Below are 72,089 nucleotides of genomic sequence, written 5' to 3'. Positions count from 1 at the left end.
CTCACCTATAGAGAGGGAAGGCTCGGTCCTAATGAGCCACCCCTCTCCTCTCCCAGTGCCCCCGGTGCTGCGCTGGCTCCTCCGTTCGTATCCCCTGCCGAGGGGACTTCGGAAGTCTTCGGGAGCCGAGTCCTCCCGAAGACAGGCGGCGCAGACGTGAGTGCGTCATAGAGGGCACGCGCGTGCGCAGTATAGAGCGACCCGTCTTCGGGAGCACTGGGGCTCCCGAAGCATTTCCGAAGCCTCCCTTCGGCCAGGAGACAGCGGTATTTGACCAAAACGGTCGAATACCGCTACGGGGGTCCCAGGACAGCAGCGGGCACCGGGAGAGGAGAGGGAATGCTCTATAGGACCCAGAGCCTCCCTCTCCTTAGGTGAGTATCTGACGTTTAAAAAAAAAAAAACCTGTTCCCATTAGCCATAATTTCCTTAAACAGCATGCACCACAAGTGTGTCTGCTACAGGAGACCCATCTTCTGGGGAATAAGATTCTTACACTTAAAAAACCTTGGGTAGCCCATGCTTATCACTCAACTTACTTGACTTACTCTAGGGGGGGGTCTCAATTCTAATACATACAAATGTAGCCTTTAAATTACATGCTCTTAAAATAGACTCGGGTTGCAGGTATATCATTTTACAAGCAACTATAAATACTGTACATTTGATACTTGTCAATGTTTACTTGCCCCCTCCAGCAGACCCTAGTATTCTAGACAATATTATGACTTTGGTAACCCAAATGCCATCACCTAAAATTGTAATCTGTGGTGACTTTAATTTAATTCATGATCCTAATTTAGAGAGACTTAAACGCTCAAACAAAGACACTCTGGATTTTGGCAGGTGGATTAATACATGTAACCTTACTGACATTTGGAGGTGGAAGCACCCAGGGGAAAAGGCCTTCTCCTGCCATTCAGCTACCCCTGCTAGTCTTTCTAGGATAGATCTTAAGGCCCATACACACGTCGGATTTGCGCGAACGACGGGCCGTTTGAACGTTCCGTCGTTCGCACGTTTCCGCATGAAATCCGGCGTGTGTACAGACTATCGTTCGGGAGATAAGACTGGTTACCAGCGATCCGCCCGGCGGATCGTTGGTAACCAGTCTTATCTCCCGAACGATAGTCTGTACACACGCCGGATTTCATGCGAAAACGTGCGAACGACGGAACGTTCAAACGACCCGTCGTTCGCGCAAATCCGACGTGTGTATGGGCCTTAGTCTTGCTTTTGTTAATACCCTTCCAACAATAAAATCATCTACTTTTCTTGCCCGTGGAATATCTGATCACGCCCCTCTAGAGGTAATACGATACACTGGGTTGAAACAGGGTGACCGCCTATGACGTTTATCTAACCACTGGATTGCTGACCCTACAATTCATGACATTATCAAGTGAAAAATAGGGACTTATTGGGAAGACAACTTCTTCATCTCAAATTGTATGGGATGCTAGCAAAGCAGTTCTTAGAGGACAGTATATGGAGGCTATTGGGGTCGCTAGTGCACAAGCTAAGGCCTTAGTGCAATGGAAAGAGCAGAATGTTCTACAGTTAGAAGCAGAATTTGCGCAAACTGACAATGACACCGTATATAGAAACTGGCAACTAGCCCTACAGGAGCTGGAATTATACAGGAGCAATACAGTTCAAAACTCTTTTTCGGATCGAAAACAGAGGGTTTTTGAACAAGGGGATAGAAACGGAAGCATGCTGGCCTGGCTTTCCAGAGACCACACAGGCTCCTCGGCTACTCCAACAATACATTTAAAAGATGGCTCAACGACATCTGACCCTCTTTTGATCAATGAAGCCTTTCTTAACTTTTATAAAGAATTATACACTAGCAGGCTGGTGCTTACAGATGCTGATATAGACAATTACCTAGCGGGGGTTAATCTACCTACACTATCGGATACGGATTCTCAATTCCTAGAAGCTCCCTTAACTGTAGATGAAGTTACTGATGCAATAAACCTCCATGCAAACCAGAAAATCCCCTGGGGTAGATGGATTATTAGTAGAACTGTACAAAAAATACACTAAATCGTTGGCACCCAAACTTAAGAGCACTCTTCAAACTTCCCTTGCTGGGGGGGCTCTCCCTCCTTCTATGTCAGAAGCACTTATCATAGTCATACCTAAGCCAGATAAGGACCCCCTATTATGCTCTTCTTACCGCCCAATATCCCTGATAAATGTAGACGTGAAAATACTGGCTAAGGTTTTAGCCACTCGCTTAAACAAAATCATTACAAAACTGTTCCATCAGGACCAATCAGGCTTTATGCCTGGAAAAGGGACAGATATAAATGTTAGGAGACTATTTGCAAATATTCAAGCGGAGCATTCCAATCAAGGGCAAAGGGTCATCGCTTCCTTTGACGCGGAGAAAGCCTTTGACTCCGTTGAGTGGAGATATTTGTGGGCAGTATTAGGTAAATTCGGTTTTGGGGAAAACTTCTTAAAATGGATCCAGCTTCTTTACGCGTCCCGACAGCTAAAATCAAAACAGGGAATAATATTTCACGGTCCTTTAAAGAGACACTGAAGCGAAAAAAAAAATTATATTATGATTTGTATGTGTAGTACAGCTAAGAAATAAAACATTAAGATCAGATACATCAGTCTAATTGTTTCCAGTACAGGAAGAGTTAAGAAACTCCAGTTGTTATCTCTATGCAAACAAGCCATTAACTCTTCGACTAAGTCTTAAGCAGGCCATACACTGGCTCGATTCGCGGCCGTTTCAACAGCAGATTCGATCCTGGGATCGAATCTGCTGCCAATTGTTCGCGGTAAACGCAGCCGCCGATCCGATTTCCTCCCGAAATCGGATCGGTCCGTCGATCGCGCCGTGCGGGAAATTACCCTTGATCGCCCGTGGGTAAAGTGCGCGTCGCTAACGGCGGCCGATCCGATCAAGTATACATTACCTGAGGCTGGCTCCCGGGCATCTTCTCCGCGCTGCACGGCTCTGTTCCGGCTCCATCCATCCCGGCGCTTCCTGTGTCACTGCAGTGACCAGGAAGTTCAAATAGAGGGCGCTCTATTTGAACTTCCTGGTCACGGAGTAACACAGGAAGCGCCGGGATGGAGCCGGAACAGAGCCGTGCAATGCGGAGAAGACGCCCGGGAGCCAGCTTCAGGTAATGTATACGGGGGGGGGGGACAGGCGGCAGGAGCAGCTCAGCAGATGGTGAATCGGTTTCAGGCTAAAATCGATTCACAATCTGTTTGCAGTAAAGGCAGCCATACGATCCCTCTCTGATCAGATTCTAACAGATAGGGATCTGTCAGCTGGTCGATCTAATGGCACATCGACCAGTGTATGGCCACCATTAGTCGTGGAGAGGGCTGTTATCTGACATTTATTATCTCAACTGTAAGTGAACTGTTTACTTTTTCTCTGCTAGAGGAGAGGTCATTAGTTCACAGACTGCTCTGAAAGACTCATTTTGAATGCTGAGTGTTGTGTAATCTGCACATAATATAGAATGATGCAATGTTAGAAAAAACACTATATACCTGAAAATAAAAGTATGAGAATATTTTCTTTGCTGCTAATCTTCTAGTAATCATTCATAGTACACAACCAATTCACTATATCATATTTTTTTTTCGCTTCAGTGTCTCTTTAAGCTGGGAAGAGGCACGAGGCAGGGGTGTCCTTTGTCGCCGGCGCTTTTTGCCCTGGCAATGGAACCTATCGCCGCTTGTGTTAGACAAACCACTGAAGTACGGGGACTTTTTTAAACTGGGTAATCTGGAAGAAAAGATCGCTCTATATTCAGACGATGTCCTTCTATTCCTTAGTGACCCGCCTCCTCTCTGCCTGCTGCACTTAAACTCTTTAATGCATTCAGAGAAATCTCTGGACAGGGGCGTAGGAATAGGCCCTGCAGCCCCTGCGCCCGCGGGGGGGCCCGGCCCCCCCCCTGGGGCCCGCTCGCGGCCGTTTTGTGGGTGCTGGAGGGGTGGCAGCATGAGGGGAAAGCCTTGCCCACAGTCGGCGGGGAGAGGGGTAGTTCCCCCCTCTCCCTCACCTCGGGGCTCTCCCCTCTGCGCTCCCCTCCAGCTCGTAAGTGTCTGTGGGGCTGTGGTGGGCAGCGAGCGGCGGGCAAATACATACCTGCTTCCGTGCGTTCCATCGGAGACTTCTCCCTCTAGCGGCTGACGTCACTTCCGGAAGTGACGTCAGCCGCTAGAGGGAGAAGTCTCCGATGGAACGCATGGAAGCAGGTATGTATCTGCCCGCCGCTCGCTGCCCACCACAGCCCCACAGACACTTACGAGCTGGAGGGGAGCGCAGAGGGGAGAGCCCCGAGGTGAGGGAGAGGGGGGAACTACCCCTCTCCCCGCCGACTGTGGGCAAGGCTTTCCCCTCATGCTGCCACCCCTCCAGCACCCACAAAACGGCCGCGAGCGGGCCCCGGGGGGGGGGGGGGGGCCCGCTCAGAAAATCTGCAGGGGGGCCCGGTGGGGCCTAGGTACGCACCTGTCTCTGGAATTAAAATTAACTGGTTAAAGTCGGTCCTCGGTCCTATTACACCTTGATCCCCCAACACCAAACAACCCTGCTTCTCCCCACTTACAGTACTGAACTCAGTCTCCCAGTTTAAGTATCTTGGAGTACAAATCACAAAGGAGATTAATACCTACTGTCACGGACGATTGCGGGGACGCAGGCGCGTCCTGGAACCGCCCGTGAAGAAAAGAACGATCGCACTCGATTCCTGCATCGATTGCGCTTCAAAACGGTACAATCTGGGTTGAGTGTGTAGGGACAGCTGAAGTCCTTTTCTTAGCAAAGAGAGCACCATTCCAAATGCTGGTTGGCCCTTTTGATATGCTAATGAGCCTGGGCCCAGAGAGTCCCTGGCTTCAAGCTGTGCTGATGGCCCATCCATCAGGTATAAGGTGACAAACACCATGACAGAACCAATTTAGAGTGAGGAAACTCAGACACTCCGACTCCTTTTCCCAGCAGGGAGCCGACATGTGGCTTGCTGCTGCCAACTTCAAAGAACCTTTGCCTGGGAATGACCTGGTATAAATCCCAGGGGTCTCTCATATTCCATAAACTGCTATATGTATCATATTTTCTGTGTTGCCAGGCTGGCAGACCCTCCAAACTAACAGAGCAGGTAGAGCCCTGCCTGGCGTTGGTTCTGAGAACATTTCAGAACCTTCTGAGGTAAAGACTGCCCGTTAGGCAGTTCAACAGTGCCCTAATGGTACCACAGGGGTCCCACCCCTCATGTTTGGTATCAGACTGCTGGGTACATCGAGGCAGACCTGAAAATATTAGTAAATCTGCCCTGACCTGTACGGTTCTGTGAGATAGAGCCCATATATGGTTAAGGCATGATTTCTGGTCTCCAGGACAAGGGCAGGACTCATCTCATGTTCTAAGGGGGTGTGTGGGCCCGCCCTCACTTCCTCCTACTGAATCAGGGGCATAAGAATGGCAGAGGAGCCAAACTCAGTGTCCTCCACCCTGAAAGATCTTGAACTCATCAGGTGCCAGCTTGAGGATATGCTGGCATCCACCTGGTCTGAACTCTGAACTCTGGACTTTGAAACCAAGAACTTTATGATCCTTCCCACAATAAGGACATCTTTCCAGGAACTAAGTATTTTTCTCCCTTCTTTTATTTTTCATACTGGCTATTACTGTTTTCATAATTGTTGATTTTCATAATTGTCTGTATATATTAATTATTTATATTGCGTGAATAAACGACTTTCCCCAAGTCATTCACTGTTTCGCTACCCTGCTTATCAGCACACACAGAACTGATCCCGGGTCTCTGAAGATACGCTACTGTTTGTTTGTTGTTGGCTAGACAGAATATCGTGTGTTTAACCGTTTTATTCGCAGGATTAGTCAGTCGGTTAGTGGGCCCCACGGTCCCATAGTAACCGCGGTGGTGGCAGTTTACTCTGAACCAGTGGGTGACGTTGTAATCACCCGTATCTCACAGGCGCCCTCCTGGTTTGTCCGCGGCCAATTCTTAACGGTTCCTGCGCATTGACGGCGACCAGAGTTCGCACGATCTGTGCGCTGGCATCGTTTAGAAGGCTAAGTGCGGTCAGCCACAAGGGCTCCTTGTGACAGTGTTAGGCAGCGGTTGGGACCTGTGTTGTGCTGAAAGTATCTGCGATAGCGCTAGCGCTATCGAGAAACGAACTAATTCGTTGGTGTAGCTGGAAGGCAATATATTTTTTATATATACAGAGAGACTGTGTAGCCAGTACCCCTCCCCAAAAGTTTTATTTTATTTGGCATGGAAATGTCCGGGAACTACAAGCTCATGGCCGTATCCGACCTGGAAAATCTTTGTCAGCTGCGGGGCATTGACACCCTCCGCAGGAACAAACAGGACATGGTAAATGACTTGTTTCAATGGGATACCCAGCAACCGCGGGAGCTGGATGTGTCTGCTGAGGTAGACGCTGCCCCATCTGACTCAAGGCAAGGGGAACCAGAGGCTGAAGATCCTAGGCGTACAGAGGTTGAGCATCCTGCGGGCCCTGTTGCAACAGTTACGCCAGAGACTGTCAGTATGGACCCCAATCCCAGAGTTTCTGAAAGTACTCGCCTGGAACCGGCCAGTACTGGACTGTCCGTTTGTACTGATCCGCTAATGCAGCAGGCATTACAAAAGCTGATGGACACTGACCTGGACAAGTACCTGCAGTACATGCGTGAGGAGCGCCAATCTGCGGAACGCAATGCTGCTGCTGCTGCAGAACGCCACGCAGAGAGGGAGGCCGCTGCTGCAGAACGCCACGCAGAGAGGGATGCCGCTGAGCGGGAGCGCCAACGACAGCATGAGCTCAACATGGCAAAGGTTCAACAGGCCAGCCGGAGTTCACCGCCCAGCCTCCCTGCTGAAGGAGCTGCAGCACCCGTAAGTGCAAAATTTAAGTTTGCTAATATTGAAAAAGACAGACATTGACTTGTTTTTGCGGTCTTTTGAAAAAGCATGCCGTCAGTATCGTCTGTCCCAAGACCAGTGGGCCAGACATCTGACACCTTTGCTGCGCTACAAAGCGCTTGATGCCTTCGCAGAATTGCCTGCGGAGAAGGATAATGATTATGCTGCTATAAAAGACGCTATCATTACTAAGTACCAGCTGACGCCAGAAGCCTATCGGAAAAAGTTTAGGGCCTGGCAGAAAAAGTCTTCTGATTCGTACCGAGATGTGGCCAGCAGCTTGCTCACCACACTCCGCCAGTGGACACTAGGCCTCACCAAAGGGTCTTATGGCGTCCTGGAGGACTTGATAGTCCTCGAACAATTTCTGAACATTTGCCCTGCTGATGTACGACAGTTTGTGTTAGAACGCAGGCCGGCTTCAGCCACTGTCGCTGCAGACCTTGCTGAGACTTTTGCAACTACCCGGGTGGCTGATACCCGCAGAACTGTCCCATCCAGCTGGAGAGGAGGTCAGCCCAATACCTCGGCAGACCCTCCTGCCCCTGTGAGCCGTCCGCCACAGAGGCCACCCAGCGCAGCTGCTGCACCCAGGCCTGCAGCACCTGGAGAGGTCACCTGTCACTACTGCCGCCAGCCCGGACACATGAAATTCGACTGTCCGGAGCGGAGACAGACACCACCAGCACCTGGATCATCTGCATCACCTGCACCTCACCCACAGCAGAGGCAACCCGCCAGCGAACCACAGCCTGGATCATCAGATTTTGTCCTGTTTGCACGCGGACAGGAAATCCGCGACCGAACCGACCAGCAGCAACTTGTTAGAGTGAACGGCAAAGTTGTCACCGGATTTCGAGACACCGGAGCTGACATCACGTTAGTTCACTCACATCTTGTGCCAAAGGAGAGCATCAGCTCCAGCCGATCCCTTGCCCTTACTGGAGTAGAGGGCACCCTTTTCCACATAGCCCACGCAAGAGTGAAGCTGGATTGGGGAGTGGGAGGGGTCCACGAAAGGGTTGTTGGGGTTATGAAGGATCTCCCAGTCCCTGTGTTGCTGGGGACTGATTTGGGCAAGCTTGTGTCCTACTATGAACCTGCCACGACCGCCTTGTCGCTCACGGAAGGAGATGGACTCTCCACCCACCACCAGGTACTTTATACACTTGGGGGAGCACCAGGGGGAGGTGGGTTGAATGTGCCCAGTTCAAGGGTACCAGGTTCAATAGTGCCTGCTTCAAAGGCACCTGAGTTTGATGTACAGGCTGTCTGTTGTGATGATGCTGTAACTGTACCTGAGTTTCTTGTACAACCTGTCTGTAATGAAAAAATGTCTATACCTGTCAATGTCATTACTGCATGCAATGATGATTTGAGTAATGCCCGTCTGTGCCATTCTGACAGTGTACCTGTGCTAGCAGTACCGCGCAGCTGCACTGCTCAGAACCCGAGCTCAGAACAGGTGGAGGGGGTTCCGGCCTCCTCCCCCTCCTCTGACCGCAGGGATGAGACCTTTCAGCCGCTGGCCTCGTGTGACATGAGCCAGTTGGCTGAAACTGACAGCGCCATATTCTCAGCCGCACTACAAAGTGACCCAAGCCTGGAGGTGCTCAGGCAGCAAGCCGCTGAGCCCCTCGCAGACGGGGCCGCTTTCAAGGTGTACTGGGAAGGTGGGAGACTGTACAGTGAGTCTGTACAGCCCCCTACAGGTAGATCCCACGCGGATACCAAGTGGCTTGTGGTCCCGAGTGCGTTCAGGGGACATGTGCTGAAATCCGCACATGGTAATCCTCTGACAGGGCACTCGGGTGTCCGCAAGACACTCGCCGGTATTCGGAAACAGTTTTATTGGCCCCGGATGAACAGGGATGTAGCCAACTACTGCAGGGCATGTGCCGTCTGTCAGGAGCTGGGAAGGTCCAGGGATTCCCGCGGGGTTCCCTTAGGTCCACAGCCACTCAGCAGGGGAACCCTGCGTGGGCTGGCTGTTGACCTAACCAACCCACTGCCCGTTGTCAGCAGTCTCGGCAGACACCACGTCCGACTGCAGTGGCGCAAACGCCCTGTCCAGAACGGTCCATGTTGGGTCAACCCTGCGGGTAGCAGACCGCGACCGGTCCAGGGGAACCGAGCCACAGGCTCCAATAGGTTTTCCCGCCGTACCGGCAACTCGAGGCCCGTCAGCCAGGTTAGCGGCGCCGCCACACATCTTGCGGATGAGTGGCTAAGCCACGGACAAGGGGGAGGGCTGTCACGGACGATTGCGGGGACGCAGGCGCGTCCTGGAACCGCCCGTGAAGAAAAGAACGATCGCACTCGATTCCTGCATCGATTGCGCTTCAAAACGGTACAATCTGGGTTGAGTGTGTAGGGACAGCTGAAGTCCTTTTCTTAGCAAAGAGAGCACCATTCCAAATGCTGGTTGGCCCTTTTGATATGCTAATGAGCCTGGGCCCAGAGAGTCCCTGGCTTCAAGCTGTGCTGATGGCCCATCCATCAGGTATAAGGTGACAAACACCATGACAGAACCAATTTAGAGTGAGGAAACTCAGACACTCCGACTCCTTTTCCCAGCAGGGAGCCGACATGTGGCTTGCTGCTGCCAACTTCAAAGAACCTTTGCCTGGGAATGACCTGGTATAAATCCCAGGGGTCTCTCATATTCCATAAACTGCTATAGGTATCATATTTTCTGTGTTGCCAGGCTGGCAGACCCTCCAAACTAACAGAGCAGGTAGGGCCCTGCCTGGCGTTGGTTCTGAGAACATTTCAGAACCTTCTGAGGTAAAGACTGCCCGTTAGGCAGTTCAACAGTGCCCTAATGGTACCACAGGGGTCCCACCCCTCATGTTTGGTATCAGACTGCTGGGTACATCGAGGCAGACCTGAAAATATTAGTAAATCTGCCCTGACCTGTACGGTTCTGTGAGATAGAGCCCATATATGGTTAAGGCATGATTTCTGGTCTCCAGGACAAGGGCAGGACTCATCTCATGTTCTAAGGGGGTGTGTGGGCCCGCCCTCACTTCCTCCTACTGAATCAGGGGCATAAGAATGGCAGAGGAGCCAAACTCAGTGTCCTCCACCCTGAAAGATCTTGAACTCATCAGGTGCCAGCTTGAGGATATGCTGGCATCCACCTGGTCTGAACTCTGAACTCTGGACTTTGAAACCAAGAACTTTATGATCCTTCCCACAATAAGGACATCTTTCCAGGAACTAAGTATTTTTCTCCCTTCTTTTATTTTTCATACTGGCTATTACTGTTTTCATAATTGTTGATTTTCATAATTGTCTGTATATATTAATTATTTATATTGCGTGAAGAAACGACTTTCCCCAAGTCATTCACTGTTTCGCTACCCTGCTTATCAGCACACACAGAACTGATCCCGGGTCTCTGAAGATACGCTACTGTTTGTTTGTTGTTGGCTAGACAGAATATCGTGTGTTTAACCGTTTTATTCGCAGGATTAGTCAGTCAGTTAGTGGGCCCCACGGTCCCATAGTAACCGCGGTGGTGGCAGTTTACTCTGAACCAGTGGGTGACGTTGTAATCACCCGTATCTCACAGGCGCCCTCCTGGTTTGTCCGCGGCCAATTCTTAACGGTTCCTGCGCATTGACGGCGACCAGAGTTCGCACGATCTGTGCGCTGGCATCGTTTAGAAGGCTAAGTGCGGTCAGCCACAAGGGCTCCTTGTGACACCTACCAAAGTTTAAATGTTGACCCTATAGTGCAGTCTTTGGAAGCCAAATGCAGGATATGGGATAAACTACCGCTAAACTTAATAGGCCGAATAAATCTGATAAAAATGATCTATCTGCCAAAATTTACTTATATCTTTCGCCATTCTCCAGTCTGGCTCCCACAGAGGTTTTTTAGTAAATTAGATTCCATTCTTTTTTAAAGATTTATTTGGGCAGGTAAGCAACTGCGCATTGCCATAGACATACTACAGTTACCAAAAAATAGAGGCGGGTTAGCTATGCCTCACTTTCAAAAATATTTCTGGGCTTCCCTGCTAGTGACAGCTCTCTGGTGGTTCTCCCAAGACGAGCATAACTTTGCTATTACAACGGAGGCTGCGATACTTGGCTCATATGAAATTTACCCTACAGAGGTCCCAAATGCTCCCCGGGGGCAACACAGGCTATGGAAACGGTGTGGAGGGCATGGGAGGTGGCTAGGGCCCCGCTGGCAAGGGAACATGTGCTCTCTCCCCATACTCCGCTTTGGGGTAATGTACGACTCCAACATTTTCTAACAATTCCTGACCCGATAGCCTGGGCTGGCTTTGGGATTAAAACACTAGCCCATATTCAGCAGGGGCAATCCATTGTCCCGTTTGACTCCCTGAAACAACAATTCAACCTTCCAAATTCACATTTTTTCCGCTACCTCCAGCTACGTCACGCATACACTTCACAATTTGGTAAATTTCCCCGTCGCTTAGTATGGACGACCTAGAGCAGCTACTACTAACTAGACTTGCCAAAAACACTCTCAGCAATATACTTGACACTCCTGACTCTAAATAATGATAGACTAGATAAATGTCTTCAAAAATGGAAACTAGTGGTGACAGATCTGGAGAGGGATGACTGGGATGAATTTCTGGAACATTACCCCCCTTCGGTTATCTCGGCCAGAGACCAACTAATACAGACCAAATTCCTGCACAACTAGAGTTGAGCTGAAATTTTCGTAATTTCGCATTACTAAAATTACGCATGCGAAATTTGCGATTACGATGCGAAATTACGGTAGCGTAATTGCCATTAAAATCGTAATTGAAAATACCGTAAGCGTAATTTTCAACGCGTAATTTCGCATTTCGTTCATGCCGTAATTTCGCATTAAACGCTACCGTAATTTCGCGTTAAACCGTAACGCTCCGTATAATATAAAAAAGCCGCTGACTTTAAGGGTTAATAGCAAAGCCCCCTTAAATGCTAAGAGCCTCAAATTTGGAGAATATATTAAAGAGAATCTGTACTCTAATATTCTTACAATAAAAAGCATACCATTCTATTCATTATTTTCTCCTGTGCCCCTCTGTGCTGTTTCTGCCACTCTCTGCTGCAATCCTAGCTTGTAATTAACAGTTTTAGGCAGTGTTTACAAACAAACTAACCAGCTTCTAATAGGCTCAGCTAAGCATAGTGTATGAGTCATTCAGAGTATGCAGGGGGCCTGCAGAGGGTGTGTATCGCTTCTACCAATCACAAGCAGCCCTGCACATTCCACACAATCAAGCTTTAGCCCGACAAACAGGACAGAGGAAAGATACATTGATTTATTACAGAGACCGTGCAGTTAGGAAAGACTGCAGTAAGCCAGAGCAGATTAGAACAGGCATAGGAACTTATAGGATAGAAGAACTAAGGCTGAAAAATTTGTTACAGAGTCTATTTAAGGAGATCAGGAGGAATAAGAGGAAATATTTTTTTTTCAAAAAGACCTTATAGTTTTTGAGAAAATCGATGTTAAAGTTTCAAAGGAAAAATGTAAACATTTAAAAACCCGCCGACTTTAACGGTTAATAGCAAAGCCTGCTTAAAGTTTACGAACACCAAATTCCCAAGGTATATTAAGGGGATCAGTGGGAATAAGAGGAAAATTTTTTTTTTCAAAAAGACCTTATAGTTTTTGAGAAAATCGATTTTTAAGTTTCAAGGGCGAAAATGTCTTTTAAATGCAGAAAATGTCAGTTTTTTTTGCACAGGTAACAATAGTGTATTATTTTCATAGATTCCCCCAAGTGGGAAGAGTTTTACTTACTTCGTTCGTGAGTGTGGGAAATATAAAAAAAAAAAAAACGACATGGGGTCCCCCCTCCCAGACCTCTTTAACCCCTTGTCCCCCATTCAGGCTGGGATAGCCAGAATGCGGAGCACCGGCCGCGTGGGGCTCCGCACCCTGACTATACCAGCCCGCATGGTCCATGGATTGGGGGGTCTCGGAAGGGGAGGGGCAGCCAAGCTTTCCCCTCCCCCTCCGAGCCCTTGTCCAATCCAAGGACAAGGGGCTCTTCTCCACCTCCGATGGGCATTGGAGGTGGAGGCCGCGATTTCCTGGGGGGGAGGTTCATGGTGGAATCTGGGAGTCCCCTTTAAAAAGGGGTCCCCCAGATGCCCACCCCCCCTCCCAGGAGAAATGAGTATAGAGGTACTTGTACCCCTTACCCATTTCCTTTAAGAGTTAAAAGTAAATAAACACACAAACACTTAGAAAAAGTATTTTAATTGAACAAAAAACATAACCACGAAAAAAGTCCTTTAATATTCTTAATTAACCATTAATACTTACCTGTCCCTTTAAATAAATGATCCCTCGCAATATCCTCGGAAATGTTCTATCAGTTACAATGTAACAACGTTATTACAATGTAACAACTTTGTTACATTAATATAAAATAAAACCTGGCGCTCCTCCCTATGCTCCTCACTTTCCTCTCCTATCTTCACCTGGTTCGCTTACTGCATAAAAGTGTGTGTAACACTAACAGAATAAAAATATGGCATAAAGCAGAGCGATCAACAGTTCTCATAAACTCCAGCACTTGTTTAAATGTCCTTTTCGGAATAAGCCTAATGCTGTCCGAATAAAATGTCCATCCACATTTCATGAATGTATATTCATCACTGTGAAACCTCCTGCAACAAAATTGGTCAAATCCTTACACCGCTTTAACCATATACGCTCACTAGATCGGTCAGCCAATCCTCTCAGATTAGCAATCAACGCTTTAGGCCTTGCCAGCAAAGTTCCTCCGGTCACTCCACCAGCTTCTCCAGACAACCAGCCTTATGCTCAAAGTAAAACAAGAAAATGCAAATAGTGTGATATTGTCTTAAATGGGTCTTAATATTGCCACCAGTGCTCCCCTTTTCCACAACAGTGCTACCCAACGTGCCTTCACCAACATAGACACACAGGGCGCTCACCAGATGCACCGGCCGACCCACAACAGACCAGCAATACAGCGTGTTGGTATAACTTTAACTCCAATACTTGGAATACAGAGCATCCTAGGACTCAAACAAAGTCGACCATAGCGTAATTCCGTTTGATTTTAATGAGTATTAAAAAGTAGTGCACTTACAATCTTCCAGTAAAAAATGCGCATGTAAAATCACAACACGGGATCCTCCAGCGTCTCCTCAGCTCCTTAGGCTCCGCCAGAGCCTAAGGAGCTCAGGAGACGCTGGAGGATCTTGTGTTGTGATTTTACATGCGCATTTTTTACTGGAAGATTGTAAGTGCACTACTTTTTAATACTCATTAAAATCAAACGGAATTACGCTATGGTCGACTTTGTTTGAGTCCTAGGATGCTCTGTATTCCAAGTATTGGAGTTAAAGTTATACCAACACGGTGTATTGCTGGTCTGTTGTGGGTCGGCCGGTGCATCTGGTGAGCGCCCTGTGTGTCTATGTTGGTGGAGGCACGTTGGGTAGCACTGTTGTGGAAAAGGGGTGCACTGGTGGCAATATTAAGACCCATTTAAGACGGTATCACACTATTTGCATTTTCTTGTTTTACTTTGAGCATAAGGCTGGTTGTCTGGAGAAGCTGGTGGAGTGACCGGAGGAACTTTGCTGGCAAGGCCAAAAGCGTTGATTGCTAATCTGAGAGGATTGGCTGACCGATCTGGTGAGCGTATATGGTTAAAGCGGTGTAAGGATTTGACCAATTTTGTTGCAGGAGGTTTCACAGTGATGAATATACATTCATGAAATGTGGATGGACATTTTATTCGGACAGCATTAGGCTTATTCCGAAAAGGACATTTAAACAAGTGCTGGAGTTTATGAGAACTGTTGATCGCTCTGCTTTATGCCATATTTTTAACTTTGTTACATTGTAACTACGCCGCACCCGACGTCACTCACCGCCGCGTCTGTGCTGCAGGACCCGACAGAGCTCTGAGCTATAGCTCAGAGCTCTCTAAGCATCTTTGTATTTGGGCTCCAAGGAGCCCCATTGGTCCTTAGCAGACCAATGGGGTTCCTTCTGATTTAAAGGAACCCCATTGGTCTGCTAAGGACCAATGGGGCTCCTTGGAGCCCAAATACAAAGATGCTTAGAGAGCTCTGAGCTATAGCTCAGAGCTCTGTCGGGTCCTGCAGCACAGACGCGGCGGCGGCGAGTGACGTCGGGTGCGGCGTAGTTACAATGTAACAAAGTTGTTACATTGTAATAACTTTGTTACATTGTAACTGATAGAACATTTCCGAGGATATTGCGAGGGATCATTTATTTAAAGGGACAGGTAAGTATTAATGGTTAATTAAGAATATTAAAGGACTTTTTTCGTGGTTATGTTTTTTGTTCAATTAAAATACTTTTTCTAAGTGTCTGTGTGTTTATTTACTTTAACTCTTAAAGGAAATGGGTAAGGGGTACAAGTACCTCTATACTCATTTCTCCTGGGAGGGGGGGTGGGCATCTGGGGGACCCCTTTTTAAAGGGGACTCCCAGATTCCACCATGAACCTCCCCCCAGGAAATCGCGGCCTCCACCTCCACCGCCCATCGGAGGTGGAGAAGAGTCCCTTGTCCTTGGATTGGACAAGGGCTCGGAGGGGGAGGGGAAAGCTTGGCTGCCCCTCCCCTTCCGAGACCCCCCAATCCATGGACCATGCGGGCTGGTATAGTCAGGGTGCGGAGCCCCACGCGGCCGGTGCTCCGCATTCTGGCTATCCCAGCCTGCATGGGGGACAAGGGGTTAAAGAGGTCTGGGAGGGGGGACCCCACGTCGTTTTTTTTATATATTTCCCACACTCAGAACAAAGTAAGTAAAACTCTTCCCACTTGGGGGAATCTATGAAAATAATACACTATTGTTACCTGTGCAAAAAAAAACGGACATTTTCCGCATTTAAAAGACATTTTCGCCCTTGAAACTTAAAAATCGATTTTCTCAAAAACTATAAGGTCTTTTTGAAAAAAAAAATTTTCCTCTTATTCCCACTGATCCCCTTAATATACCCTGGGAATTTGGTGTTCCTAAACTTTAAGCAGGCTTTGCTATTAACCGTTAAAGTCGGCGGGTTTTTAAATGTTTACATTTTTCCTTTGAAACTTTAACATCGATTTTCTCAAAAACTATAAGGTCTTTTTGAAAAAAAAAATTTTCCTCTTATTCCTCCTGATCTCCTTAATATATTCTCCAAATTTGAGGCTCTTACCATTTAAGGGGGCTTTGCTATTAACCCTTAAAGTCGGCGGCTTTTTTATATTATACGGAGCGTTATGGTTTAACGCGAAATTACGGTAGCGTTTAATGCGAAATTACGGCATGATACGACTGTAATGCGAAAATTACGCGAAAATTACGCTTACGCGAAATTTCGCGAAATCCTTCATTACGATTATGTACTTACGGCCATAATCGTAATTACACTAATTACGCGAAATTTCACGAAATCGTAATTAGGTCATTACGCTCATCTCTATGCACAACGTATGCATAAAATGGACCACTCCATCTCAGACAGATGCTGGAGATGTCATACGGAGTTGGGATCATTTGTTCATATATTTTGGTCATGCCCTATGATTGTTTTCTTTTGGAAGGATATACTTTCAATAATAAACAAACTGATGAAAACTAACCTTCCCCTGGACTCGGGTCTCATGCTGCTGGGAAAACTGGAGGCAGACACACTTACTAAGCATAAGCAGATACTGATAAGAACTCTTTGTTTCCAAGCTAGAAAAGAAATCCTTAAATTTTGGAAGAAATCCACTGTTCCAACACTGGGTTTATGGGCAAAATCAATCAATTGTTCTCTTCCGTTACACAAAACTACATACATGAACAGACGGTATCCCAAAAAATACTATAAGGTTTGGGCAGCGTGGGAAAACAAAATAATGGATCCTACAGACCCTGGTTTCATTCCGATTCTGGAGTAATATTTTTTTCTGAGTGGAATTGCTTGGGATAGGGAGGTGGTGGCTAAACCTTTTTCTCCTCTTCCTCTTCTTTTCTTTTCCTCTTCTTTCATCAGTGAAAGAGATATATTTGGGTACAGTCCTTTCCACAGCAAAGGATCAAAAGCTCAGTCCTTCTAGAGGGCAGTCCACCTTGCCCGCATAGACCTTTATAACTTTACAGGAAGGGCTTAAAATTGCAAAAAAGAGGAACTGGAATGCAATCTTATAGTGCAAAAAACTTCTTTAGAAAAACTTTATTAACACATAACAAAAAAAAGTATAAAAACGGATTCTTCAATTCCACAGTATCAGTCTTCATACAATAAACGGTATATCAAAACACCTATAACTGACAATAATCTGGCTTGGCTTTGATGATAAACTTTGACCTTTAATAGGCGTGTATTTTAGAGGCCGCCTCTAAAATTCACGCCTATTAAAGGTCAAAGTTTATCATCAAAGCCAAGCCAGATTATTATCAGTTATAGGTGTTTTGATATACCGTTTATTGTATGAAGACTGATACTGTGGAATTAAAGAATCCGTATTTATACTTTTTTTGTTATGTGTTAATAAAGTTTTTCTAAAGAAGTTTTTTTGCACTATAAGATTGCATTCCAGTTCCTCTTTTTTGCAATTTTAAGCCCTTCCTGCAAAGTTATAAACCTCTTCTTTCATCTACAGCGTGGTAACTTCAGTTGTGACCAAAATAACCACAAACTGTAATATACTTGCAGATGTTGATACTAAATTCAAGCTGATCATTGATGTTTCATATGCCATGATTGATGTACTTATTAGATGTAGTGTATCATTGCAAATTTTTTTCTCAAACAGAATACTTACTGTGCTGTATTTCTTAAAAAAAAATATCAATAAAATCTTCACTGTTAATATCATGCAGAGCAGTCCCCCTGGTTAGAACAGTTTAGGAAGAAGAAAGGTGATGCTTTGATAAATCTGGTCCACTGTCCCCCTCCCCGGTGCACTATGCAGTACCTGTCCGCGGCTGTCGCTGGCTTCGGACTGACTCCATGCGCTGTCCACGTCCATGTAAGCGCCCCGCATGGTTGCTGGCATAGACGTGGGCACGTGTGTGCGTAATGTTACACACATGCCCACGTTACTCCAGCAACCATGTGGGGCACTTGAATGGACAGAGGAGCCCTTAGCCAGCAGTGGACAAGCGGCAGACGTGGACAGGTAATGTATAGTGCACTGGGCACCGTGAGGGCACATTAACCATTAGGAGACAGCGCTGGGCCGTCGAGGTGGCAGATGCAGCATCAGAAGGTCGATACCAGATCGATTTCAGCATGAAATTGATCAGGAATCGGCCCAGGCTCGTACTGAGCTGCCAAAGTGCCGATTTTTCCATCAGGCCGCCCCGGCACCCCACCTCCTGGGTTCCCCAGTGCTGAACAGGAGGGGGGCACAGCGCAGGAAGGGGGAAAGTGGGCAAAGAGCAGCGGGGAGGGGGAGAAGCCTCCCCCCTTCCCTCACCTAGGGCCCCCCCTTTCGATCTCCCCCCCTCCAGAATTGCAGCCAACGGAACGGCTTACCGGGAGCGATAGCTCTGCGTGCCGCTGGTCTGGTCTTCTGCACTGACACTGTCCAATCATGCAGTACTTCCTGTGAGAGCGTGATTGGACAGTGCAGTGCAGGAGACCAGACCAGCAGCAGCACGCAGAGCTCTTTGATTCTCCCGGTAAGCGATTCCTGCTCCCTGCCACTGCTGGCTGCAATTTTGGAGGGGGGGGGGGCGCGGAAGGGGGGGCCCTAGGTGAGGGGGGGCTTTCCCCCCTCCCCGCCGCTCTGTGCCCACTGCCCCCCCTTCCAGCATGGGGGCCTCAATAACTGGTGACCTGCCTACCTAAACTGGGGACACCTAGACCTGGGTATATCTATAATGCGGACACCTATATACCTGCCTACCTAAACTGGGAAATCTGCCGGCTGCTGCCAATCTGATTGCATTTTGTGGGGATATCTGCTGCCAATCTGATTGCATTTTGTGGGGAAATCTGCCGCCAATCTGATTGCATTTTGTGGGGAAATCTGCTGCCAATCTGACTACATTTTGTGGGGATATCTGCTGCCAATCTGATTGCATTTTGTGAGGATATCTGCTGCCAATCTGATTGCATTTTGCGGGGGTATCTGCTGCCAATCTGATTGCATTTTGCGGGGTATCTGCTGCCAATCTGATTGCATTCTGTGGGGATATCTGCTGCCAATCTGACTGCATTTTGTCGGAAAATCTGCTGCCATTTGACTACTTGATGAATTATCATGACGCATGTAACTACTTGATTATTTTATCTAAAATGTATCTGGTCGGACCTAATCTCTGTGAATAACACCGCTACTTATTTTTTTTATTTTAAGTCTGATCATGACTACGCCCATGTTCCACTGCGTGGTGACACCCATTTATTTTTGCTGCGGCGCGCTGTGGTGTATGGGCAGCCGACAGATCTCTCTCTGATCAGATTCGATCAGAGAGAAATCTGTCTCTTGGTCGATCAGCCCATACATCGGCTATTGTAGCACCTTAACTGGATACAGGCACAAATGACAATATATCTCTCATCAATACAATATGTTAATGATAACGTGGAATACAAACTTTGGAAATGCAAAGAATTGTATGTATAAACCAATGGCGAAGCTAAGGAGCTGTGGGCCCGATGCAAGTTTTACAATGGGGCCCCCTAAGCACTCTATACATAACAATTGATACAGCACACCAAAATCTGCCAATGGCAACTACAGTGTCAGAGGTGCAAGAAGGGGATGGGGAGCAGTTTGTTAAAGATTACCACTATTCAAAGTATCTAAAGAAGTGATTATTATGAGCACAGGACCAATAGAGAGCAGTGTTGCCAACCGCCCGTAAATGTACAGGCATTCCGTAAATTTTGATACAAATTTAGCTGCCCGTGAATTCCGTAAGGAATTTAGCAGCGTCCGTAAGGGCGGCCATTTGGCCGCCCTGTGAGCAGGAGGGGAGTAGCGCAGAGAAGAAGGAGAGCTGTGGGGACAGCGGGGAAGGGGGGCCATTCCCCCCCCCCTTCCCTCACCTTGGGGCTCTCCCTCTCTTGCTCTCCCCTCCAGAACTAAATCTTGTGCAACGGCTGGCAGCGGGCGGAACTTACCTCCGTCTCGCTCCAAGCGCCGGCAGTTTTGGTGTCGCTGCTCTGGTCTGGACCAGACCAGACTAGACTAGACTAATGGCAAATCCATCCCGCGCCTGCAATGAGACGGAGGTAAGTTCCGCCCGCTGCCAGCCACCCGCACAAGACTTAGTTCTGGAGGGGAGAGCGAGGGAGGGAGAGCCCCAAAGTGAGGGAAGGATGGGGGAGATGGCCCCCCTTCCCCGCTGTCCCCACAGCTCTCCCTCTTCTCTGCGCTGCTCCCCTCCTGCTGGGGGCACACCTGGCTACCTATTCTGGGGACATATACCCCTGCCTACATATACTGGGGACATATAGTGGCTACATATATTGGGCACATATACCCCTGACTACATATACTGGGCACATATACCTGGGGACATCTCTACCCCTGGCTACTTGTTCTGGGGACATCTATACCGCTGGCCACCTATTCTGGGGACACCTATAGACCTGGGGCTACCTATTTCTGGGGAACCACTGCTGTCAGATTAAGTGTATTTTGGGGAACTACTGCCAGATTATGTGTATGTTGGGGGAATCGCTTCTGCCAGATTACATCTATTTTTAGGGAACCACTGCCATATTATCTGTATTTTTACGTGGATTTTTGGTGAAATGCTGTAAGATTACATGTATTTTGGGGGAAGGGGGAGAAACACTATTGCAGAGCTCAAACTTCCCCGGCAGACCTTTTACAGCACTACTAAAATCATGTATATTTGGCCCCACCCATGACCACGCCCACAGTCTGTTGCGTGACCATGCCCACATTCTGTTGTGTGACCACGCCCATTTTTCGTCACGCCGCAGGGGCTTTTGTCAGTAAAAAACAATCTTTTGTCAGTACATTTTTAGGTATTTGTCAGTAAAAAATGACGTGAAAGGTTGGCAACACTGATAGACAGCTAAAACTGTAGTTGAGGGAGGGCCCTTCGGGGCCCCTCTGGCCAAAAGGCCTCTATGCGGTCACAACCTCTGCAACCCCTATTGCTACACCCCTGGTATAAACCCAACATTCTTCCCTTGTCAGGAGTATATTGTCCTTATTTCTTCCCATGCTGAGCCTCTGTATGTGTTAAATAATACCCATCCCTTTCAATTCATAGTTCTGGTGTCGGTGATTGCTTAAATCTTCCTCCAGGATTTTTCCTAAGTACCTTTTACAAGTTTTAATCTTGTTTCTTGCCAATTAGAAGACAGTTAAAAATGCTGCAGTTACTGCATCTACAGCAGCCCGGTTTTCCCAATGGTGTGCAGGCCCTGCCCACTAATGACGCCAAGTGAGGCGTCTTTCTCAGGCAGAAGTCTGGGGGTGGCGCCAGGCAGGGCCAGGAAGTGTGCCTGGCCTGCTGTATCCCAGCTTACAGCTGCCTGCCTGGCCATGGGAGGGCCGCCGGGGGGAGAAGCAGCCAGGAAGTTGGGGCAGCCTGCACAGCGGTGGAATCCCCCCTATCCATGCTCCCACTCCAGCTATTAGCGCAGCTTAAATGTTAATGTGGCGACAGAGAAGGGGAGTAACCAACTCACCTTTTCCTTGCGTTCCATGGTGTTGGAGCACAGCGTGCATCACGTCCCACGCGTCTCCTCTCTCTTCAATGTCGCCCACTGGGGGGCATTGAAGAGAGACGAGACTTGTAGGACGCGACGCACTCTGCACTCTGGCCTGCTGCGGCCACCACATTAACTTTTAAGCTGCGCTAATAGTTGGAGGGGATGTGTCCGCTGCTCCCCCTTTCTGGCTGCTACCCCCTCCAGGCTACCAGTACTGGGGGCAATTATCCTATACTATAAAACCCCTGTGTCACTGCGTCCAGTGTTTGTCCCTGCATCCCTGTTATTTGCTACTGCGCATGTGCGCAGTAACGGACACGGACAGCTGGACGGGACCAGAGAGCGAGGTGGGTGAGCGGGCGGTTGTGTGCGTGCGGGTGCGGGCGTGTGCACTGACTGGCGGTGGTGGCGGCAGAAAAACAGACCTAGAGCCCGTTTTTAAACGGGCTCAGGTCCACTAGTACTACATATACTCGGACAACTATGCTAGCTACCTATACTGGGGCAATTATACTACATATACTCAGTCAACTATTCTAGCTACCTATACTGGGGCAACTATACTACCTATACTCAGTCAACTATTCTAGCTACCTATACTGGGGCAACTATACTACCTATACTCGCACAAATATACTAGCTACCTATATTGAGGCAACTATACTACATATACTAGGGCAACTAGACCAGCTACCTACATTGGGTCAACTATACTAGCTACCCTATACAGGGAACACCTATACCTGGCTACCTACCTATACTGAGGGTGAACATTTTCGGGTGTTGTGCGATCATTCCTAATTGGGGGGAGGAGGTGCATCCTCACAAGTTTGCCGCAGGCAGCAAAAACTCTAGAAACGGCCCTGATGGTGTGAATGTTTTTTTTACAGAATTTACAGCAGGGCTTATCTGGATGACATCACTCCTGAGACATTTGTTCTTTTTTCAGATCTGTAAGGGTACACTCTTTATTCTTGGCAATGTTAAACTTGCACTGGGGTCCATAACTCCTTTACTACGCCACTCTCTGTAAACCAGCATTCCCTGTAATAGGCTAAAAATAAATAAAATAATCAAACAAAATAATTTTTGTAAAAATTTGTTTTTATTAGCGAAGATTAATGTAGATGACGCCATTTCCGTTTTTTTCACACATTATTATTTTCATAAGGAAAAAATGATTTTTTATATGTTTTTAAAGTGACCCAACAAACTGTTCTTCTAGAGATTATGTGAGAGAAAATGCTCTCTCTCTTCTCCCAGAGAGGCCCAGAGAGCACCTCAATATCCAAGTATACAATAAACTATACAGTTGTGCAAATAAATGCCGATGTAGTTCACTAAAAAAGCAATATAACAATTACAATAAAAGGATTGTTACAGTCAGAGGTGGTCTCTGAAGAAGGCGGCGTTTACCGGCGACACACGTGTTAGGCCCTGCGGGGTGGCTGCGGGTCGTGGTTTCTTATTACAAGGACAGGTAATAGGCGGTTTTATCCTACCTATATTCATCTCACGTTCTCTTGGTACTTTTGACTGACTATATACAGAGGTTGCTTTTCTGTCATTGCAGATGCTGCGCGTCCTTCCTTATAGTTTCCATTTATTTGCACCAGCACCTTGATGTAATGTTTGTGATATTTGGCACTTTAATATGTTGAGAATACTTTTTTGGGGCCAATTGCAGCTCATCTTTTAGTATTGTTTAGCAATGACTGTAACAATCCTTATATTGTAATTGTTTATTATATTGCTTTTTTAGTGAACTACATTGGCATTTTTTTGCACTTTAGTGGTTGAGATATAATTATTGGTAATTAATTAGTAATTAATTACGCTATTTTTTTGATTACCCAATCAGCCACCCCACCCCTTATTTTAAGGGTCATTTTTAATTGTCTTTTTCCTATCTTTTCCCCGTGTGATTGTTGTTTATGTTATTACTTGTTGAGAACCATAATAAAGCTATATTTTTACTACATACAGTTGGTGCATTGTGAGATCTTTTCTCCCTCTTGTTGATTCAGTTCTCCTCCTCTTCTCCATCACCACTCTTATCAATAAAGCTGCCATTTGAATGTAGAACGTCATAACAAATTTTTTATCACCCATCTCAAAACCCATCACCCAAACACAATAGGGTAAAATGGATAACTGGATGCCAGTTTTCAATATAATGTCTAATGTACAAAGTGCAGTAATCATTCATACTTCCCTAGCTTACACGCCACAACAATAAAAGATCATTGTTAATTGCCAGCAACTGCAAAGCTCTGTGCCATAGCAAACAAACCCATCTGCATATAAAGGGAAATTGCATTCTGGAAAGGGATAGGCAGCAAGGTGTGAGCGTCTGGATTGTCTCATGGCAATCTGTATTTCACAGTACTGCTGCCAAGGTTGTGAGAAACTGCAAATTAATTTACATTCAGTTTTGGAGATATTTACCCTGCTGAAACTGACATAGCAAGGTATGTTTTACTTACATTAAACTACAAAAAGACTGGTGCAACCAGGACAATTTTCAAACAAATGCAGAAGTACTATATTTTCTGACTAAGAGTAGGTTCACACTTGTTTTAAAAAAGTATCCGTGGCTCCGGTTTTTAGACCAGATCACAACCGGAACCACAGATACCAATGTTAAAAATAGCAGCCGCCTTCACTTAAAAACAAAAAATAATCTCATTCGTCTGCGTTCAAGGGGATCTGTTTGGAAAATCTGAACGGAAGGTCTGGGTTTGCAACATTTTCACGGACCCCGGATACACAGAAGGGTAGTGAAAATCAATGGCAAAACGGATCCCACTCTACACAGGCATCTTTAAACACAGAAACGGATCAGTTTTCTGTGTCCCGGGAGAGGGGAGCCACCATGCCCGAGGAAGTAGCAAGCAGGAAGGGGGGCAGCGGCCCCCTCCCTCACCTGGGTCCCCTCTTCCCCGCTCCCCTCCAGCTAGTTTCATTGATAAAATCATTAGCGTATTAAAATGTAAGCCAAGCGGCGAGTGGGGAATTTACTTCCTTGTGTTCCACCGCTCGCCGTCACTTCCTGCAATGCCGCCCAATGAAGAACAAAGGGCGGCAATGCAGGAAGTGACGGCGAGCGGTGGAACGAAAGGAAGTAAGTTTCCCATCCAATGAAACTAGCTGGAGGGGGAGTGGGGAACCCAGGTGAGGGAGGGGAGGCGACCCCCCTCCCCGCCTCTACCCCCTTCCTTCCTGCTACCCACTCCAGCATGGCGGCCGCCTACAACCAGGGCTGGGGACGTTTCCAAAGACTGGAAACGTAGCTGCCAAAAAAAGCCATTTTCTCTCAAAACAGAGAAAAAAAAATGTATTCAAACAATTCAAGTTTTAGTCTTTCTGTGACACAGAAGAAAAATAAATATGTATTGTATTATTTGCCATGAAATACTATTGCCCACGTTTTGCAGGCAACAATACCTACAGATACAGTGGGATGCAAAAGTTTGGGCAACCTTGTTAATTGTTACGATAAAAAATGTCGGTTAAATATATCATATAGGAGACACACACAGTGATATTTGAGAAGTGAAATGAAGTTTATTGGATTTATAGAAAGTGCGCCATAATTGTTTAAACAAAATTAGACAGGTTCATAAATTTGGGCACCACAAAAAAGAAATGAAATCAATATTTAGTTGATCCTCCTTTTGCAGAAATTACAGACTCTAAATGCTTCCTGTAGGTTCTAATGAGAGTCTGGATTCTGGTTAAAGGTATTTTGGACTATTCCTCTTAAAACATCTCTAGTTTATTCAGGTTTGATGGCTTCCGAGCATGGGTAGCTCTCTTTAACTGACACCACAGATTTTCAATTATATTTAGGTCTGGGGACAGAGATGGCCATTCCAGAACATTGTTGTAACGATTGGTGTGGCACACAGACGTCTGATTATTGGGTGATCTGCAGAATCACCAATAATACAGACTCTATACCTGATTATGTGGTGATCTGCAGTATCACCAATAATGCAAGTATAGAAGGCAGAGAAACATAGGTGTAAAGTGTTTGGTGCAACAGTAGATAAATGGATATATCTCACCAGAGAAGCTGGTGAGTACTATCTGAAACAACAGTGCTAGCCCTCACCAGCCGAGCTGGTGGGTACTAGCTGCAACAATAGTGCTAGCCCTCACCAGGGGAGCTGGTGGGTACTAGCTGCAACAACAGTAGTATAAATAATAGGTCTTTACCAGAGGAGCTGGTAAAGTACTAACAGCAAGAGTAACAACAAAGTTTGGCTAAACCTTACCAGAGGAGCTGGTAAGGTACTAACAGCACAATCGATTGAATAGTTTAACTAGACCTTACCAGAGGAGCTGGTAAGGTACTATCAGTCACAGGAGCTGTATAACTTAAACTAACTTCACCAGAGGAGCTGGTGGGTATTTAGTCAAAAGAGCACCTCACCATTGGCAAGGGCCCACTGGTGAGTAGAGAGGTCAGACAGGCAAGGTTTGGCAACTGAGAGGCAATTACAGTACAGAAACGTGAAGCAGAGAATAGTGAGTTATCAGGCAGAGGTTCAGCAACTAAGGTCAGATAGGCAGAAGTACAGAATCGATAAGCAATAGCAAGGTCAGAGTATAGCCAGAATCATACACAGGTAATCAGTAATACAATATAACAATAGTCCTAGTCTTGTGTGAAATCCCTGGTTTCCTCCCAGATCAAAGCACACCGGATACTAGTCTAAGGTCTAAGCGCTAACACGAGTGTATTCGCAACAGCAGACAAGTTGCCAATGACTAGTGAAGGCTTAAGAAGCTGAAGAGAGCTCACAGCCGCGCCCCTTACCAATCGACCAATCCGAGCTGCATGAGTCACCTCTGACGTCAGCCGACCGGCAGGTCAGCTGACGCGCCTTCTTCCAGCATAAAGGTCCTGTCTCCGCGCGCGCCCACGCGATACAGCGACCCTATGAGACAGTACAGTTCCCGGTATGCTAGACGTCGACGGAACGGATGAGGCCTGTGAACAGGGAAAAAAAGGAGGCTGCGGGTATCCCCTGCATGTCCGCAGCCGCCATAGTTGCAGATGTTACAATTGTACTTGTTCCTCTGCATGAGTGTTTTAGTGGATTTTGAGCAGTGTTTAGGGTTGTTGTCTTGTTGAAAGATCCAGCCCTGGCACAGCTTCAGCTTTGAAGGAGGTTGTGGAGGTGAGGTTGGAGAGGTAGGATAAGAGCCAGGCCAGAGGTAGGATAAGAGCCAAGCCAGGCCATGCCAGGGCGAGGTCATGAATGCCCATGGACTGGAGGGACTGGAGAAGTAGGGGATGGTCCACTGTGTCAAAAGCTGCTGAAAGGTGAAGGTGGAGGAGAATGGAGTATTTGCATTCATAGTTATTTGGGTTAAAAAAAGACATACGTCCATCGAGTTCAACCAGAGAACAAAGTACCAGCCTGCTCCCTCACATATCCCTGCTTTAGCTAAGGCGAGGTCATTGACCACATTGGTGAGAGCTGTTTCAGTTGAGTGAGCAGGCCGAAATCCAGATTGCAGTGGGTCTAGCAGTGAGTTGGCATTGAGGTACTGGGTCAGGTGTTTGTGAACAACCGCTCAAGGAGTTTTGAGGTAAAGGGGAGGAGGGAGATAGGGCGATAGTTGGAGGGTAGTGAGGGGTCGAGGGAGGTTTTCTTGAGCAGGGGTAGTACAGTGGCCTGTTTTAAGTCTGAGGAGAAGGTGCCTGTGGATAGGCTGAGGTTAAACAGGGCAGTGAGGACTGGGGCCAAATCTGGGAAGTGAGGACGGAGTAAGTCAGAAGAGACGGGGTCAAGGGGGGAGGTAGTGGTATGGGAAGTCTACTTCCTCAATGGTAGTAGAAGTGAAAGAGGTGAGAGCAGACGCGTATCTAGAGACGTGCAGGTGTGGCTAATGCCCTAGGCGCCGCCTCCTACAGGCACTTAGGGGGGCGCAGATCTCTCCTTCCTTTGCTGTGCACAGAACACAGGAAGAAGTGCAGCGTTATGTGAGGAGGCATTCAGGGCAGAGCAGCTTCCCTCCCCCTCTCCCTTCAGCTGTGCGATCCTATTACCGTACGAGCTGGAGTCAACAATGATCATCTGTGCTTAGCAGTGTGATGGCTGCAGCTGGGCTCCGGTGTGTAATAGCTCAGGGCTTCTCTGCTGGGGAATCCTGCAGCCCGGTTTTGCCTGCTCTCTCTCCCTTCTCCTCCACTGTGGACTGTAGCAATTTCCCCACCACGGGTGTCGGGTAACACTGAAAAGTTTAGCGACAGGCAGATCTGCATCTCTCCCCTTCTACAGTTGCTCTCCCCTGGCTGGTCTTCCTGCTTCTCTGAACAGACCCAGCCGGAGGATTACAGAGTGGCTGCAGGAAGGAGAGAGATGCAGATCTGCCGGTCACTGAACTGTGTTACACGTGGTGGGGAAATGAGTACTGGTGGATAATCTGGCCATAGCTGCTGATGAGGGAGGCAGAACAGGCAACATGGAGCTGGAGGATTCTACAGCAGAGGAGCCTTAGCAGCATGCCACTGATCGTCTGTGTTTTGAATCAGCAGGACCTTCAAGGTAGGGATGAATGGACCCCACTCCCTCCCTGAAGTATAGATGGCTGTCTCCCCCCCCCCCTCCAGTATAGGAAGCCTCTCTCCCATCCTAATACCTCATCCCGCCTCTCCCCATTCCACTCCTTGTCCCTCATCCCCTCTCCTCAACCCCTCATTTCCTCCCCCACAGCCCATTCTACTGCTCATTCTCCCCCTCCCACCCCCCTAGCCTTATCTTTACTCATAATGCTGGATCCGCACCATACAATTTTTTGGCAGATTTACCAGCCAGATCGATTATTTCCAGCATGTCCGGTCTGAGAATCGCTCTTTTTTAAAAGCGATTTTCTGAGCGATTTCCGTTCGTTCCTACGGAAATCGCTCAAAAAATTGATAGATTCTCAGACCGGACATGCTGGAAATAATCGATCTGGCTGGTAAATCTGCCAAAAAATTGTATGGTGTGGATCCAGCAATACCCCTCATTCTCTCCCCCTATCCCTCTCTTTCCTTCTTAGCCCTCACTCAAAACCCCAGTCCCCCCCCCCCCAGCAGCTGTGGGGTTCCTCGAGGGGGCGCAGTTACGGTGCTTGCCATAGGCGCTATCTTCCCTAGGTACGCCACTGGGTGAGAGGAGAATAAGATGGTGAAGGAGTTGAATGGGAGGAGGTGGGAGGTGAGGATTGAAGGCTGGCTGACTGAATGGTTGAAAGGAGCAACATTGGGTGGATGCCACCTGCAGGCCTAGCAGAGAGAGAGAGAGAGAGAGAGACACTGCTTCCTAAAAACTCTTTAATCCAGCAGGGTAGTCACAGTGGTACAGAATAGTCGTGGTGTCAGAGCCCGACAGCTGTTTCGCAAGCCAAACCTTCTTCTTAAGAGGTAAAACCTGTACATTTTTGCCTCTGAAAAAAGAGTTTTTACTGTAGGAAGCAGACGTGCCTCGAGCTTCACCTCTCTCTCGTCACATGTGACAGCTCATGTTTATCAGATTGTCCAGAGGATGGGCAACAAATTCTGACAATAGGTTCATTAGGGAAACAGGAAATTTGGGCGCAGCCTAGCTGCAGAAATTTGGGCACCACCATAGGCGCCTGTTTAAATATCAGCATGATGCCCTCTCATGATGCAGTTTAGTCTAGCAAATCAAAGCTAATAGCTGATCTTGTTACCACTTACCAGTAGATGTGTTACTAGTGAGTGATTTGATCGCAGCTACTTCTTTCTATCTACAGTATGTCTAGCTAAAAAAACAACACCTTTGACTATATTGAACAAGCAGCATTATAAATACAAAGTACAACAGTACTACCTAGCTAAACCTGGCCCACTGATGAACATTTCTAATAAGTGGGGTTCTGTATCAAAATCCGCCTACCACCATCTTAAAATCGAAAGATGCAAACACAACCTCAAAGAAAATGCAAGACATAAATGCAGCCTAAAAACAGAAAATGTAAACAAATTGTAAAAAAGCAAGTGCATCCTATAAAAAAAACAAAAACACACAAAACGATTTTGGGAGAGGAGCTACAAGAAGCACTTGTGACCTTGGAACCAGGAGAGCCACGGCAGTATACACCTCTTGATTGGCCAGTGATTGGCCAATTTTACCACTCCCATGTACTATGAGGGCCAACAGATTTTTAATACTATGAAAAGGCTATGTAAGTAAGCTCTCGTGCTATATAGAGGTGGTAAAATTGAGCAGACATTGGCCAATCAAAATTGGATGTGTGGATGCCCCTAAGATGAACCCGTCCCGATATTGTGCTTTGGTATAATAGCAAGGTTCAGAAGCACCGGGCTTCCTTTTTTTCCTGTTTGAAAACAATCAAAGTCACCACTGGACACTCTGGTAGTTATTTGCTAAAGCTCAACACACACTATACAATCTTGGTTGTACAATCTTACCCCTTTATGTAGTATAAGAGTTTATCCAATCAATCATTCAAGGTATTCTCAATCTGTTGGCCCTTATACCACATAGATTTGGTAAATCTGTACAACCAAGATTGTATGGTGTGTGTTGAGCTTTAAGGAGATGTACAGTTAAAGTGGACCCAAACTCAGAACTTCCTTTCTGGTCTAAAAGATAAGCAATAGCATAACCACCTTTAAAGAAAAACATTTCTTTGTTACAGCTGATACAAATCCTGCAGTAAATCTGCACTGCTGTGTCTACTTCCTGCTTTCATGGAAGCAGACATAGGGTTAACATGCTGTGTTTACAAAGTAGCTGCTCTGCCGAGGTAGCCAGCTGATACAGCTGAGGGATCAAATTACAGTTGTGATTAGGCACAGATGAGGGGGAATTAGAAAAGCTAAACTCTCTAAATACACACAGGGTGAATTTCTCTGTTTTCCTTCTGTCCTGTGCAAGATTTTAGGCCCACTTTAAAACCAGCAAAGTTTCACAATTTCAAATGTAAATCTGGTGCAGGGACTTTTTTGTTTTTATTTCTGGTTTTAAATTGAAAAGAATAAAAATCCACTGTTCTCTATTTTAGTAAATGTATGCTAGGTATGTCTTTTGTAAATAATGCTAAATGAATATTCCAGTCACCTTGCTGACTTAGAAACCCACTCTCTTTGCTGTTCTGCAAGCTTTCCAATGAGGCACTCAACTGACACAGGATCTACTTTTGGATCAAACTTGTTTCCAAACCAATGTTCTGATTTTATAAGCCATTGCAACTCTGCTGCTCCATAAATGCAAACATCGCGAATGTAAGTGCCAGAGCACGGAGGATTCGACTTTATAAAACTCCACCTCACTAGACGGGTTTTGCTGTCAAATACTGTAACATCATCCTGAGACCTAGGAATCTCTCCCGGAACGCCTGGTAGGCGTACAAGGGTGGCCCAGAAATGTTCATCTGGAGAATAAGTATCCTTAGACCACTCTAGAAATTCCTTTACAAACGGGCTACTAAAAATATACTTAATGAAGGCATGACTTAAAACAAAGTAGGCACTTCCAGCAAACATCTCAATACCAAAAGGTGGTGGAGTCTTCTTAAGATACGTGTTCTGCGGCACTATCATATAATCACCACGGAATGAAAACCTTGGCCTGTGGTGATACATATAACGTTCTTTCTTGTCATGTGACGGTCGAAAAGTCTCAAGCATGTTCTCTCCATTGAGTTTCTTCATCTCAGACACAAGTTCATAGTTTGACTTGATTGGCATGTCCTGCCCACACAAATTAATGACATATTTCCACTGCACAGGTGAAGACAGCAAATCAGACAGACAATTTAGATCTGCCTGCAACCTAGAAAAATGGGCATAAATCACCCTTTCAAGTTTAGATGCAATAAAAACATTGGGAAAGCAGCTGGCTAAATTGGTCATGGCATTTTGGAACTTCGAAGAGGACTTTAGGTCATAATGGATGCAGTACACATTGACTGGGCTGTATATTGTGTGCAAGAGACGCTCAACGTTGATAGCATCCTTATGTACAACCATAGAATAAGCAATAGGAAACTCCAGTTCTTCTTTAGAGAAAACCTTCCATTGATACTCACGTAGGTTCTTGTAAGTCGTGCAATTCTTTGTCATTTCTGAAACCATTTCATCTTTCAGGTCGTAGATATGCCTTTTCCGAAGTTGAACACTTTTCTGAATCTCTGATGGCTCAAGCTCAAAAATGGCAGTACAGTTAACACTAGTTGATGGGTCAAACAGTAAAACACTATTGTTATCCACAGAGAAAAAGAGATTAGGATCCACAAAATAACTTTGGGATTTTAGAGGTATCAGTTTAACATTCATAATCTTCAAGACAACTGATAGAGACACAGCCCAGAGGACGAACCAGAGCTTCTGGCGTACACGGAACGTAGTGCAGCACCTGAATTTCTTCATTCTACTGAAATATAATTTTTGTGAGGAAGCAGGTTAAAAAAGCACTTTAAAAAAAGCACTCATCCAAAGCCTGTGTCCAGATAAATATATTTTGCCTGCCAGGGCCTGTTCTAGCTACAATAGGGCCCTGGGTCAAAAGTAAATTGGGGCCCCCTGATGTCCCCCTTACAAGCAAATCATTTGCCAGACCCGATCAACCCCCCCCCCCATATGTCCCCTAAAAAGCATTTTGGGGGTTTCCCATTATTCATCTCCCCTTGGTCCCCCGTTATAGCCGGCATCAAATGAGATGCCTGCATCTCTTTTGAAAAGTAATAGCCACGCATTTTTTCCTATTTAGCGTACTTATTGTACACAAATAGGAAATAATGCGCGAGGACATCTTGTGGCCAAATAGTAATATTACACCTACATACATTATGAAATACTTTTTTTCAAAATGTATGTCAAGAGGGTATATTATTATATATTATTATAAAACTGAAAAATGCACCTTTATTTCCAAATTAAATAGTGCCACCATACATTAAACTAGCGATATACAGTAATTTAATTGTTGTGATTACCGGGACAAATGGGAAAATAAAATGTGAGGCTTTTATCCATAGTAGAACGTTTTATTTTAAAACTATAATGAATTTTTTCAATTTTTTTTATTATTCCCATTAAAATGCACTTAACCACTTGAGGACCGCAGTGTTAAACCCCCTTAACCACCAGGCCATTTTTTTACAATACAGGGCTGTGCAGCTTGGTCAGGGTGCTGCACAGCCCTGCAACTCACCACGCAAATGAATTTTTCCTCCTTTTAGTGTCCTTAATAGGACACTATGCTGGACACATTTTTTTTTTAAATTGAGTAAAGGGAGGTTTTTTTCCTCCCTCTCCCTCCTTCCCTGTGCCGTCCTAATCGCTATTGGATGGCGATCGGCACTGCTCCCTGTCTCTCATAGGCATTGGCCTATAAAGAGGCCACACAGATCAAGCCTCTCTGAGGGACAGCCCAGTGTCCCTTGTACAGAGCTGCAGGAGATAGCAGCGCTGTACAGTTGTAAACAAAGGGGAATTGCGGCTAGCAGGCTAATCATGGAGCGGAGGCAGGGAGCGATCGCGCATGTGTTTCCTGCCAAACTGCAGCTCCAGGACTTGATGCCAATTGGCGTTAGGTGGTCCTGGGGCTGCCGCCGCGGTCACGCCCATCGGTGTGACGCAGTCGTTATGTAGTTAAAATAAAATAGTTCTTAGCATATTGTACCACCCAAAGAAAGCCTAATTGGTGGCGGAAAAAACAAGGTATAGATCATTGTTGTGATAAGTAGTGATAAAGTTATTGGGGAATGAAAGGGAGGAGCGCTGAAATGTGAAAATTTGCGCGGGCTGAAATTGTTAAAGTTATTTTAAACAGAATATGAAAATTATCCCCTAGGAGATGACTCAGGACAAAAAAATCTAATTGCATATGGGCCCTTAAATCATGGGTTAAGTCAGATATGGAGAAATAAATCAGTTCATAAGTAAGGTGAGATAATTCATGTGATAAGTTTTGTGAATTATCCTCCCTTTGGACAAGAATCTAGCGTGCATACGGGAGACGGGAGTTCACCAATGCTGTTGTAACAACCTTACCTTCCAGCGGCAGGTCCCGCGGCGTCTCTGGCGGGGCCCGTGCAGGTGATAGAGTTTCCGCGCTGTCATCCTCCGGTGTCCCCAGCACTCCTGCAGCGGGGAATCCGAGCGCACACGTGCGCAGTGCGCGCGAGACCTGTTGGACCTTATAGGCTAAGGAGGCGGATCTGAAGGTAATGTCATCAGGTGACATCACCATGCAGGAGGTGCTACCATTTGGGAAGTGGTTTTGGGAATTTTCTATTGTGTATTTAAGGCCAGAGCTCTCAGTCGTTCACTGGCCTTGATACTAATCAGTACGCTGGTTCTTGGCCTAGCTAGTGATCCTTTTGCGCTACATTAATATATTGTGTAGACGCACAATATATATGTACTCTAGTTAGTCAGTCTTGTTATTTTGTAGTTATATTTGTAATATTATCGTATTGTAATTATCATATGGTAATATTATTTTAGTAACATCATATTGCATATTTTCTGTGTACTGGCCTCCTGCCTGCCTCTCGACCTTGCCTTTGTCTAGTCCTTCTGCTTTACTGCCATCTGATTTCCGTGCTGACTTGGCCTGTCCCTGACTACTCTACTGATCATCCTTACAATATGACTGACATCTGACTTATGTGTATGACCCTGCCTGATTATTGACTACGATTCTTGCCTAGCTACCTTGTACTTTGATACCTCTGACCTTGTGTAACGACTTCGGCCTGAAGCCTGAGTACTCTTACTCACCTCTGCATAATTTGTACTTGTTATGCTACCTCTTCACGTATCAGCGTGATAGCTGTTTAATGGTCTGGCATGGTGGAGACTCTGCAACAAAAAAAAACCCCTGGGGGATACTTACCTCATAAGTCTGTGCCTGCGCAGTAGAGTGGACCCAACCGGGCTTGGCTATTTTTGCTGAAAAGCTGCTACTGTGCCTGAGCTGGAGCCGAGAAGGTAAATATTTACATGCCTGTTTTTCGGGGCCTTCCAGCGCTGCATATTGGAGGGTGAAGAGGACGGGGGAAGCCTCATTAGGATCCAGAGGTTTCCCCATTCCGAGGTAAGTACCCCCCAGTGGCTGTTTTTTTTAAATAGATTCTCTTTAACCTCTTGCCGACCGCGTCACGCCAGTAGGCGTGGCCGCGGCGGCAGCCCCAGGACCGCCTAACGCCAATTGGCGTAAAGTCCTGGGGCTCTGTTTTGCAGGAGATCGCGCGCAGGCTGCGCGCGCATCTCCTGCTTGGGGGCGGAGCTCCGCCCCGCCTTCAGTCTCCGAGCGGCTATTGCCGCTCGGGAGACTGTTAGACGGCGTGATCGCCGTCTATTTACTCTGTGCAGCGCTGCGATCAGCAGCAGCGCTGCACTGGGGACAGCCGTGTGACACGGCTGTCCCCCTGAGGGACAAGAGAGCGATCGGCTCTCATAGGCAGAAGCCTATGACAGCCGATCGCCGTAATTGGCCGGCTGTGGGGAGGGAGGGAGCGAGGGAGGGAAGGGATTTAAAGGAAGAGGGTTTTTTTTTTAAATACGGCAACACAAATATTTATTAAACAAAAAATAAACATGGGGGGAGCGATCAGACCCCACCAACAGAGAGCTCTGTTGGTGGGGAGAAAAGGGGGGGGGGGGAATCACTCGTGTGCTATGTTGTGCGGCCCTGCAGCTTGGCCTTAAAGCTGCAGTGGCCTTTTAAACTAAAAATTGCCTGGTCACTAGGGGGGTTTAGCCCTGCAGTCCTCAAGAGGTTAAGCAAAGTCTGAATTACCACTGAGTTCATGGTTGGCCTCAATCACCCAGTCTATGGGAAGCTGCTCCAACAGGAGCCATGGATCAGTTCTCTTCCTGTCCATAGGAACAGATGTGGTGCTAGCCTGCAGGCTAGAAATGCATCTGTACAACCTCAACCCTGAACTGTCAACCGAGGTATCAGGTCAGAGTCTCTGCGGGGTGAAAGGCTTTGTAGGTGTGCAATAATGACAGAGCAAAATGATAAGTAATACAATCCTCTAATACAATCTGGCACTTTTATTTTAGTTTCGGAGCTCATTTCTGTTTTAACTGACTGACAGCGCGGGGGGTGTCGCCACGACCTCCCACAGCGGCAGAGCAGGAGGGGAAGCAGCACTAGAAGGAGGGGCAGCTGGGACAGCGGCAGGGAGGGGGGCCAGAACCCCCCTCACCTGGGTCCCCTCCTTCTGCTCTCTCCCCTCTATATAATATATTAGCGGCAAGCAGGCACTGCGGGCGGATAATTACTCACCTGACTTCTGCGTTCCAAGCGCTGGAGTGCAGCGTCACAACGCTCCGCCTTCAGGCAGGGAACACACTTTGGTTTGTGCTGCTTACCCCTTGGTATTTATTTATAATTTTCCCTTGTAAGCCTGCATAACCACGCCCACCTCTAGCACAGTTAAACATATAAATGAGTGCATTGCACATGTTCAGAGAGTTCATTTGGTAGCTAGTGAAAGGTAAGGTGTTTTTAATCTCCTTTTTTTCCCATTTAGTTGACTCTTGGGTTTTTGGTTTAGTTCCCACTAGACTGCTTATAAAAACTGGCATTTTGCATGGTAGAGTAGGACTCACCAGATCGGGGACACTTTGGCGCAGTTGGTGAGCTTAAGCGCGTTAAAGCGTAACCAAGAGCCCCTGTCACTGTTTTCCTGTTGTGTGCTGCAGCCCCTCTGTAATTATATATTTCTTATGGAGGTTGGGGACCTCCTGCGCTGCGTGCATGCTTTGCATAGAATTGCATAAAAATTTGGTTTGTGCTGCTTACCCCTTGGTGTGTGTGTGTATATATATATATATATATATATATATATATATATATATATATATATATATATATATATATATTATACACACATACAAATAAGAAGTAAGTTTCTTCCGGAACAAGATGAGCCATACTTTTCTCCTATGTTGCTATCACTTACAGTAGTAGAAATCTGTCAGAAGCGACAGGTTTTGGGCTAGTCCATCTCTCCATAGGGGTTTATTCTTTATAAAGACATTACCTGAAAAAAAATTATATTAAGATGCTGGCCAGCCTCCCTGCACACTTTTTTGGCAGTTGGACGGAGAAACTGCCATTTACTAAGTGCTTTTGAAAATAAAGAAATCCCTAAGAACGCCCCATGAGCAGATGTGCTAGTGCAAAACCTGTCCGCTCTCTCAGATTTCTACTATTTACTGTAAGTGACAGCAACATAGGAGAAAAGTAATGTATGGCTCATTTTACTCTGGGAGAAATGCACTTCTTATCTAAATAGATTTACAAATATTTAATATTTTAAGATCTTCACGACAGTGGTCCTTTAAAATGGCATGCTAATCTGGCAGCGGAATCAAATAAAAGGAATTATGGACCACTAGGTCCCTGCTTGACCCAGCATAAACTTTGGAATTGAAAAAAGCAAAGTAGATGAAAGTGATGGATCTTCTATTCTTGGGAACTGTATAAGAATTATGATGGTTGTATGATGGCATCTGGTATAATGATTATACTGAAGCAATGTATTGGTGCAGCTTTGCGCGCAAACTGTATGATTTGTAGGCCTGCGCTGAACTCTTTCATGTATAGGTGGACTGCTGCTACAGCTGACTGCCCGCCCTGCCTTCATTTGGCTTGTGCTCAGGACTCTGCTAGTGATGCGGCTGGATTGCTCCTCTTACGCAAGCATTGACACGCTGCTGAGTATAAGGGAAGGGCGTGGTGTGGGGAATGAAAAGGAGTGCACTCATCCGGCCACACCCTGAGGAAGAACCAGGGTGGTTCAAAATGTGTAGGTGGGCAGAGCTTAAGGTGGCCACACACGATACAATAAAATGATCCGATTTTACAGCAATTCGATAAAAACGATCGGATCTCCCGAAAAAAACGAAAGCTTTTTTTCCATTCGACTGAAAAATCCGATCGGATTTCCCGTTTTTTTCTATTTTTATCTATCCGGAATGCCAGATATTTTTCTTTAATTTCTCTAAAAATTGTACGGTGTGTGTTAGATTGTCAATTTATTAATATACACACCCAAGCAATTTTCTCAGAATTTCCAATCAGTTTTATCATAATTGGGGAAACATTTAACACAGGTGTGTGGTACATTGGTCATATTTTTGAAATGTTCCAATCCGTCAGAAAAATTGATTGCAATTCTTAAATTGAACAGATATTTTAAAAAATTGTATGTTGTGTGGCCACCTTTAGGCCGGTTGTCTGCTCAGCTGCGTTATCCACCACATGCAGTAGCCTATAACCACGTCCCATAACAGCGGTTTGCTGAATCCCTCTTATGCCGCAACTCACACAGGGTGACTGAGAAGGGCTGGAAGGAAACTACCTCTAGCAAGACCGGGATGGATAAAAGCGGACTTACAGCGTTCAAGCTTAGGGTGAGATCTTTCCCTAATATATAACTAGTGGGCGAATATCCATCCAGCATGGTGGACTTTGCTATGATTAACAGCGGATGCTGTGGTGTTGATTTAATGGAGTCCAACGCCTCTCCTGGATGCTAATTTATTAAGGGGCCCCCAACTGTATATTGCTGCCAGGCATTTTGGTGTGAATGCGCGGATGAGGCCTCTGGCCAGAGTAAATTTGCTCCTATTCAGTAATCATTTATCTAACTGGGCATTCATATATGTGAGGATAGCCAGTCTATGAAGCTTTTCTGCCAGGCTTGTGTTTTTATCATCAATCTGTATAAATTGGCACTAATGGTGTTTATGGTGTGTATTTTTTTTATGAGATTTGATCTGTCATGTAATTAATAAATATATTTTTTTGTATTCCTTGATGATACAATAGCTCAGCTTGATTTCTTTAGTATGCAGCTAAAACGAATACCTGACTAACCAATGTAACTAAGAAGAAAAACAGAGCAAACCAGCTTGGGCGGTGTTCCAGTCTCATTCCCAGCAGCAAATCACAAAAATTATCAGACACCTTGGCAAGGGAAGTCTTCTCCTTACGTAAAATTTATTAGTTGGCAACAGCAACGGAGGGATCAAGTACAGGGTGGTAACAGGTTTATTCAGGGTTAATTAAATCGTACCATGTAATTTATGCACATGTAAGAATATTAAGGATATTAATTAACAATTCCCATGAAAAATGATGAATAATAACAGCGAGGTGTGTGAATTGTTCTTTCTTTCTCACCATATGATGACTTGTATGCTAGAATCTAGCCAAAGTGTCCCTGTCTCAAGCAACTTCCAAACATGACTATGATTAGCCCATGGCACGACTAGTCTGATTCCTTATGCTTTAGTACTTCACTTTTCTTTATTATTTTCTGTTAACCATTGAGTCACCTTAGCAGAGCCAGCGCCATCATAGAGGCAAAGTGGGCAATTTCCCCAGAGCCCTTAGGGGCCCACTAAGGTTCCTCTTCCTCAACTTAACTGTTACTTCCTGCCCCCAGAAGGGGCACACCTCTGTGGCTCCGTGCACTTCCATCTCCATCCACCACTGGCTTCTCTGTGACCTGTGGCATGTGTCAGGTCACAGAGGAGACCCGCCCCTGTAAGGGTGGGTGAAGTCGGGGAGAGCATGGAGTCATGGACTGACAGAGGAACACGTCCGCCAGAACAGGTGAGACGCTGCTCTGCCAAATACGTGTGGACTGGTATTAGTCATGAATCCGAAGACATAAACAAACAAAGTTGTTTTGGTGATACCTTTAACCACTTTGGGACCGGCCGCCTAACCCTCCTTAAGGACCAGGCATTTTGCGGTGGAGGGGGGTGCGCGCGTTTGGGAGGCTGGGCGGGTCGGATCCTGTCTGTGGCTGGCTGGGCAGTCCCCCCCCCATGGTGGCAAGTGTCCCCCCTTACGCCAGCAGCCATCACTCACCTTCCAGGCTCCAGCGATGAGCCACAGTAGCCCCCTTCTTCTCCAGCCGACATCTCCGATTCAAATGACGCTCAGCTCGGGTGGCGGCTTGATGACATCATCAAGCCGGGACCCGGCGCTGACCTCAGACGAAGCAGAGATGCCGGCCAGAGCAGAGGGGGGCGCCGATCGTCACTGGAACAGCAGGGAGGTGAGTGGATCCTCTTCTTTTCCCCCCTGCCGCCGCCGCCGCTGTCAAAGTGATCACTACGATCCGACGGCGATCGTAGTGATCACGTGATCAGCAGCCATACGCGATGGCTGCTGATCACTGAGGGGAGATGTCAGCTGTCGTATGACAGCTTAATCTCCCCTCCCGGGTGCCCATAATCGCATCGGGGCGGTTCTTTAGCGCGGACGTTGAATCAACGTCCAGTCAGAACGGTAGCACCACCTGCTGGACGTTGATTCAACGTCCGTGGTCCCCAAAAGGTTAATGACTGTACAAGTACAAGTTTAATAACTGTACAAGATTTCTTTGCAAGCTTTCAAAACTTTAAGTTTCTTCTTCAGGCAGGTTTCAGAACCATACCAGGTATGGTAGCCAGGTACAGGTGCCCCCTGTATAGGGTAGCCAGGTATAGTTTATAGTATAGATAGTATATTTGCCCCAGTATAGGTATTATAGTTGCCCCCAGTACAGGTAGTATAGTTGCCCCAGTAGTATAGGTAGCTAGTATAGTTGCACCAGTATAGGTAGTATAGTTGCGCCAGTAGTATAGGTAGCTAGTATAGTTGCCCCCAGTACCTGCTAACCTCCCCTCATCCCCCTGCGGCCACTTCCTAAAAATTCCCCATCCTCTTCATGCCGCCGCTACACTTCAGTCCTCATATCAGAGCAACTTGCTGCGCACTGTGACAGAACAGCGGCTCCCATAGCAGCAGGCATACACAGGAACTTCCTGTGTCAGTATACAATAAGTACACTACATAGGAAATAATGTGTTACACTGTAACTAGGGAAGTGACGCAGGCATCCATTCATGCCTGCAATCACGGTGGCCTAGAAGGGAGATGAATGAATGGAAAAAACGAGCGAGTGGGAGGCAGCGCCATTACAGAATGATCACTGTTTTTGAACAAAAACAGTGATCATTCTCAGCAGACATGTACGGATTGGCTCAGGGGACTTTTGTCTCCTGCCACCAATCCCTCCTGTTGCTGGGACCATTGCGATCGCCGGGCTTCTGCGCACAGCCCCCAAACTGCAGGGACGTGACTATCGCGTCCCTGCGGCTGTAGCAGCTGTTTCTGCGGACGTGAAGCTCACATCCCAGAGGCAGTAATGGTTAAATAAATAGAAACTGAGTAAACACATAACATAATGCTTACAATTTTATTCTAGGTGTCTAATAATTGTCATGAGTGTTCTGCGCACGCGCAGTTCATTCTTTCGAAACCTGTGAGTGCGCAGAACACTCACGGCGACGGGCACGCATGCCCAGTAGCGCACGTCACAAGGCTAATGGAGCCACTAGCTGAAGAACGCAGGGTGCCCAGAGGACGCCGAAGGACGTCACGGACTAAGGGGACAGCTGCAGGAAGCCCAGGTAGGTTCATTTTGGCATTTATGTGGTCTTCTCAGGACTCCTTTAAAGATTAGAAGTCAGGAAGAATAGGATTATAGTAACTGAGGAAAAAAGGAAGAGGGACTTTTTCAGACCACAGAAAGTGTAAGCACCTGATAATGTTCCTTTTAACTTCCTTCCTGTGTGGGAAATTCAGACGGGCAGTTTCAGCACAGTTACAACCCGCCCTCCATCATACTGAAAGTTGGGTTGCACACCAGATAGGAACATGTTTTATCTAAGGAAATATAAGTAATTGTACCTATGGATAAATGTGTTAAAGAGTTGCTACTTTGGCCCCCAAACAGTTTCAGGAACAGTCAATTGGCCCTCGGTCAAAAAAGTTTGGGGACCCCTGCTATACACCAACTGTCTCCTGCTACACAACAGACACCAACTAACCTATACACCAGGCCCATTTCTAGGGCAGTGCGGCCGCCCTGAGCGCTGAGGGAGGAGGGGGTGCTGTAATGGAGGGGGAGCCGCAGCTGCGGGAAGGGCAGCCCGACCTCTCCCTCCCTTCCTCTCTCCGGGCCGCCCTCCATGCTCCCCCTTCCTACTGCGCAGGGAAGCGCTGTAAACTGTCAGCAACTCACCTCCCTGGTTCCACTCCAATCACTTGCCGCTGGTCTTCTCCTCTGCATAGCCATGTATACACACTTTACTTCCTGTTTAGCACATATTTAGCTATATAACCTATACTGGGGAAGCTACCTATCTAACCTATACTGGGGGCACCTACCTATCTAACCTGTACTGGGGGAAGCTACCTATCTAACCTATACTGGGGGCACCTACCTATCTAACCCATACTGGGGGAACCTACCTAGCTAACCTATACTGGGGGCGTCTACCTATCTAGCCTATGCTGGGGGCAACTATACTGGCTACCTATATTGGAGGCACCTACCTAACTAACCTATACTGGGGGCACCTACCTATGTAACCTATGCTGGGGGCAACTATTCTGGCTACCTATATTAGAGGCATCCACCTAGCTAACCTATACTGGGGGCACCTACCTATCTAACCTATACTGGGGGCACCTGCCTATCTAACCTATACTGAGTGCAACTATACTGGCTACCTATACTGGAGGCACCTACCTGACTAACTTGTACTGGGGACAATTATACAGGGGCACCTATGCCTGGCTACCTATACTGGGGGGACCTATAGCCCGCTACCTATACTGGGGGGACCTATAGCTGGCTACCTATACTGAGTGCAACTAAACGTGGCTAACCTATACTGTGGGCACCTATACCTGGCTCCACGGCAGGGAGGGGGGGGGGTGTGTGTGCAATTTTTACACTCTCGCCCTGGGTGAATTTTAGCCTAGAAACTGCCCTGCCATACACCAACTGTCTCCTGCTACACAACAGACACCAACTAACCTATAAGCCAACTGCCTACTGCTACAGAGCAGACACCTACTAACCTATACACCAACTGCCTACTGCTACACAGCAGACAGTAAACCTAGCCTACCCCTGCAGAGTCCAGTTTACTAAATTACACCGAGCTGTTAAAAGCATATTCACATTTATAAATGTTTTGGAGCTAGTCTACTTTAGGGGACCCACCGCAAATCCCCATAGACAATTTCAGCTGGGCTGCAAAACGGAACAAATGTCTTCCGTTTGCTTGTTTAAACCTCCACAAGCCTTATATCCTCTGGTAGCTAAGCATGCCCTCTAACGAATTTTGCGGGTTTCGGTCAAAAAAAAGTTGTAACTGACTGTACAGGAGCCGCCAAACGGCCGCAATTTCGGGTCCGTCAGCCATCTTGGTTCTGCTCTGCAGGTCGTTTCTTCCTCCTCATTGGAGGGAATTGTTGGGTGGGGGCGTGCCAGCTTCTGTCAGCAGCTAACAAACCCTCCAATGAGGAGGAAGAAAGGACCTGCACAGCAGAACGAAGATGGCCGACGGAACCGAGATGAAGGCCGTTCGGCGGCTCCTACACAGCCCATTTCAACTCTTTTTTGGACCGAAAACCTCACAATTCGTTAGAGGATATGCTTACCTATCCATGGGTATAAGGCTTGTGGGGGTTTAAACAAGGTGAAAGCGGACATTTGTTCCGTTTCTGCAGCCCAGCTGAAAGTGTCTATGGGGATTTGCGGTGGGTCCCCTAAAGTAGACTAGCTCCAATGTTTTATTGTTATCACCAGCCAGGGGCGTAGCAATAGGGGTTGCAACGGATGCAATCGCATAAGGGCCCTTGGGCCAGAGGCGCCCCGAAGGGCCCTCCCTCAACTACAGTATTAGCTCTCTATTGGTCCTGTGCTCATAATAATCATTCCTATAGATACTTTGAATAGTGGTAATCATTAAACTGTTCCCCATCCCCTTCTTGCACCTTGCATTGGCAGGTTTTGGTGCGCCATATCAATTGTTATGTATAAATTGCTTGGGGGGGCCCCATTGTAAAACTTGCATCGGGGCCCACAGCTCCTTAGCTACGCCACTGCCACCAGCTGTACATATCTGGCTACTGCCTCCCGTATCACCTGAGAGTTTTTTATGATCTAAGCTAAAGCCTGATAGAGTATGGCGGGTGTTATACAGACCTCATTATTCTCTAGCTACCATTTCCTGAAAAGTTAAAAAAATTAAAATAAAATAGCAAAAATAGTGGTCCTTCAACCACTTCAGCCTAAAGTGTATCACCTTATGCATCCGAGCAACTTTCACCTCCCATTCATTCACCAATAACTTTACCACTACTTATCACACTGAAATGATCTATATCTTGTTTTTTCCTCCACCATTTAGGCTTTCTTTGGGTGGTACATTTTGCTAAGAATTATTTTATTCTAAATCCATTTTAACAGGAAGATTAAGAAAGAAATAGAAAAAAAATCATTATTTCTCAGATATTGGCCATTATAGTTTGAAATTAATACATGCTACCATAATTAAAACCCATGTATTTTATTTGCCTATTTTTCCCAGTTATTACATCATTTAAAATGATGTCCCTATCACAATATATGGCGCCGATATTTTAATTGGAAATAAAGGTGCATTTTTTCAGTTTTGCATCCATCACTTATTACAAGCCCAGAATAAAAAAAAATAACAACAGTAATATACCTTACTGCATACATATTAGAAATGTTTACTCCCTAAGCTAGCTATTTATGTATTTTTTTTTTTTTACAAACATTTTTTAGTGCAACTATAGGGACTATTTTTAACAGTAAAAAAATGTTATCAAAATTTTTATTTCCAGATGTAATTTTACTATTTGGCCACAAGATGCCCTCAGAGCTTACTTCTGCATGCGTAGTATTACTACGCAAGCGGAAGTAAAGCGTGGCCGGGACGGAAGTGAATTTATGAAAGACGGAGCCGTCTCGCTGATGGTGTCGGTATTTCATACGGAGACTTAGATCAATGAATGGGAACTGTCTTCCCATTCATTGATCTCCAGGCTAACGGAAGATGGCAAGAATGTGTGCGGGAGCACGCGTGATCGCGTGCCCGGCAGCAGGGCAGGCTGTCTAGACGGATATATCCATCCAGATACACCTAAGTGGTTAATTTGTACTATAATGATAGCCAATAGCCACACAGGTTTCAGTTGTGATCATTTAACAGGTGTAAATGTGGCCATTAACAATACAATCCAGTGGATGATCTTTTCCAGTTGTATCGATAATCGATGGGGAACAATCAGAAGTACCCATTATTGGCCCAAAACCCCCTAGCCAATACGATCAGATTTATGGGATCAATCCGAGAAACGGTTAGATTCCATGGATATGATTGAATAGTTCATGGGTTTTCAGGCGTTAACGGGCACGGCCGATCATTTCCTATACATTACTGCGGTGATCGAAAATAATTGATTGTCCGCAGGGTTGTATCATTAATGGCCAGCTTAAAAAGGTTTGGGACTATGCAAAATCAAACTGTCAAGTTAACAAACGAATTGCAATCATTTTAGATCAACCGTGTTCATTGTAATGCATGCGAAAACCGAAACATCTAGATGTCATTCAATAGATCATTTTGCTTTGTTTTTAAATCTTTCTATTGTGGCACATATACAACATGTCAGTCATACACATCAAGACTAATAGATTACTGGCCACATTTTAACAATAAAAAGAAAAACATAGCACATATAGATAGATGGTGTTATCAGTGGATCATACCAGTCTATGACAATATCAAACATGTATATACCTCAATATATAAGTCTATAGTGCTACAGGAAATATATCTAAAATTGACCATTCACCAGGTCAAAATAAAGAGAGATCTAGTAATAAAAAGAAAAATGTAAAAAGTAGTAAATTATAAAAAGAAATATAAACAAAGAGAAAATATAAAACACACTATTCATCTTGTGCCATAGGGTAAAAAGAATTATTCTCTAACAAACTCTCAGGGCCCATTCACACTTGCGTTTGTTTTGCAGGAGTGATTTTTCCGCGATTTCACGCGGAAAAATCACTGAATACTGCGGCGATTTTGCCGTGATTGCGTTTAGCGCTTCTATAGCACTGAAACGCGATCGCCGGGAAATCGCCTGAAAATGGTGCAGGCGACGTGTTTGCATTTCACGTTTTTGGGGGCTTTTGGGCGATTTGCGGCGATTAGCGCAAACCGCCCAAGTAAGAATGGGCCCATGGGGTTTCATTACACTAGCGCTTTTAAAAAGCGCAAGCGTTTGAGCGTTTTGCCGCGATTTTGGTGTGAATGGGCTGTCATTGTGCTTTCAAAATTTCAAACCATTAGGCCTCAGACACAATATAAGCGCTTCTCTCAACACTTTTTGTCCAGCAGAGCTTTCTAAGAGCTTTGTTTTAAAAAGCACCCATTGACTTACATTAAAGGAGTTGTCAGGCAAATTTTAATAAAATAAACGCTACTTACCGGGGGCTTCCTCCAGCCCCAAGCTCCCAGGACCTCCCTCGCCGCAGCTCTGCCCGCAGCTGTTTGCCGGAGCTCCGACCCGGTCCCCGGCGATGACGTCAGAGCGACCTGGAGGTCGCTCTGTATTGCGCCTGCGCGATGGGCGCTGTCAATCGCTGCCACGTGGCCAGGAGCGGACTGCGCAGGCGCAGAACTACTGCGCCTGCGCAGTCCGCTCCGGCCCACGTGGCGGTGATTGGCAGCGCCGATCCCGCAGGCGCAGTACAGAGCGACCTCCAGGTCTGACGTCATCGCCGGGGACCGGGTCGGAGCTCCGGCAAACGGCTGCGGGCGGAGCTGCGGCGAGGAAGGTCCTGGGAGCTTGGGGCTGGAGGAAGCCCCCGATAAGTAGCGTTTATTTTATTAAAATTTGCCTGACAACTCCTTTAAAGTCACGGTAAAATCACACAATTTTGCCGTGATTTTAATACAAGTCAATGGAAGCGTTTTCTAAAAAACTCTCAGAAAGCTCTGATCGCCAAAAAGCTCTCAGAAAAGCGCTTATAGTGTGTCTGAGCCCTTACCTGTAAAACATCCTTTTAAAACATCTAAACGGTAATTTTAGATTATTTGGCAACTGCAAAATGTAAAGTGGGTTGCGAATGTTTGGGCAACGTTGTTAATCGTCATGATTTTCCTGTATATATCGTTTGTTGTTACTATAAAAAATGTCAGTTAAATATATCATACAGGAGACACAGAGTGATATTTGAGAAGTGAAATTAAGTTTATTGGATTTAAAGAAAGTGTGCAATAATTGTTTAAATAAAATTAGGCAGGTGGATACATTTGGGCACCACAAAAGAAATGTAATCAATATTTAGTAGATTCTCCTTTTGCAGAAATTACAGCCTCTAAACGCTTCCTGTAAGTTCCAATGAGAGTCTGGATTCTGGTTGAAGCGATGCATTTTGGACCATTCCTCTTTACAATACGCCTTTACTTCATTCAGATTTGATGGCTTCCGAGCATGGACAGCTCTCTTTAACTCATACCACAGATTTTCAATTATATTCAGGTCTGGGGACTGAGATGGCCATTCCAGAACGTTGTACTTGTTCCTCTGCATGAATGCCTTAGTGCATTTTGAGCAGTTTTTAGGGTCGTTGTCTTGTTGAAAGATCCAGCCCTGGCGCAGCTTCAGCCACTGATTCCTGGACATTGGTCTCCAGAATCTTCTGATACTGAGTGCAATCCATGCATCCCTCAACTTTGACAAAATTCCCAGTCCCTGCACTGGCCACACAGCCCCACAGCATGATGGAACCACCACCATATTTTTCTGTAGGTAGCAGGTGTTTTTCTTGAAATGCTGTGTTTTTCCTCCATGCATAACACCCCTTGTTATGTCCAAATAACTCAAATTTAGTTTCAACAGTCCACAGCACCTTATTCCAAAATGAAGCTGGCTTGTCCAAATGTGCTTTAGCATACCTCAAGTGTCTGTTTGTGCAGTGGGCAGAGAAAAGGCTTCTTCTCCATACAGCATCTCCTTGTGTAAAGTGCGCCGAATGGTTGAACAATGCACAGTGATTCCATCTGCAGCAAGATGATGTTGTAAGTCTTTGGGTTGGGTTGACTCCTACTGTTCTCACCATTCGCCGCTTCTGTTTATCCAAGGTTTTTCTTGGTCTGCCACTTCGAGCCTTAAAGGGACTCCGAGCAGTGCAGAAACTATGGAAAGATGTATATCATTTTAAAGCTCTCTTTCTCCTCTTTCCAATGATATATAAACCACCGCCCTACGCCTTTTAGTTTTCGCTATTTTCGCTATCGAAATTGCCACGGCCGCGACTTTGATCGCGGAAATAGAGAAAACTAAAAGGCGTAGGGCGACGATTTAGGTGTCGTCAGAAAGAGGAGAAAGAGAGCTTTAAAATGATATCCATCTTTCCATAGTTATATTGTATTACACAGGGCGACTTTTTCTCAAAGTCAGCAGCTCCATTCAGCAGAAAAAGTCGCCCTGTGTAATACAATGTAACTATTGAAAGATGGATATCATTTTAAAGCTCTCTTTCTCCTCTTTCGACGCCCACCTAAATCGTCGCCCTACGCCTTTTAGTTTTCTCTATTTTCGCGATCGAAGTCGCGGCCAAGGCAATTTCGATCGTGAAAATAGCGAAAACTAAAAGGCGTAGGGCGGTGGTTTATATATCAATGGAAAGAGGAGAAAGAGAGCTTTAAAATAGTATGCATCTTTTCATAGTTTCTGCACTGCTCGGAGTCCCTTTAACTTGAACTGAGCCTGTGGTGTTCCATTTCCTCAATATGTTCCTAACTGTGGAAACAGACAGCTGAAACCTCTGAGACAGCTTTCTGTATCCATCCCCTAAACCAGTGTTTCTCAAACCTGTCCTCAAGACTCCCCAACAGTGCATGTTTTGCAGGCAACCTCACCTATGCCCAGGTGGGGTAACTAGTGTCTCAGTTAGGTGGGTTCCATGTAGCTGAGACAGTAATTACCCCACCTGTGCATAGAGGAGGTTGCCTGCAAAACATGCACCCCTGGGGAGTCGCGAGGACAGGCTTGAGAAACACTGCCCTAAACCATGATGGTGAACAATCTTTGTCATCAGGTCATTTGAGAGTTGTTTTGAGACCTCCATGTTGCTACTCCTCAGAGAAATTTTCAAGAGGAGGGAAACTTACAATTGACCCCCTTAAATACTCTCTTATAATTGGATTCACCTGTGTATGTAGGTCAGGGGTCACTGAGCTTACCAAGCCAATTTGAGTTCAATTTTCAGCATCTGCCTAATTTTATTTAAACAATTATTGCACACTTTCTGTAAATGCAATAAACTTAATTTCACTTCTCAAATATGACTGTGTGTGTCTCCTATATGATATAGTTAACTGACATTTTTTATCGTAACAACCAACAATTTATACGGGAAAATCATGACGATTAACAACGTTGCCAAAACTTTCGCATCCCACTGTCAGAGCCGGGACAAGGTCCTCCAGCACCCAAGGCTGAGACACCAAAGTGCGCCCCTCCATCCCTGCCACCCCTGCCGTCACACACTGATTGCTATTAGACTAAGAGGCGCCATAGGGCCCACAACCTCCCCAACACCTTAATATCTAGTTATCTGGCTTGCAGTCACTGCCATGTATCCCCTTTTCTTATTTCTTTCTGCTTCATACACAATTAGCAATGACAGCTGAATGAATTCTGCGCCCCCTCCTACACTGCTCCCTGAGGCTGGAGCCTCTCCAGCCTATGCCTCGGCCCGGCCCTGCCCACTGTATACCTGCACCCAGCATTACCTTGTTAATGCCTAGATGTATACATGACCGGTTCTAGACTTTTTGCTGTCTGAGGCATACTTATGAGGATGCTCCTCCCACCCAGATTTGGAATAATCGCACAGCACCCGACAATTTACTCTGCTTCATTTAATGTTCTCACATGACATGCTGCAGCTCAACACAATAGCACACTGGCTGGCTGTGAGTCTGTGACAAACTAACTGCACAACCTCAGCCACTCCATTCCTCTTCAGGCTAGGTGCACACATAACATAACACGCTGCGTTTTATGTAATGTTTCATGCTATGTTGCGTGCGTTCGTTAACTTTTTTTATTTACCGCAGATGCGTTTTACAAGCATTTTAATGCATTAGTGGTTTGTATATACAAAGCGCAAATGCGTTTTCCTTTTGCGTTTTATGCAAATCACTAGGAAGACAGGAAGCGGAGATATATCATAAATTTTTTTTTTCAAAAACGCATAAAAAAAACGCATGTAAAATGCATACCATTATGTTTCCATTGACTCTCATTATGGGCATTTTTCATGCATTTTGAAGATTATGCAACAAAACCAGCATTTTTGAAAACGCACCCATCAAAAAGGCATATGCATTTTTAATATGCGGTTTTTCCTGCGACCCATAGACTTCCATAAGTGGCAAAATTGCAGCGTTTTCCGCAACGCTATGGATGTCTGCTCCTAGCCTCAGGAAGGTACACAAAATACAAAAAGGCTGCCCCTAAAATCTCTGCGCCTGATGCAAATGTTTCACCTAGCTTCATGAGAGAACCGGCCCTGGATGTATATTCCTATTTGTCATGAAAACACGTCAAAAATGTGCATGATAGTTAAAGGCTTAAAAGTGTTAGCGAGTGTCTAGCTCTTACCTCTCAGCTCACATCTCTCTCTTCCGTCACTTAAGCTTTATTGATCATAACCTTGTCCTGAGCATTGTGGAGTGAACCTGCTGCTAGGTGTGGTGCTCTAATAAACTGTCGCCTTGCTTCCTGGTTGAAAATGTTAAGAATTCATTCCTGTAAACAAATTGCTGTAATGCCTTGGTGTGTTTTCTCCAATTGTCTGTCGTATTTCTACCAGGCATTCCATGTGCGGATTTCACAAACCCTGTGGCAGTGAAAGACAGAGGATAGACATTTCACCTTACAACCTACTACTCTGGAATGGACTGGAGGTCACACATCTTCTTTTGAACCTTTGCAGCTCCTTTTTAAAAGGACAGCTGTAACCTTTTAAAGAGAAACTGAAGTGAAAATAATGTAATATTAAAAGTAAAGTGCTTCATTTTTACAATAATTATGTATAAATGATTTAATCAGTGTTTGCCCATTGTAAAATCTTTCCTCTCCCTGATTTACATTCTGACATTTACTACATGGTGACATGTGTACTGCTGGCAGGCGATGATGATTTCTTTTTTGGAAACAGTTATTTTCCACAGTGCAACAAGTCTCCAACAGCGTGATGTCTAGAGTTGGGCCGAACGGTTCGCCTGCGAACGGTTCCATGCGAACTTCCGTGGTTCGCGTTCGCATCCCGCAGGCGAACCTTTGCGGAAGTTCGGTTCGCCCCATAATGCACATGGAGGATCAACTTTGACCCTCTACATCACAGTCAGCAGGCCCAGTGTAGCCAATTAGGCTACACTAGCCCCTGGAGCCCCACCCCCCTTATATAAGGCAGGCAGCGGCGGCCATTACGGTCACTCGTGTGCCTGCATTAGTGAGAGTAGGGCGAGCTGCTGCAGACTGTCTCTCATAGGGGAAGATTAGTTAGGCTTAGCTTGTTCCTGGCTGCATAACTGTTCTGTGAACCCACCACTGCATACCTGTACTGTGAACCCACCACTGCATACCTGTTCAGTGAACCCAACACTGCATACCTGTTCTGTGAACCCACCACTGCATACCTGTACTGTGAACCCACCACTGCATACCTGTTCAGTGAACCCACCACTGCATACCTGTTCAGTGAACCCACCACTGCATACCTGTTCAGTGAACCTGCCACTGCATACCTGTTCTGTGAACCCACCACTGCATACCTGTTCTGTGAACCCACCACTGCATACCTGTTCTGTGAACCCACCACTGCATACCTGTTGTGTTCAGTGAACCTGCCACTGCATACCTGTTCTGTTCAGTGGACCCGCCACTGTATACCTGTTCAGTGAACCCGCCACTGCATACCTGTTGTGTTCAGTGAACCTGCCACTGCATACCTGTTCTGTGAACCCGCCACTGCATACCTGTTCTGTTCAGTGGACCCGCCACTGTATACCTGTTCAGTGAACCCGCCACTGCATACCTGTTCTGTTCAGTGAACCTGCCACTGCATACCTGTTCTGTGAACCCGCCACTGTATACCTGTACTGTGCAGTGAACCCGCCACTGTATACCTGTTCTGTTCAGTGAACCCGCCACTGTATACCTGTACTGTTCAGTGAACCCGCCACTGCATACCTGTACTGTTCAGTGAACCCGCCACTGCATACCTATTGTGTTCAGTGGAGCCGCTACTGTATACCGGTTCTGTTCAGTGAACCCGCCACTGCATACCTGTTGTGTTCAGTGAACCCGCCACTGTATACCTGTACTGTTCAGTGAACCCGCCACTGCATACCTGTACTGTTCAGTGAACCCGCCACTGAATACCTGTTGTGTTCAGTGAACCCGCCACTGCATACCTGTTCTGTTCAGTGAACCTGCCACTGCATACCTGTTCTGTGAACCCGCCACTGTATACCTGTACTGTTCAGTGAACCCGCCACTGCATACCTGTTCTGTTCAGTGAACCTGCCACTGCATACCTGTTCTGTGAACCCGCCACTGTATACCTGTACTGTTCAGTGAACCTGCCACTGCATACCTGTTGTGTTCAGTGAACCTGCCACTGTATACCTGTTCTGTTCAGTGAACCCGCCACTGTATACCTGTTCAGTGAACCCGCCACTGCATACCTGTTCTGTTCAGTGAACCTGCCACTGCATACCTGTTCTGTGAACCCGCCACTGTATACCTGTACTGTTCAGTGAACCCGCCACTGCATACCTGTTCTTTTCAGTGAACCTGCCACTGCATACCTGTTCTGTGAATCCGCCACTGTATACCTGTACTGTTCAGTGAACCCGCCACTGCATACCCGTTGTGTTCAGTGAACCTGCCACTGTATACCTGTTCTGTTCAGTGAACCCGCCACTGTATACCTGTTCAGTGAACCCGCCACTGCATACCTGTTCTGTTCAGTGAACCTGCCACTGCATACCTGTTCTGTGAACCCGCCACTGTATACCTGTACTGTTCAGTGAACCCGCCACTGCATACCTGTTCTGTTCAGTGAACCTGCCACTGCATACCTGTTCTGTGAACCCGCCACTGTATACCTGTACTGTTCAGTGAACCCGCCACTGCATACCTGTACTGTTCAGTGAACCCGCCACTGCATACCTGTTGTGTTCAGTGAACCCGCCACTGCATACCTGTTTTGTTCAGTGAACCTGCCACTGCATACCTGTTCTGTGAACCCGCCACTGTATACCTGTACTGTTCAGTGAACCTGCCACTGTATACCTGTTCTGTTCAGTGAACCCGCCACTGTATACCTGTTCAGTGAACCCGCCACTGCATACCTGTTCTGTTCAGTGAACCTGCCACTGCATACCTGTTCTGTGAACCCGCCACTGTATACCTGTACTGTTCAGTGAACCCGCCACTGCATACCTGTTCTGTTCAGTGAACCTGCCACTGCATACCTGTTCTGTGAATCCGCCACTGTATACCTGTACTGTTCAGTGAACCCGCCACTGCATACCTGTTCTGTTCAGTGAACCCGCCACTGCATACCTGTACTGTTCAGTGAACCCGCCACTGAATACCTGTTGTGTTCAGTGAACCCGCCACTGCATACCTGTTCTGTTCAGTGAACCTGCCACTGCATACCTGTTCTGTGAACCCGCCACTGTATACCTGTACTGTTCAGTGAACCCGCCACTGCATACCTGTTCTGTTCAGTGAACCTGCCACTGCATACCTGTTCTGTGAACCCGCCACTGTATACCTGTACTGTTCAGTGAACCTGCCACTGCATACCTGTTGTGTTCAGTGAACCTGCCACTGTATACCTGTTCTGTTCAGTGAACCCGCCACTGTATACCTGTTCAGTGAACCCGCCACTGCATACCTGTTCTGTTCAGTGAACCTGCCACTGCATACCTGTTCTGTGAACCCGCCACTGTATACCTGTACTGTTCAGTGAACCCGCCACTGCATACCTGTTCTTTTCAGTGAACCTGTCACTGCATACCTGTTCTGTGAATCCGCCACTGTATACCTGTACTGTTCAGTGAACCCGCCACTGCATACCTGTTGTTTTCAGTGAACCTGCCACTGTATACCTGTTCTGTTCAGTGAACCCGCCACTGTATACCTGTTCAGTGAACCCGCCACTGCATACCTGTTCTGTTCAGTGAACCTGCCACTGCATACCTGTTCTGTGAACCCGCCACTGTATACCTGTACTGTTCAGTGAACCCGCCACTGCATACCTGTTCTGTTCAGTGAACCTGCCACTGCATACCTGTTCTGTGAACCCGCCACTGTATACCTGTACTGTTCAGTGAACCCGCCACTGCATACCTGTTCTGTTCAGTGAACCTGCCACTGCATACCTGTTCTGTGAACCCGCCACTGTATACCTGTACTGTTCAGTGAACCTGCCACTGCATACCTGTTGTGTTCAGTGAACCTGCCACTGTATACCTGTTCTGTTCAGTGAACCCGCCACTGTATACCTGTTCAGTGAACCCGCCACTGCATACCTGTTCTGTTCAGTGAACCTGCCACTGCATACCTGTTCTGTGAACCCGCCACTGTATACCTGTACTGTTCAGTGAACCCGCCACTGCATACCTGTTCTTTTCAGTGAACCTGCCACTGCATACCTGTTCTGTGAATCCGCCACTGTATACCTATACTGATCAGTGAACCCGCCACTGCATACCTGTTGTGTTCAGTGAACCTGCCACTGTATACCTGTTCTGTTCAGTGAACCCGCCACTGTATACCTGTTCAGTGAACCCGCCACTGCATACCTGTTCTGTTCAGTGAACCTGCCACTGCATACCTGTTCTGTGAACCCGCCACTGTATACCTGTACTGTTCAGTGAACCCGCCACTGCATACCTGTTCTGTTCAGTGAACCTGCCACTGCATACCTGTTCTGTGAACCCGCCACTGTATACCTGTACTGTTCAGTGAACCCGCCACTGCATACCTGTACTGTTCAGTGAACCCGCCACTGCATACCTGTTGTGTTCAGTGAACCCGCCACTGCATACCTGTTTTGTTCAGTGAACCTGCCACTGCATACCTGTTCTGTGAACCCGCCACTGTATACCTGTACTGTTCAGTGAACCTGCCACTGTATACCTGTTCTGTTCAGTGAACCCGCCACTGTATACCTGTTCAGTGAACCCGCCACTGCATACCTGTTCTGTTCAGTGAACCTGCCACTGCATACCTGTTCTGTGAACCCGCCACTGTATACCTGTACTGTTCAGTGAACCCGCCACTGCATACCTGTTCTGTTCAGTGAACCTGCCACGGCATACCTGTTCTGTGAATCCGCCACTGTATACCTGTACTGTTCAGTGAACCCGCCACTGCATACCTGTTGTGTTCAGTGAACCTGCCACTGTATACCTGTTCTGTTCAGTGAACCCGCCACTGTATACCTGTTCAGTGAACCCGCCACTGCATACCTGTTCTGTTCAGTGAACCTGCCACTGCATACCTGTTCTGTGAACCCGTCACTGTATACCTGTACTGTTCAGTGAACCCGCCACTGCATACCTGTTCTGTTCAGTGAACCTGCCACTGCATACCTGTTCTGTGAACCCGCCACTGTATACCTGTACTGTTCAGTGAACCCGCCACTGCATACCTGTACTGTTGAGTGAACCTGCCACTGCATACCTGTTGTGTTCAGTGAACCCGCCACTGCATACCTGTTCTGTTCAGTGAACCTGCCACTGCATACCTGTTCTGTGAACCCGCCACTGTATACCTGTACTGTTCAGTGAACCCGCCACTGCATACCTGTTCTGTTCAGTGAACCTGCCACTGCATACCTGTTCTGTGAACCCGCCACTGTATACCTGTTCTGATCAGTGAACCCACCGCATCAGTGCGCATACCTGTGCAGTTAAGTGAACCCACCTACCTACGTGAGTGCACGCAGTGTGATATACCACTCCGTGCATACCCGATATGGACAAAACAGGTAGAGGAAGAGGTAGTGCCAGAGCCAGAGGAAGGCCACCTGGCAGGTCTGCGCGAGGTCGTGTAAATGTAATTTCGTGTGGACCTGGCCCACAGTACAGTGCTCGGAAGAAGGCACGTCCCATCACCAGATTGTCAGGACGTGGTTGAGTATTTAGCGACACAGAACACCTCATCTTGCTCAGCCACCAGCGCTACTACTAGCACCACTTCCGCTGCATTTGACACTTCGCAAGAATTATTTAGTGTTGAAATCACTGATGCACAGCCATTGTTGTTACAGCCAGATGAATTTTCACCAGCTCATATGTCTGAGTTACGCGGCAACACTATGGATGTAACGTGTAAGGAGGATGAAGGACCTACTGATGGTGCATGTTTGGATTTGTCTGAGGCAAGCGAAGCTGGGCAGGATGATTACGATGATGACGATGATAGGGATCCTCTGTATGTTCCCAATAGAGGAGATGAAGAGGGGGACAGTTCAGAGGGGGAGTCAGAGAGTAGTAGGAGGAGAGAAGTTGCTGAAAGAAGCTGGGGCAGCTCTTCATCAGAAACAGCTTGTGGCAGTGTCCGGCACCATGTATCGCCACCTATGTACAGCCAGCCAACTTGCCCTTCAGCATCAGCTGCTGAGGTCCCCATAGTGCCCACATCCCAGGGTGGCTCAGCGGTGTGGACATTTTTTAATGTGTGTGCCTCAGATCGGACCAAAGCCATCTGTTCGCTCTGCCAACAAAAATTGAGCCGTGGAAAGGCCAACACTCACGTAGGGACAAGTGCCTTACGAAGGCACCTGGAGAAAAGGCACAAACAGCAATGGGATGGCCACCTGAGCAAAAGCAGCAGCAGCACACAAAAGAAAAGTCACCCTCCTTCTCCTCTTCCTCCTTCAGGTGCATCATCTGCTTCTACCGCTTTCTCCCTTCCACCTTCACAGGCACCCTCCTCCACTCCGCCTCTGCCCTTGAGCGGTTCCTGCTCCTCTGCCCACAGCAGCAGTCAGGTGTCCGTGAAGGAAATGTTTGAGCGGAAGAAGCCAATTTCGGCCAGTCACCCCCTTGCCCGGCGTCTGACAGCTGGCGTGGCGGAACTGTTAGCTCGCCAGCTGTTACCATACCGGCTGGTGGACTCTGAGGCCTTCCGTAAATTTGTGGCCATCGGAACACCGCAGTGGAAGATGCCAGGCCGCACTTATTTTTCGAGAAAGGCCATACCCCAACTGCACCGTGAAGTTGAGAGGCAAGTAGTGTCATCTCTTGCGAAGAGCGTTGGGTCAAGGGTACACCTGACCACGGATGCCTGGTCTGCCAAGCACGGGCAGGGCCGCTACATTACATACACAGCCCATTGGGTCAACCTGGTGGTGAACGATGGCAAGCAGGGCGCAGCGGACCAAATTGTGACACCTCCACGGCTTGCAGGCAGGCCTCCTGCCACCTCCTCTGCTCCTGCTACATGCTCTTTGCTGTCCTCCTCCTCCTTGGCTGAGTGGCAGTTCTCCTCTCCAGCTACACAGCCCCAGCTCCGCAGGGCCTATGCTGCATGCCAGGTACGACGGTGTCACGCCATCTTAGACATGTCTTGTCTCAAAGCGGAGAGTCACACTGGAGCAGCTCTCCTGGCTGCTCTTAAAAAACAGGTGGATGAGTGGCTGACCCCGCACCACCTGGAGATAGGCAACGTGGTGTGCGACAACGGCAGCAATCTGCTTGCCGCTTTGCATATGGGGAAGCTGACACACATACCCTGCATGGCACATGTCATGAATCTAGTTGTTCAAAGATTTGTGGCAAAGTACCCTGGCTTAGCGGATGTCCTGAAGCAGGCCAGGAAGGTCTGTGGGCATTTGAGGCGGTCTTACACAGCCATGGCACGCTTTGCGGAAATTCAGCGGAAAAACAACATGCCGGTGAGACGCCTCATTTGCGATAGCCCGACTCGCTGGAATTCGACCCTGCTCATGTTCTCCCGCCTGCTAGAACAGAAGAAAGCCGTCACCCACTACCTCTACAACTACAGTAAAATGAAACAGTCTGGGAAGATGGGGATGTTCTGGCCCGACAACTGGACACTGATGAAAAATGCATGCAGGCTCATGCGGCCGTTTGAGGAGGTGACCAACCTGGTGAGCCGCAGTGAGGGCACCATCAGCGACTTAATTCCCTACGCTTACTTCTTGGAGCGTGCTGTGCGTAGAGTGGCGGATGAAGCTGCGAATGAGCGTGACCAGGAACCGTTACGGCAGGAACAGGCATGGGACCAATTTTCATCAGGCCCAGCTGTTTCCTCAACACCTGCGGCAGCACAGAGGGGGGAGGAGGAGGAAGAAGAGAAGTCGTGTGCAGAAGATGAGTCAGACTCAGAGGATGATGAGCAAGGTGTTTCTTTGGGGGAGGAGGAGGGGACGGCGGCAGGAGAACACCCGCAGCAGGCGTCGCCGGGGGCTTGTGCTGCTCAACCTTCCCGTGGTATTGTTCGCGGCTGGGGGGAGGAGGTTGACTTACGTGACGTCACTGAGGAAGAGCAAGAGGAGATGGAGGGTACTGGATCCGACTTTGTGCAGATGTCGTCTTTTATGCTGTCCTGCCTGTTGAGGGACCCCCGTATAAAAAACCTCAAGGGGAATGAGCTGTACTGGGTGGCCACACTACTAGACCCTTGGTACAGGCACAAAGAGGCGGACCTGTTACCAACTCACCTGAAGGTGGAAAGGATGCAGCACATGCAGAACCAGCTGTCAACTATGCTTTACAATGCCTTTAAGGGTGATGTGACAGCACAACGCCAGCAAGGTACCACTGCCACTAATCCTCCTCCCGTGTCCACGCAGTCAAAGACAGGACGCTCCAGCGATCTCATGGTGATGTCGGACATGCGGACGTTCTTTAGTCCAACGCCTCGCCGTAGCCCTTCCGGATCCACCCTCCACCAACGCCTGGAACGGCAGGTAGCCGACTACCTGGCCTTAAGTGTGGATGTAGACACTGCTGTGAACAGCGATGAGGAACCCTTGAACTACTGGGTGCGCAGGCGTGACCTGTGGCCAGAGCTGTCCCAATTTGCCATCCAACTTCTCTCCTGCCCTGCCGCAAGCGTCCTGTCAGAAAGGACCTTCAGCGCAGCTGGAGGCATTGTCACTGAGAAGAGAAGTCGCCTAAGTCACAAAAGTGTTAAGTACCTCACCTTTATCAAAATGAATGAGGCATGGATCCCGGAGGGCTGCTGCTCGCCCCAAGACTAAGTCAGTCCCCGCACACACAGCATCTCTGCCTGCACGCCGTGTGACTGGCTGCCTGGCTTGTCCCAAGAAGACTAAGTCGCTCCCAGTCCCTCCACACAGCATGTCTGCCTGCAGGCCGCTTGACTACCTTCTCCGCCACCACCAACAGGGTCCGGGACTCCAGGTGGATTGCTGAATTTTTTAGGCCGCTTCTAGCAGCGGCCGCTGTAATAATTTTTCTGGTGCGTCTACATGACTGCCTAATTTTTCTGGCTGCACTGCGGGCAGCTGCAACAACAAAAGAAAAGGCATGTACATGCGCCCATTCCCCTTCGTGATCATTACCTTGCCGTGGTGAAGGGGCTTGCGTATCACAATGAAGCAATGACCGGCGCCTAGATGAGTGTCTCGGGGGGCACACAAAAGATAATAAGGTCGTTGCTTCATTGTGGTCAGACCAAATTTGATCAGCTGGACAGTCACTGTTCTGTCATTCAGCTACATCAGCCAGGCGACCATATGGGCTGTAAAGCCACCAAAACCTGCACTCTCGCCATGGTGCGCACCAGTCCAGCACGGCCGTCACTACACAAACAGCTGTTTGCGGTGCGTTACACGGTGAGTTTGGTGTGTCAGTGTGAAGCAGTACCTTAATTACACTACCTGATTGATGTATACACATGCAAGATGTTTGAAAGCACTTTAGGCCTGTCATTTAGCATTCAGTGTGATTTCTGCCCTTAAAACGCTGCTTTGCGTCAAATCCAGATTTTTCCCGGGGACTTTTGGCGTGTTTCCCACTCCGCCATGCCCCCCTCCAGGTGTTAGACCCCTTGAAACATCTTTTCCATCACTTTTGTGGCCAGCATAATTTTTTTTTTCAAAGTTCGCATCCCCATTGAAGTCTATTGCGGTTCGCGAACTTTAACGCGAACCGAACCTTCCACGGAAGTTCGCGAACCCGGTTCGCGAACATAAAATCGGAGGTTCGGCCCAACTCTAGTGATGTCAGGACTTCAGAACTGTGAGGTGCTGACATTACACTGTGGGAGGGGTTTCACCACAAAATCAGCCATACAGAGGCCCCTGATGATCCGTTTGAGAAAAGGAGTAGATTTCTCATGGGAAAGAGGGTATCTGCTATTGATTGGGATGAAGTTCAGCTCTTGGTTACGGTTTCTCTTTAAAACAAAAAATTACTTACCTAAGAGGAGGGAAGGGTCTGGGTCCCTTAACCACTTAAGGACCGCAGTCTTTTCACCCCTTAAGGACCAGAGCCTTTTTTTTCCATTCAGACCACTGCAGCTTTAAAAGTTTATTGCTCGGTCATACAACCTACCATCTAAATGAATTTTACCTCCTTTTCTTGTCACTAATACATCTTTCTTTTGGTGCCATTTGATTGCTGCTGCAATTTTTAGTTTTTATTATATTCATCAAAAAACCCATGAATTTTGTCAAAAAAATGATTTTTTTAACTTTGTGATAAAATGCGTCAAAGTAAAATTTCTGTATACATTTTTGTCCAAATTTATTGTGCTACATGTCTTTGATAAAAAACAAACAAAAAAAAAAAAAAACAGTGTATATTTATTGGTTTGGTTAAAATTTATAGCGTTTACAAACTATGGTGCAAAAAGTGAATTTTCCCATTTTTAAACATCTCTGACTTTTCTGAGCACCTGTCAGGTTTCATGAGGTGCTAGAATTCCAGGATAGTATAAATACCCCCCAAATGACCCCATTTTGGAAAGAAGACATCCCAAAGTATTCACTGAGAGGCATGGTGAGTTCATAGAAGATTTTATTTTTTGCCACAAGTTAGCGGAAAATGACACTTTGTGACAGAAAATAAATAAATACAAAAAAAGTTTCAATTTCTGCTAACTTGTGACCAAAAAAAAAATGAAATCTGCCACGGACTAACCATGCCCCTCTCTGAATACCTTGAAGTGTCTACTTTCCAAAATGGGGTCATTTGTGGGGTGTGTTTACTGTCCTGGCATTTTGGGGGGTACTAAATTGTAAGCACCCCTGTAAAGCCTAAAGGTGCTCATAGGACTTTTGGCCCCTTAGCACACCTAGGCTGCAAAAAAGTGTCACACATGTGGTATTGCCGTACTCAGGAGAAATAATATAATGTGTTTCGGGGTGTATTTTTACACATACCCATTCTGGGTGGGAGAAATATCTCTGTAAATGAGATTTATTTTTTTTTACACACACAATTGTCCATTTACAGAGATAATTCTCTCACCCAGCATGGGTATGTGTAAAAATACACCCCAAATCGCATTATACTACTTCTCCTGAGTACGGCGATACCACATGTGTGACACTTTTTTTTGCAGCCTAGGTGCACTAAGGGGCCCAACGTCCTATTCACAGGTCATTTTGAGGCATTTGGTTTCTAGACTATTCCTCGCGGTTTAGGGCCCCTAAAATGCCAGGGCAGTATAGGAACCCCACAAGTGACCCCATTTTAGAAAGAAGACACCCCAAGGTATTCCGTTAGTTGTATGGTGAGTTCATAGAAGATTTTATTTTTTGTCACAAGTTAGTGGAAAATGACACTTTGTGGAAAAAACAATAAAAATCAATTTCCGCTAACTTTTGACAGAAAATAAAATCTTCTATGAACTAGTCATACACCTAACGGAATACCTTGGGGTGTCTTCTTTCTAAAATGGGGTCACTTGTGGGGTTCCTATACTGTAGTCTGTAGTCTGGAAACCAAATGCCTCAAAATTACTGTTCAGGGGTATAAGCATCTGCAAATTTTGATGACAGGTGGTCTATGAGGGGCCGAATTTTGTGGAAATAAGCCGGGTGGCCTTTTAGATGACAGGTTGTATTGGCACTGAAGTGCAGGAAGTTCTCAAATCGTGACCTGGACATGGCAGCAGAGAACATGGGCATGTGATGTATTGGGTGCATAGACCAATAAGACCGCAATACATTCTTTTTGACTAGACCCATGTTAAGGGGAAGGCCCCAAAAAATGTTACGTTCGGTAACTTGGAGTGGCTTCCACCGAAAAGGCTAGGCATAGTAGCTTCTCGGATTGGCGGTTGCGTATTGTGTGGCATAACGGTTGGTCTCGGCGACAATTAAGTCGTACCAGCAGTGATCAGAAGAAAAAAAATTCTGTCACTGCGGTGGGGTGGGTGAGGGTTTGGCCGGGTGATCAGAAGCCCGCAGGGGGCAGTTTAGGGCCTGATCTGATGGGTAGCAGTGACAGGTGGTGACGGGGTGATTGATTGGTGATCAGTAGGTGATTACAGGGGAGAATATATGCAAGCAATGCACTGGTGAGTTGATCAGAGGGGGTCTGGGGGGCTGTGGGTTTGGGCGGGTGATTGGTTGCCCGCAAGAACAGATTAGGGTCTGATCTGATGGGTAGCAGAGACAGGTGGTGACAGGGGGTGACGGGGTGATTGATAGGTGATCAGTAGGTGATTACAGGGGAGAATATATGCAAGCAATGCACTGGCGAGTTGATCAGAGGGGGTCTGGGGGGGGGCTATCTGAGGGTGTGGGCGGGTGATTGGGTGACCGCAAGGGGCAGATTAGGGTCTGATCTGATGGGTAGCAGTGACAGGTGGTGACAAGGGGTGACAGGGTGATTGATAGGTGATCAGTAGGTGATTACAGGGGAGAATATACGCAAGCAATGCACTGGCGAGTTGATCAGAGGGGGTCTGGGGGGCTATTTGAGGGCGTGGGCGGGTAATTGGGTGCCCGCAAGGGGCAGATTAGTGTCTGATCTGATGGGTAGCAGTGACAGGTGGTGACGGGCTGATTGATGGGTGATCAGTGGGTGATTAGAGGGGAGAGCAGATGTAAACAATGCACTTACGGAGGTGATCTGAGTGTGGGTCTGCGGGCAATCTGAGGGTGTGGGCGGTTGATCAGGTGCCCGCAAGGGGCAGGTTAGGGTCTGATCTGATGGGTGGCAGTGACAGGTGGTGACAGGGGGTGCTTGATGGGTGATTGACAAGTGATCAGTGGGTGATTACAGGGGAGAATAGATGGATACAGTACACATGGGGGAGGGGTCTGGGGCAGGATCTGAGGGTGTGTGTGGGGGGGGTGATCAGGAGCCCCCAGGGGGCAGTTTAGGACCTAATCTAAAAAATAGCATTGACAGATAGTGACAGGGAGTGATTGATGGGTGATTAGGGGGGTGATTGGGTGCAAACAGGGGTCTGAGGGGTGGGCAGGGGGGGTCTGATGGGTGCTGTGGGCGGTCAGAGGGCAGGGGGGGGGCACAATCAGTGTGCTTGTGTACTTACTAGGAGGGCTGCAACCTGCCCTGGTGGTCCCTCGACCACTGGGACCACCAGGGCAGGAGGCAGCCTGTATAAAACGCTTTGTATACATTACAAAGCGTATTATACGCTTTACATGCGGCAGATCGGGGGTTAACAACCCGCCAGCGCTGCTAATTGGCCGGCGGGTTGACATCGCGGGTGGGTGGAGCCTATTGCTGGCGGAAGATCGCATCACCAGTGACGCGATCACCGGCTAAACACGCACATAAGAGCTGCCGCCGATGGGCGTATTGCGGTCGTTCTGCACACCACTTTGCCGCCGCCCATGGGCTGTGGGCGGTCGGCAAGTGGTTAAGGTAAATATCCACCGGCAGATATGGCCAGATGGATCAGGGATCACTGCCAACGAATGATCATTTCCCTGACCCCCCTGGCCGAATCTGCAATCGTTGTTTGTGGTGGCGAAATGAACAATCGTGTAAATGATCGCTTACACAATCGCAGCAAAACCTGTACAAGTCAATGAGGACTGGAACGATCCTCAACAACTTAATCAGACATGTCGGTCATTCAAAAAACGGTGTCGTGCATCGTTTAATGACAACTGAAGTAACAGTTATAGAGGCTGTCCTATTTATTTCCTTTTAAACAATACCAGTTGCCTGGCAGCCCTGCTGATCTATTTGGCTGCAGTAGTGTCTAGAATTACACCAGAAACAAGTATGCAGCTAATCTTGTCAGATCTGTCAATGTCAGAAACCCCTGATCTGCTGCATGCTTGTTCAGGGTCTATGGCTTAAAGCATTAGACGCAGAGGAACATCAGGACACCCAGGCAACTGGTATTGTTTGAAAGGAAATAAATATAGGAGCCTCCAGATCCCTCTCGCTTCAGTTGTCCTTTAAAGGGATACTGTAGGGGGGTCGGGGAAAAATGAGTTGAAGTTGCCTGGGGCATCTAATGGTCCCCCGCAGACACCCTGTGCCCCTGCAGCCACTCACCGATGCTCCGGCCCCGCCTCCGGTTCACTTCTGGAATTTCAGACTTTAAAGTCTGAAAACCACTACGCCTGTGTTGCCGTGTCCTCGCTCCCGCTATTGTCACCAGGAGCGCACTGCACAGGCCCAGTATGGTCTGTGTCTGCGCAGTACACTCCTGGTGACACCAGGGGAAGCGAGGACACAACAACGCAGACGCAGTGGTTTTCAGACTTTAAAGGGACTCCGAGCTCACCCAAAAAAAGAAAGTTGTACTCACCAGGGGCTTTCTCCAGCCCAGTGCTGGTCGGGAGGTCCCACGCCGGCGTCCTGGCTCCTCTCCTTCCTCCCGCTCCGGAATGGCTGACAGGCCGCAGCCCGGGCGACACTCGGCAGTGTCGGGCTGCTCCTCCCGCGTATGACGCGGCTGACGTCACACGCCGGCCGCCTCGCGTCATCACGGCGGCCGGCGTGAAACTACTGCGCATGCGCGATTAAAGCGCGCATGTGCAGTGCTTTCACGCCAGCCGCCGTGATGACGTGAGGCGGCCGGCGTGTGACGTCAGCCGCGTCATACGCGGGAGGAGCAGCCCGACACTCTGCCGAGTGTCGCCCGGGCTGCGGCCTGTCAGCCATTCCGGAGCGGGGAGAAGGAGAGGAGCCAGGACGCCGGCGTGGGACCTCCCGACCAGCACTGGGCTGGAGAAAGCCCCTGGTGAGTACAACTTTCTTTTTTTGGGTGAGCTCGGAGTCCCTTTAAAGTCTGAAATTCCATAAGTGACCCGGAGGCGGGGCCGGAGCATCGGTGAGTGGCTGCACGGGCACAGGGTGTCAGCAGGGGACTATTAGAAGCCCTGAGTAAAATCAACTCATTTTCCCCTGACCCCCCTACAGTACCCTTTAAAGAGACTATACTGTCAAATGACAAAATAGATGGATTCCCTTCTGTTAAAAAAAGTAATTTCTTTCCCATCCACCCTTTCCCCTCCAAAACCACAGAAGCCGTCGCTTCCGGCACAGCCCCTTGCAACTGAGCGATGTGGCACTCTATCTCTGATACAGAGAACGCAATGGTGCTCGGCTGCAAGGGGGCGTGTCTCCACACTAGAAGCTCCGGCTTCCGGGGCTCGGGGGGGGGGGGGGGGAGACTTAAAAGCTAAAAAAACAGCAAGTTGTACTTTTTATTTTTCCAGGAGAGATCTACCTAATCAGTAATTTGACAGTGTAGCAGACAGTGACACCCAGTCATTACTGTATAGAGCAGGCCTGGGAAAACTACTGATGGCAGGCCAAATCCAGGTGCTATGAAGGCGGCTCACAAGAGTGTGCAATGGTAAGTGCTCCATACCAAACAGCACCTGACTTATAAATGGCTGGAAAACAGATAGGCGAAGGTGACTCGATCCGAATATCAATAGCTCACTAAGGCCTGGGACCCACTACAGGTGCTTGGCGACAATAGCAAAGCTCCCACAATTTAGTGTGTAGCGCACTCGTAGGTGTAATGGGTCCTGCTTTTGTCCAATTCCGGCGACACCCACAACCTTCAGTGATACACATAAACCAGCAGTATAATGCTAAGCAATTTTATCGGAACCGGAGACCCAGTAATAAATAATAAAATTAACAATTTACCTTCTAGCAATATGTTCCAACAGATAGGTCATCGCATTTGAACTCAAGCTGGGAATACACCATACAATTTTCTGTTAGATTGTTCTGTTAGTTTTTTCTGTTAGTACACACCATACAATTTTCTGATAGATAGATTTTCTGTAAGATTTTCTGTAATGAGATTATTTTCTGTAAAATACTGGTAGAGACTGGTCATTATTATCTCTGGTGCATTGTCTTCTGGTTATCTCCTGCTGAGTAGAACAATGCTTAACTGCTAGGCAGATAGATGGTTAGATAGATAATTTCCAACATGTTGGAAATTATCTATCTGGAAGCTAAATCTAACAGAAAATCTAACTGAAAATTGTATGGTGTGTAGTGTAGTGTATGGTGTGTAGTGTATGCATAAGATTTTCTGTTAGAATGCATAATTAGATTATTTTCTGTAGAGAATGGTCATTATCTCTGGTGCATTGCCTAATTGATAGGCAGATAGATGGTTAGATAGATAATTTCCAACATGTTGGAAATTATCTATCTGGCAGGTAAATCTAAGTTATGACAATAAATGAATACCAACAGTTGCTTGCAAAGGAATACAATAGAGAATGACACCTCCGAAGTCTATGTAAACAGAGGATGGTGGAGGACCGGCGTGGGACAGGACGGCTGCTGGGGGTTTGCAGAAGCCCAGGTAAGTGAAACAGTTTGTTTTAAAACTAATTTCAGTTCCGCTTTAAAAATCTCTTGCTAATGTAATGCTATGAGTTTTTTCTCACTTGAGCAATGTGATGTTATAAAAATAACCCATAGTATTGCATTAGCAAGAGCTTTTCAATTCACTAGCACTAAAAAAGCTCTTGCAGTGTGAACCAGCCCTTTCTACGTTTCTAGGAATTAGCGTGCAGATCACAACGCCTCCACAAATGCAGTTCTGAAAACTGAGGAGGGAAGGGGAAAGGAGACTGGGGCATGGGCATCCGCAGAAAATGTTCCATGCGGGACAAGTCGTGAGGCGCCCTTAGTGCGCTGTGCCCCAAAAAGGGGGAGGTGGTCATGAACCAGAATGTGGGTGTGGTCACGGGTTGAGCCAAATTTACATGAACTTAGCAATGGTGGGATATTAGACTAGGACAGGGATTAGATTGTGAGCGTCTCATACACTTGTTGGTGACAAGTGCCCCCTAGTTTAGGTAGTGACAGGGACCCCTGCCCGCCTGCCGTATCCCGTCCCCGCTGTTTATCATGTAACAGGTAGCGTCACTCAGACCTCCGATCAGCCGGGGGCATGGTAACCCCTGTGGACACTGCGCTGCATATGACTTCACTTTCGCATACCAGTGCAGTGTCTGCAAGGCACTAGCGGCCACTGGTCACCGGCTGATCTGAAGTCTGAGTAACGCTGCCTGTTACATGCAGGGATGCTCAAATTCGGATTCGGGAGATACCCGGATAGTTGCAATCCGGATATCTCCCAGTAATGCTGGGCGGGGGAGTCAAGCTTACCTCTCTGACATGTTCTTCGCTCGTCCCTCGGCGCCTCCCACGATGCGGTCCACGGGGCGGTCACGTGACTACAAACACTTCCTCTTTCTGGGTTGAAGGAGGAAGTGTTTGTAGTCACGTGATGTGCGTGGACCGCATCGTGGGAGGCGCCGGGGGATGAGCGAAGAAGATGTCAGAGAGGTAAGCTTGACCCCCCCGCCCAGCATTACTAGGAGATATCCGGATTGCAACTATCCGGGTATCTCCCGAATCCGAATTTGAGCATCCCTGGTTACATGATAGGCAGCGGGGACGGGACACAGCAGGCGGACACACAAGGAGGCAGCGTTGGCGACACAGGACGGGGCAGGCATGGCACCGGAGCCATGCCTGTACCCCTGAAGATACTAGTTTGTTTGGTTGGCCCGGGGGGCGGCTGACCCCTCTTGCCCTATGCTGCGGACGCCCATGGACTGGGACATGTGATCGCACTAATAAATCACATAAAGCATATACCGTATGTTATAAACATGAAAAACAACATTTTAACTTAATTCAAAACAGAGTAATCACACTACATAGACATGCAGGATTAAAATAATCGAACAGAAGAAACAGCCATTAGAAAGCAGCCAAGTAATAAGCAGCACACAACTAGCAGCCCAAGTCCTCTTGCCGCTGCACTGAAGTGTATAAAGCACTGACACAATACAGTACAATTATAAAAGAAATTGCAGACAGATATGCCCAGCTCAACAAGCAGTTAGTTTGCAGTCGCCATAGCAAAGCACATGCATAATAATAATTACCACAGAGCCAGCAAGTCATGTGGCATGAATGTAAGGATATGCAGATAGGCAGCAGAGAAGAAAGCAATGCTAGCCAAGCCAGGATAGGAGCATCAAGGCATGCAGTAGGCCTGGGACCCACTACAAAGCTATCACAATCGCTAGCAATCTGTGGCTGCGCTTTGCAAGCGATTTTGGGAGCAATTTCCCAGCTCCTATACAATACATCAGAATGGAAACGCTCCCAAAATGTCCTGCGATTGCAATTTGCCTAATCACAATCGCTCTAGTGGAATCTGTCTTATCCGTCTACATTACAGCGATTGAAAGCGATCCCTAAATGCTCAAAAAAAACACTCTAGTCGGCCCAGCCCGTACACTTGCAAAGCAGTTTTCCTAAAACAGTGCTGGTGAGATGTGCTTGTTAAGTGGTTACACACATCAAATAAAAGTCTTTGGAAAATGAAAGATCAAGGAGTTTGAATCAGGATGATACCATTTATTGGCTAACTTAGAGATGGATAAACAGTGAGCTTTCGGCTTATAAAAAGCCTTCGTCAGGACTGGTTCCTGTATATGAACAATAACAGACCAATTTTACCCCCTTCCATGTAGTATGAGAACCATACCTACACAGTCTATTCTATTTGAGCTGAACTCCCCATCAGATAAAAATCTTTGCTAGATGATGTACACAAAGATGCTGTACATATGCAAAAGATCAGTATCTGCAAAAGATCAGTTCCTGCAAAAGATCCATTCCTGCAAAATTCATTGATAGTCTATGATAGCTGCAGATCTCATACACACCTTAACCACTTGAGGACCGCAGTCTTTTCACCCCTTAAGGACCATAGCCTTTTTTTCCATTCAGACCACTGCAGCTTTCACGGTTTATTGCTCAGTCATACAACCTACCACCTAAATTAATTTTACCTCCTTTTCTTGTCACTAATACAGCTTTCTTTTGGTGCTATTTGATTGCTGCTGCGAGTTTTAGTTTTTGTTATATTCATCAAAAAGACATGAATTTTGTCAAAAAAATGACTTTTTTAACTTTCTGTGCTGACATTTTTCAAATAAAGTAAAATTTCCTATACATTTGAGTGCGAAAGTTATTCTGCTACATGTCTTTGATTAAAAAAACCATTCAGTGTATATTTATTGGATTGGGTAAAAGTTATAGCGTTTACAAACTATGGTGCAAAAAGTGAATTTTCCCATTTTAAAGCATCTCTGACTTTTCTGACCACCTGTCATGTTTCATGAGGTGCTAAAATTCCAGGATAGTATAAATACCCCCCAAATGACCCCATTTTGGAAAGAAGACATCCCAAAGTATTCAGTGAGAGGCATGGTGAGTTCATAGAAGATTTTATTTTTTGTCACAAGTTAGCGGAAAATGACACTTTGTGAAGAAAAAAAAAAAGAGTTTCCATTTTTTCTAACTTGCGACAAAAAAAAAAAATGAAATCTGCCACGGACTCACTATGCTCCTCTCTGAATACCTTGAAGTGTCTACTTTCCAAAATGGGGTCATTTGTGGGTTGTGTTCACTGTCCTGGCATTTTGGGGGGTGCCTAATTGTAAGCACCCCTGTAAAGCCTAAAGATGCTCATTGGACTTTGGGCCCCTTAGCGCAGTTAAGCTGCAAAAAAGTGCCACACATGTGGTATTGCAGTACTCAGGAAAAGTAGTATAATGTGTTTTGGGGTGTATTTTTACACATACCCATGCTCGGTGGGAGAAATCTCTCTGTACATGGACAATTGTGTGTAAAAAAAATCAAAACATTTACAGAGATATTTCTCCCACCCAGCATCTGTATGTGTAAAAATACACCACAAAACACATTATACTACTTCTCCTGAGCACGGCGGTACCACATGTGTGGCACTTTTTTGCACCCTAAGTGCGCTAAGGGGCCCAAAGTCCAATGAGTACCTTTAGGATTTCACAGGTCATTTTGCGACATTTGGTTTCAAGACTACTCCTCACGGCTTAGGGCCCCTAAAATGCCAGGGCAGTATAGGAACCCCACAAATGACCCCATTTTAGAAAGAAGACACCCGAACATATTACGTTAGGAGTATGGTGAGTTCATAGAAGATTTTATTTTTTGTCACAAGTTAGCAGAAATTGATTTGTATTGTTTTTTTTCACAAAGTGTCATTTTCCGCTAACTTGTGACAAAAAATAAAATCTTCTATGAACTCACCATACTCCTAACGGAATACCTTGGGGTGTCTTCTTTCTAAAATGGGGTCATTTGTGGGGTTCCTATACTGCCCTGGAATTTTAGGGGCCCTAAACCGTGAGGAGTAGTCTTGAAACCAAATGTCGCAAAATGACCTGTGAAATCCTAAAGGTACTCATTGGACTTTGGGCCCCTTAGCGCACTTAGGGTGCAAAAAAGTGCCACACATGTGGTACCGCCGTACTCAGGAGAAGTAGTATAATGTGTTTTGTACGGCGATATGACATGTGTGACACTTTTTTGCAGCCTAGGTGCGCTAAGGGGCCCAACGTCTTATTCACAGGCTATTTTGAGGCATTTGTTTTCTAGACTACTCCTCACGGTTTAGGGCCCCTAAAATGCCAGGGCAGTATAGGAACCCCACAAGTGACCCCATTTTAGAAAGAAGACACCCCAAGGTATTCCGTTAGGTGTATGGTGAGTTCATAGAAGATTTTATTTTTTGTCACAAGTTAGTGAAAAATGACACTTTGTGAAAAAAACAATAAAAATCAATTTCCGCTAACTTTTGACAAAAAATAAAATCTTCTATGAACTCGTCATACACCTAACAGAATACCTTGGGGTGTCTTTTTTCTAAACTGGGGTCACTTGTGGGGTTCCTATACTGCCCTGGCATTTTACGGGCCCAAAACCGTGAGTAGTCTGGAAACCAAATTTCTCAAAATGACTGTTCAGGGGTATAAGCATCTGCAAATTTTGATGACAGGTGGTCTATGAGGGGGCAAACTTTGTGGAACCGGTCATAAGCAGGGTGGCCTCTTAGATGACAGCTTGTATTGGGCCTGATCTGATGGATAGGAGTGCTAGGGGGGTGACAGGAGGTGATTGATGGGTGTCTCAGGGGGTGGTTAGAGGGGAAAATAGATGCAATCAATGCACTGGGGAGGTGATCGGAAAAGGGGTCTGAGGGGGATCTGAGGGTTTGGCCGAGTGATCAGGAGCCCACACGGGGCAAATTAGGGCCTGATCTGATGGGTAGGTGTGCTAGGGGGTGACAGGTGGTGACAGGAGGTGATTGATGGGTGTCTCAAGGTGTGATTAGAGGGGGAAATAGATGCAAGCAATGCACTGGCGAGGTGATCAGGGCTGGGGTCTGAGGGCGTTCTGAGGGTGTGGGCGGGTGATTGGGTGCCCTAGGGGCAGATAGGGGTCTAATCTGATGGGTAACAGTGACAGGTGGTGATAGGGGGTGATTGATGGGTGATTGATGGGTAATTAGTGGGTGTTTAGGGTAGAGAACAGATGTAAACACTGCACTTGGGAGGTGATCTGACGTCGGATCTGCGGGCGATCTATTGGTGTGGGTGGGTGATCAGATTGCCCGCAAGGGGCAGGTTAGGGGCTGATTGATGGGTGGCAGTGACAGGGGGTGATTGATGGGTGATTGACAGGTGATTGACAGGTGATCAGTGGGTTATTACAGGGAAGAACAGATGTAAATAATGCACTGGCGAATTGATAAGGGGAGGTCTGAGGGCAATCTGAGCGTGTGGGTGGGTGATTGGGTGCCCGCAAGGGGCAGATTAGGGTCTAATCTGATGGGTAACAGTGACAGGTGGTGATAGGGGGTGATTGATGGGTAATTAGTGGGTGTTTCGAGGAGAGAACAGATGTAAACACTGCACTTGGGAGGTGATCTGATGTCGGATCTGCGGGCGATCTATTGGTGTGGGTGGGTGATCAGATTGCCCGCAAGGGGCAGGTTAGGGGCTGATTGATGGGTGGCAGTGACAGGGGGTGATTGAAGGGTGGCAGTGACAGGGGGTGATTGATGGGTGATTGATAGGTGATTGACAGGTGAACAGTGGGTTATTACAGGAAAGAACAGATGTAAATAATGCACTGG

The 72,089-nt window shown here is 47.0% G+C and overlaps 1 protein-coding gene across 2 annotated transcripts; it reads right to left on the bottom strand.

Moving 5' to 3' along the window:
• Positions 1 to 28,696: 28,696 nt before the first annotated feature.
• On the bottom strand, positions 28,697 to 50,304 carry LOC137558094 (beta-1,3-galactosyl-O-glycosyl-glycoprotein beta-1,6-N-acetylglucosaminyltransferase 4-like). 2 transcript variants are annotated; one of them, XM_068271715.1, is made up of 2 exons: positions 50,211 to 50,304; positions 28,697 to 32,051 (listed from the first exon to the last, which is right to left on the bottom strand). In XM_068271715.1, the coding sequence occupies exon 2, from the start codon at positions 32,045 to 32,047 to the stop codon at positions 30,734 to 30,736; it is 1,314 nt and encodes a 437-aa protein (XP_068127816.1). In that variant the 5' UTR covers positions 32,048 to 32,051; positions 50,211 to 50,304; the 3' UTR covers positions 28,697 to 30,733. The 2 variants fall into 2 exon arrangements, with proteins under 2 accessions (XP_068127816.1, XP_068127817.1); XM_068271716.1 differs by having other exon boundaries at positions 28,697 to 32,048.
• Between the last annotated feature and the right edge of the window lie 21,785 nt (positions 50,305 to 72,089).

Source organism: Hyperolius riggenbachi, chromosome 1 (genome assembly GCF_040937935.1).
Source record: "Hyperolius riggenbachi isolate aHypRig1 chromosome 1, aHypRig1.pri, whole genome shotgun sequence".
Classification (NCBI taxonomy): Eukaryota; Metazoa; Chordata; class Amphibia; order Anura; family Hyperoliidae; genus Hyperolius; species Hyperolius riggenbachi.
This window is presented reverse-complemented; position numbering and strand designations above follow the sequence as displayed.

Excerpts from the sequence above, each read along its gene's own strand:
- LOC137558094 (XM_068271715.1), bottom strand. The coding sequence starts at position 32,047 with ATGAAGAAATTCAGGTGCTGCACTACGTTCCGTGTACGCCAGAAGCTC.